At 34.2% G+C, this 72,089-nt stretch overlaps 2 protein-coding genes across 4 annotated transcripts; both read right to left on the bottom strand.

Annotated features, from left to right (window-relative positions):
• Nucleotides 1–25,529: 25,529 nt before the first annotated feature.
• On the bottom strand, nt 25,530–40,788 carry LOC132305145 (glutamine--tRNA ligase, cytoplasmic-like; the record flags this gene model as incomplete). The annotated part of the gene is made up of 24 exons (XM_059802826.1): nt 25,530–26,128; nt 30,507–30,597; nt 31,232–31,361; nt 31,452–31,541; nt 31,664–31,769; nt 31,850–31,950; nt 32,119–32,214; nt 32,287–32,386; nt 32,486–32,622; nt 32,731–32,862; nt 33,955–34,053; nt 34,159–34,356; nt 34,564–34,650; nt 34,723–34,813; nt 35,631–35,686; nt 35,780–35,932; nt 36,487–36,579; nt 36,718–36,813; nt 36,953–37,014; nt 39,367–39,462; nt 39,711–39,810; nt 39,942–40,013; nt 40,238–40,288; nt 40,648–40,788. Coding segments are annotated over 24 exons (2,385 nt in total), but the record flags the coding sequence as incomplete, so codon positions are not given.
• A 4,478-nt stretch (nt 40,789–45,266) lies between these two features.
• LOC132303577 (lysine-specific demethylase JMJ13-like) lies at nt 45,267–62,847 on the bottom strand. Of its 3 annotated transcripts, none has more exons than XM_059800874.1 (11): nt 62,385–62,847; nt 57,019–57,397; nt 55,740–55,896; nt 55,438–55,657; nt 54,725–54,778; nt 54,572–54,651; nt 54,174–54,451; nt 53,576–53,971; nt 53,054–53,466; nt 52,666–52,944; nt 45,267–46,070 (listed from the first exon to the last, which is right to left on the bottom strand). In XM_059800874.1, exons 1-11 carry the CDS (start codon nt 62,385–62,387, stop codon nt 45,708–45,710), a joined length of 2,622 nt encoding a protein of 873 aa, XP_059656857.1. In that variant the 5' UTR covers nt 62,388–62,847; the 3' UTR covers nt 45,267–45,707. The 3 variants fall into 3 exon arrangements, with proteins under 3 accessions (XP_059656857.1, XP_059656858.1, XP_059656859.1); XM_059800875.1 differs by having other exon boundaries at nt 52,666–52,941; XM_059800876.1 differs by lacking the exon at nt 54,725–54,778.
• Nucleotides 62,848–72,089: the final 9,242 nt, after the last annotated feature.

Below are 72,089 nucleotides of genomic sequence, written 5' to 3'. Positions count from 1 at the left end.
GTCGGGATATGGAGCCTCTAATTCCTGGTTTTGTGCTTGATTACCCATAAAAATAATGGAATGCCTAGATGTCCGTTACAAAATCATTTTAAAAAATTATTTTTTAAAAAAATATTAAACGTATCATATATTGACATTTGACCAATCGAGGACTCAAATTTGCTTGCAAAATACTATTTTGCATTATACTCTGAATATTACAACGATATAAAATTGAATATTTGTATATTTGTTAAATGATATTTTTGCAAGAAAGTATTTAGGATACTAGTCATACCCGTCATCGTGCGAGTGTGGTATGCCGATCCAATAAAAGCACGCCACATAAATGAAAACTTACACATAAACAATCCATTAGTATTAGGAAATTTCTGGATGCGCAATCCTTTGAGCAACACAAATGTGACATTTTAGGTTCATCCATTCTTGACATGACAAACTTAGACCTTTATACGATCATAGGCACTCAGGCCCTTATCAGTTGACCAATGATGGGACAAAAGTAATTTGTTTAAATAACCAAATAGGTCGGGTTAGTTTTGAGAGTTTCTGATACAATTATTAAATGAGTCGTGTTCGGATTGAAGTGTTTAGTAATATACCTTTAAATCAATACAAGTTTAAGACATGGTTTTGACCCGCAAACGCGATTTATCATCATAAATGGAGTGTTTATATATACATACACACACAAGTCCATATATAAGTGAACAACTGCACCAGTCTAGCTTTTACTTGCAGTAGTTTAACTATTCTTGCTTTTTCATTGGAAAGACACATCCACTCACCCACACTTTTTTTCCCACACTAAGACTCGAACCCCTTCCCTCCTCTTTGAGATGGGGAGGTTATATAATTGGGCTAGATGCATTTGGTTAACTTATCTTACTTAAACTAGAAGTTAGCATTTTTATCTTAAACTTTTCTCAACTCTTACTTGACCTTTAAGGAATGTCTTCTAATGTTTTTAAAGGATTTGTTTAATTGGAAACAAAGACTCTTGTGAATATTGATTAATTTGAAAATTGAAAGCATTTTTTTTTTCAGGGAGAGTCTTCTAGATTTAGAGGATGGATTCCAAATGGAGGTCGTCCAATCAGCATTGTCCATAAAGTTATTACTTCCACAATAAATTCTACGTAAGTGTTGGAAATAGCCCCAAACAAAGGAAGAGAAGGGGCACTCAAAAAATAGGTGAGAGTTGGATTCAACACTGGATTGGCATATGTAATAGTAGTTGGAAATATATTTGTAAGCTAGGCTAGGTTTACCCCGAGTGGAGAGCTTGTTCTTGAAAGTAAGCTAAGAGATGACGCCTTGTCTAGGAATACATTTTGGGAACTAAACATGTGAACAACCCTAAGCTACTTTGTGATAACTCAATGAAGACTGGTGTGCAAAAAGGGAGTTCAAGAAACACGTGAAAATCCATCTTTATAGTACATATTAGAAGATAATGTTAGAGTTTTTAGAAATTGTGGATGAAAATTGTTTGATTAGTCATCAATAAATGTCTTTTACTGAATAAGTGTGATTACTGGTTGGTTATTGGATCAAAAGATGCAACTTAAAACGAACAGATATAACCTATTGGAGTGGATGTGCCTAATGGTGAACAAACACCATGTGAACCATTGTGTTAACCACTAATTGACTATAGAAGGGGGGTGAATAGAGTCAATGACCAATTTTTGCAATTTATAAAAATTATTTCCAACTAACTATTATGCAATAATCAATTGAAATATTCAAGCAATATATAGCATAAGTATAAAAAAGATAGAGGTAGGAAATTGCAAACAATGACTCGACGATTTAGCGAGGTTTGGAAACTCCTACTCCTCAGCTCAAGATCCCCCTTGAGACTTCCCAAATTCACTAGAGCTTCTCCTTAATGGTGGAAAACAAATCTTCAATTTGAAGCAAGACCTTACTGTTACCCAAGAATTGACTCTAGAGGGAGGGTGAATAAAGTCAATGGCCAATTTTCGCAAATTATAGAAATACAATTTCTAATTAACAATATAACCTATTGTGCAATAATCAACATATGAAATCAAGATATGAAAGTAAACAATTTATAGCACAATTGTAAAAGAGATAAGAGAAGAGAAATTGCAAACTATAACACGATGATTTTTGTGAGGTTCGAAAACTCCTACTCCTCGGCTCAAGATCCCTTTTGAGACTTCCCAAATTCCTTAGAGCTTCTCCTTAATGGTGGAGAGCAAACCTTCAATTGAAGCAAGACCTTGCTTCTCTTTCTTGCTAGGAGAACACCCTTCTCCTAGGCTTCCTTTTGGGTCACACCAACCCTTTACAATAACTTGTAATATAAATGAAGTGTACAATGAATCTCTCAAAGATAGTAGTACAATTTTTAGCTCACAACTAGAGTATTGATGAATATAAATGAAGCTCAAACTCTATGAATGAAATGAATAAGAGAAGATGAAATATGTGAAGAAAATAAGCTCATACGAATTCAATAGAATCTCTCAAGTGTATAATAGAGCAAAAACTCTATGAAGATTTAAACAAGAGCAAAAGCCCTTTTAATCTTTACTGGAATCTCTCAAGATAGAATAAGAGTGAAATGAGAGAGATGAAGAGAAGATTGAGAACAAAAGCTCTCTTTGCAATGTAATATAATGTCTCTTAAAAAATGGTGTATATAGTTTGCAGATAAGCCCTCTATATATATAAAGAAATTCGTAGCTCAATATAACTGTTAGAAGTAGTTGGAGGAATTAAATGTACAAAAATTGCCGTTGTAATTCAAAACCCTCAAAGGAGCCGGCTCTTTGCAGAAGTGGAGGCGGCTCAATTTCAAATGGAGGCGGCTCCATTAAAAAAGTAGAGCAGGCTCTTTTTCTGAAATGGAGTTGGCTCAATAGAAAAAGGGAGCATTCTCTAGTTTTGTAGAGCCTTCTCTACTTTCCTGAGCCTTCTCTAATTTTGTAGAGCCTTCTCTAGTTTTTCATTGAGCCTTCTCTACTTTCCTGAGCCGTCTCTATTTTGTAGAGCCTTCTCTAGTTTTTCATTGAGCCTTCTCTATTCTTTGAGAGAGCTGGCTCTATTTCTTATAGAGGCTGCTCTTGCTTCATGAAGGCTGCTGCTAAATTGGACAGAAGAAAGTGCATGACTTCAAATGGACATAACTCAGTCCATAAAACTCCAAATGAGGTGAAATTTGAGTCTAAGTTTATTATCTTGAAGTCAGCTATCTAAAACCACTGGCCTTGCTGAAAAATTCCAACCATAGAAAAAGTTATGGCTATTTAAGTGCAACCTGGTAAGAATTTTCGCAGAGTAGAATCAAGTATTTTGTGAAGCTCATATCTCAGTCATTTTTAATCCAATTTAGGTGAAATTTGAGTCTAAACTCAAGGGCTCGAAGTCATCTTTCCAATGCCACTAGCTTTGTGTAAAAATTCCAACTACACAAATAGTTATAGCAGTTTTAGTGCAAGCTGGTCTGAAATTTTCTAGGCTGAAAATAACGTCTTTTGAGATATCCATCTTTCTAGCACCTAGGACTTTGATGAATGATTCAATTAAGTTCAAGGCCTATTTCTAATAGTCTAGGGACATATGAAGATGATAAATTTCTAGTGCATTGTGTCCTAGAGTCATTTACCAAATTTTGGCAACAAAGGCTTTAAAGATGAAAAATTAATTCAATGTCTTTTCCTTTTCTTTTTAGAGACCAAAATAAATATAATGATTAATGTGCATGGTCCTAGAATTTCTAGCTTAAAAAATAAGTTCTTTCAAAGCTTATCAAACTTGAACTAACTCTTTCTTAGCAAAGATTTCATATGACAATATATATAAATGAAGTTCCTAGTCTATTGCTAATGGTCATATGAGCATATGAATGATATATGATATGCATGGTCCTATAATTTTGAGCTTCAAAAAATATTCAAATATACTTTGACATTAAATCTTAAGCTCTCACCATCCTATCTACCATTTTCTTCATTCTTTGACCATGATCGTTTAGGCTTGATGAAGACTTGTTTTCTTTCTTTGAAATGCTTTGTGTGATCTTTGAAGTCCGAGTTTTTCTTTGATTTCTTGCAACTTTGATACTTCCTTGAATCCATTGCTTAAATGTTTGGAATGCTTGGAATGGATCTTCTAGCTCATCATTGAGGATTGAACGTTGATCAATTATATATCACTCAATGAAAACATTAGTACTTAAACATCATTAATGGTTTGTAATCATCAAAACATAAGATTGACCTTTAGATAAAATCCTTAGGCCAACATTTACTTTTCTTCCTTGCTAGAAGAACACCCTTCTACTAGGCTTCTTTTGGGTCCACCAACCCCGTACAAGTTTGAAATAATAAAAGTGAAATACAAGATTGTTTCTCTCTCAAAGAAAAGATGTATAATTTCAGCTCACAGTTAAAGTATATGAGAATATAAATGAAGCTCAAATTCTAGGATGAAATAATGTAGTGATATAAATGAATGAAAGCTCAAAGGAAAGAATTTATGGCTATTGAATGCTCTTGAATGTTCTTCTTGAATGCTCTTTCAAGTGGTGTAGTTATATTGCAGACCAACCATCTATATTTATAGAGATATGAAGCTCAATATAGCTGTTAGATGTGGTTGAAGAACATTAAATGCAAAAATTCCCATTGGAATTCAAATCTCCCAGAAGGAGCCGGCTCTATGTAATAGTAAAGGCAGCTCCATTATGAGTAGAGCAGGCTCTTCTTCAAGTAGAGGCAGCTCTTTCTTTAAAAATTTGTTTCTCAAGCCAAATTTAGCTACTGGAGTGAAAAGAGCAGGCTCAACTTTGAATGGAGGCGGCTCCATTACTTTGTAAAAACCAAAATTGGCTGCTGGAGTGAAAAGAACAGGCTCTACCTTGAAAGGAGCATGTTTTACCTTAAATAGAGCATGCTCTACCTTGAATGGAGGCTACTCCTTTGCTGTGTAAGACTAAAATTGAATTTAACTAAGTCCTATGCACTTCCTATTATGAGTAGCTTGAGTATGAATGTATATATGAAGTTCATGAGCAAATTTTTAGGTATTTAAAAGCTGAATTAGAATGAATATGCATGATCCTATAATTTTGAGCTTCAAAATATATTCAAATATACTTTGACATTAAATCTGCAACTTTCACCATCCTATATACCCTTTTCTTCATTCTTTGACCATGATCATTTAGGCTTGATAAAAACTTGCTTTCTTTCTTTGAAATGCTTGAATGATCTTTGAAGTCCTAATTTTTCTTTGATTTCTTGCAATTTTTAAGGCTTCCTTGAATCCATTACTTGAATGCTTGGAATGCTTGGAATACTTGGAATGGATCTTATAGCTCAACATTGAGGTTTGAATATTAATTATCTATACATCACTCAATGAAAATATTAGTACTTAAATATCATTAATGGTTTGTAATCATCAAAATATTATATTGACCTTTAGATAAAATTCTTAGGCCAACAATCTCTCCTTTTTTTATGATGACAAAACATTGATGTGTTTATTATCAAAGTGGAGTTGCATTTGAAAGAATGCTCCTCCTATCAATATGCATATCTTGAATATCATAGCATGCTTGATTTTACAACAAATATTTTAGACATTTAAGTGCATTTAGATTTCATAACATTTTTATAACTCTCCCCTTATCAATATGCGTCTATCAAAATATATATTTGAAAAATAATATACACATAAGTATAATGACATAAGCTTAATATAAATCACACATCTTTCTCCCCCTTTGTCATCTCAAAAAGGTGGGAGGATAAAGTAGTTACTTGCCATTTCATGAAATAATAGAGAAAAATGAAAGATGAATAGATATAAATAACAAATTTTTCATTGTATAGATGGCAGATATCAATATATAAGGAGAATGTTGACACAGATGCCATTTCATAGACAAAAACATAATTCAAAATAAGGACTTCAAAAGAAAATGACAGAAATAAATAAAACACAGCTAAAAAGATGTTTCTCTAAAGCAAGTATAGAAAATGAAGTGCTCAAAATAGATTCTAAAAAGGCAACTGCTGATTTAATGTGGAAGGAATCCATAAGCGCTTCACATTTTTCGAACATTGTCATTAAGGTTATCGATTGCCGCGACAACTTCTTCAATTTGTTCTTGTTGTCTTTCAAGAGTGGTTTTGTTTTGACAAGAAACTTTGAGAATTTCCAACAAAAGATCACGATTGGTGCTATTTTCAGCTGGAGCTTCCTCATTTTCAGCACCGTCATCACTTTCATGTTCTTTTTCATCCCCATCATCAACATCATCAATCTCTTCTCCTCAAGCTCTAGCCTCTTCCAGCCTTCTTTGCCTAGGATAAAACCACTCACCATTTGAGTCCCTTTTTAGCCCCATTTGGTCAAGATTGTAAGCATCGAGTATATCTCTTGGGCGTTGTTTAGCTGATTCGCCATCGTCAAATGGAATATGTTTATCCATGAAAAATGTAAGTGAGAACCATGGCATAGTAGAGAGGAACCATTTTCTTTTTCTTGCATGCCAACAAGTGATAAAAGATGATGTATGCCAAATCAAAGACTTCTCTATTCAAGACACACCAAATCAAAAAGATTTCTATGTGAGAGACTTTGGAGCGACTGCCGGATTTTGGAAGAATGGAGTAAGTGATGATTTTATGGATTAGGCGAGCTTCTATAATCAATTGTTTGGATTTGACCTCTTTGTGTTGGTAGTGCGGGAAAGCATAGCTCATTTGTTGAATGGCTACTAGTTTGTCAAAACCTCCCCAGTGTACCATTTTTGGGGTGAGTAGAATTGAATTTCATCCATAAGATGAAGAATTATGGCAATGCTGCTAACATCAAAATGGAATTCTACTCCAGCCACATAGCATTGTAGTTTCTCTACACCGGGCATTTTCTCAAGGTGGGTGTAGAATAATTTCACAAGTATGGGATAATACTTGTTGTTCATCCCAACAAATGCACCAAGGCCAATAGCATCAAAGAGTTTGTAGGTGTTGAGGTTGAGGTCGTCACAAGTTGTGTGTGACAAAACTTTACCTTTGGCCACTTTCCTATGAAGAAATTTTTTCTCATATGACCTCTTGTATGTAAGATTTCTATAGAACATAGTTGCAGAAATTTGAGTCTTGGAGGAGGATTTGGTTCATTAGGGCCGTATTCATGTTCTTGAGAACGTCATGTACTAGAACGAGTAGGATTTTTCCTTCGGGAAGAGGAAACCATGGATAATATAAAAAAATTTGAATGCTCATAGAACAATCAAAATAGAAATTCAACGGAAATAAAATTAAAATCCCAAATATTTGTGCCAAATAAAAATAAATAATTAAATAAACTAATTTAATTTGCACATCCAGCCATAATTTTGAGAGCAAAGAAAATGCATACTTGAAAACCCCCAAAACCAATTGTTGAGCAACAAGGTCTAGGGTTTGGAATAAAATCAGCCTAGAAATGGAAACTCAAAATGGAAATTTAGTGGAATCATAGTAAAAACCCACAATTCAGAGCATAGATTCACAATGCAAACCCAAAAAAAAATCGAGCTTAAATAAAAAAAATAAAAAACATGATAAATCTATGGTGAGGGTTTGACAGAGATGAGTTTGATATAGATGCAAAGAGATATTCATGCTTAAATAATGGTGACAATGAACATCAAAGAGGCATGAATTTAAGAGAATGAGTAATCAAATCTTACCAAAGAAGATGAACCCAATAATTATGAGGAAGAGAGAGAGAGAGAGATTCGATGCATGTATAGGTTGGGTAAAATGGTGAAATCAAGTGACATGAACATGAATGAAAAGCAAAAGGAACAAATTAAGAGCAAGAATATATTAATTGAAGAGTGAATTTGATGAATTGAACATACCAATGAAGAAGCCCAACACATGGATGAAATCGCCCAAGGGTTTTGCTTTCGGGAATGGCTACTGATATGTCTTAAATGATAAGTGCCGAGAGTTAAAAGAAAAGGAACAATCAGTATGGGAGCCGGCTTTCTTGTGTATAGAGTCGGCTCTCATTTTTTATAGAGGCAGCTCAACTTGTTACAGAGCCGGCTCTTTTCCTAAATGAATATATACTGAGAGCATAGATGATACAAGCTTTAATAGAGCCGACTCTTCCTTTTATGGAGCTGACTCTATTGTTGGTAGTAAGAGATCCCAAGAACAGGGATATTGAGAATTTACATGGAGCCGGCTCTCCCTTGTGTGGAGTCGGCTCTTCTTTGAATGGAACCGGCTCTGCTACTGCTTGCTTCGGCTCAATACTTCATGTTCTGTGATCATTCCAATTTCTCTTCTGAGCAGGCAAAATATATCCTCTTGGAATGGTTTTGTGAAGATATCAGCCAATTGTTTTTCCGTATTGACAAATAAAAGTTCAATGTCGCCCTTAGAAACATGATCCCTAAGAAAATGGTACCTAATTTCTATATGCTTTGTCCTTGAATGCTGAATAGGATTTTTAGAAATGCATATTGCACTTGTATTATCACACATAATAGGAATATGATCAAAATATAGTCCAAAATTCTCAAGTTGTTGCTTAATGTAAAACGTTTCAACGCAACAACTACTGGCCGCAATATACTCGGCTTCCACCGTTAATAAAGCTACGGAATTTTATTTCTTGCAAGACCAAAATACTAATGATTGTCCAATGAAGTGACAAGTCCCGCTAGTACTTTTTCTATCAACTTTGCACCCTCCAAAATCAGACCAACAAGGTCAAATAATGTATGCCTAGGATACCAACGTCCCAAGAATGTGGTATAACTTAAATAACGAAAGATGCGTTTAACGGCACATAGATGAGATTCTTTAAGACAAGATTGAAAATGAGAACATAAGCATACACTAAACATGATGTCCGGTCTACTTGCGGTTAAATATAAGAGACTACCAATCATACCTCTATATTTTTTAATATCCACATTAATGCCTTTTTCATCTTTGTCAAGTTTCAAAGATAAGCTCATTGGAGTATCGGCATGTTTGACTTCCTCCAAGCCAAATTTCTTTAGCAAATCTTTAACATACTTAGATTGACAAACAAAAATGTCATCAAGTGTTTGTTTGATTTGCAACCCTAAGAAGAAGGTAAGTTCACCCATCATGTTCATTTCAAATTCATTTTGCATGCTTAAGGAAAACTTTTCACATAACACGCTATTGGTTGATCCAAAGATAATATCATGAATGTAAATTTGAATAACCAACAAGTTGTTATCAATGGTTTTAGTAAAAAGAGTATTATCAATTTTTCCTCTAATAAAACCATTAGCAAGTAAAAAATCACTTAATCTTTCATACTAAGCTCTTGGAGCTTGTTTCAAACCATATAATACTTTTGACAATTTAAAAACATGGTTTAGACAATTATAGCTTTCAAAGCCCGGTGGTTGTTCTACATACACTTCTTCTTCAAAGAAGCCATTTAAGAAAGCACTTTTTACATCCATTTGATATAACTTAAAGTTCTTATGGGATGCAAATGCAAGGAGTATTCTTATAACTTCAAGTCTAGCTGCGAGGGCAAAGGTTTCTTCATAATCAATTTCTTCTTCTTGATTATAACCTTGAGCAACAAGTCTTACCTTGTTTCTCACAATTATTCCTAATTCATCATTTTTATTCCTAAATACCGACTTTGTACCAATGATGGTTTTATCTTTAGGTCTTGGAACCAATTGCCAAACTTCATTTCTTTCAAATTGGTCAAGTTCTTGCATGGCCAAGAGCCAGGATTCATCATTTTCGGCTTCATGAATATTTTTTTGTTCAAGTTGGGAAACAAAAGCCACATAATTGCAAATATTACTCGTTTGAGATCTTGTGCTTACTCATTTAGATGGATCGCCAATAATTTGATTTATTGGATGATTAGACACTTGCTTCCAAGCCTTAGGAAATGTGTCTTTATGAGAGTAACTTTCTTTTGGATCATCTTTGGGAAGATCTTCAAGAGATGGACTATTTAAATCAAGATTTTCAATGTTCTTTTCAATCTCAATCACATCCTCATTATCATCCAATGAACATCTAAGAGGAAGCAATAGTGATTCATCAAATACAGCATGTATAGATTCCACAACCACTAGTGTTCTTTTGTTAAACACTATAAATGCTTTACTACGAGAAGAATATCCTAAGAAAATGCCTTCATCCGATTTAGGTTTAAATTTTCCTAGATTATCTTTGTCATTTAACACAAAGCATTTACACCCAAAAACTTTAAAGTATCCAATGTTTGGCTTCCTTTTGTTCCAAAGTTCATAAGGAGTCTTATTAAGGAGTTTTCTAATGATGACTCTATTTATGACATAGCATAAGGTACTAACGGCTTCGGCCCATAGAGTTCTAGGAGATTTATGTTCATTCAACATAGTCCTAGCCATTTCTTGGAGAGACGTATTCTTCCTATCAATAACTCCATTTTGTTGAGGAGTTCTAGGAGCCGAAAGATTATGATTGTATCCATTTTCATCACAAAATCTTTCTACATCTTAGTTATCAAACTCTCTTCCTCTATCACTTCTAATGATCTTAATCTTACACTCTTTTTCGTTCTTGACTCTCTTACAAAATTTAGCAAAGATTGTATGAGCCTCATTTTTGTGTGTAAGGGAAAATATCCAAGTGAATCTAGAATAATCATCAACAATGACAAATGCATAGAGTTTTCCACCAAGACTAGCAATTCTCTCCGGGCCGAATAAGTCCATATGAATTAATTCAAGTGGTCTTGTAGTCGTTATGTCATTTTTCCTTTTAAATGATGACTTGATTTGCTTGCCTATTTGGTATACGCTACAAGTTTTATCTTTAGAAAAATTAGTCTTTAGGAGGTCTTTGACTAATTCATTTTTAGATAGTTTTGAAATCAAATTCATACTAGCATGACCTAACCTTCTATGCCACAATCAACTATTTTCATTTGAAGATACAAGGCACTTAACATCTTGATCATGTAATTCACACAATAGTAAAGTATACACATTACCATTTCTAAGAGCATGAAATACTTCATTATTATCCTTTTTGACAATGCATTTATCCGATTTAAACAAAACATCATATCCTTTATCACATAGTTAGCTAATAGTAAACAAGTTATGTTTTAAGCCTTTAACAAGTAAAACATCATCAATAGATAAGGAAGAGGAGATACCAATAGTTCCAATGCCAATGACCTTGCCTTTTGAATTGTCACTGAATGTAACACTTCCACCTTTATGAGGTTTGATGGAGCAAAATTTTGATTGATCTCCTATCATATGTCTTGAGTATTCACTATCAAGGAACCATTTGTCCTTGGATGAATATGGAGACTTCAAGCAAACCTACAAAAGGAATTTAAGTAATCTTTTTTTGGTACCCACATTTTCTTGGGTCCATAAAAGTTAGGAAGAAGCATAAATGTCCCTTTAATAGCCTAAATTTCTTTTGTCATACATGGCCTAATAGGACAATGATTGATCTTATGTCCTAATTTTTTACAATAATTGCATTTTGGACTTAAAGAGGAATTTTTAACAAAATAATTGTTCAAATGTTTTCTCTTTTTCAATAAACAAGAATCTTTATTGTGAGGATCATATTCAAGCCCATCCTTAGCATAAGATTTCTTTATTTTCCAAGCTTGGGGCCCAAATTCTCTCTACCTTTTGTGAATTTGGCTAAAATCTCAATTTGATCCTTAATAATGACTTTCAATGATTCATTTTCAGAAATTAAGTCAATTGAGACCGATTCCTTAGCTAATTCTTTTTCCTTTTTCAAAGGTTCATTTTTAAGTTAAGATTTTTCATGGTTTTGAGAGATAATAAACTTTTCTCTTCTAAGACTAGCACATTTTTTTAACCATTTTGCTTAATTCAACATGCAATTCTTTAAAAGCATTTTACAAATAGTTATGTGCATCCACTAATTCATCATAAGTAGTTTCCAAATCAAATGAGTCATGATTAGAATTTACCTCATCTTCATCGGCCATGAGACAAAGATTGACCAATTCATTGAGTTCATCGTCACTTTCGGATCCATTTGAATCATCATCCTCCCATATAGCTCGCATGGCTTTGTCTTTCTTTTTCCTTTCATTTTCAGTTTTGTAAGCATGGCAATCGGATTTAAAATGTCCCAGTTTTCCACAATGAAAACAAGTAGGTGGTTCTCTTTTTCCTTGCTCACATGATGAACCATTTCTTTTGAAATTGTTACTCTTTTGGTATTTCTTTATTTGAAGGACTCTTCTCACAGTTTTGATAATGAGAGCATTTTTTTCTTTATCTTCATCATTAGGAGTTTTATCAATTGCGACTTCTTTGGTAGCAGCTTGAAGAGCTATATCCTTCTTTTAAATTTTTTTGTCTTCATCTCTATCATTCATTTCTAGCTCATAAGGCATCAATTAACCAATAAGTTCATCTATGGGGAGTGTGTTGAGATCTTTGGCCTCTTGGATGGCGGTCTTCTTGGCTTCCCAATTTTTAGGCAAAGACCTAAGAATTCTTCTCACATTGTCGGACGATGTATATGACCTTCCAAAAGCCTTCAAAGGATTCACAATGTTAGAAAAATGTGACGACGGCCGTTCCAATACGCCAAACTGAATGTAGTGAATGTGTGGTTCAAGAAAAGCCTTTTATGTCAAATTTAAATTTATAAAAACCACTACCAACACCACTACTAACGTAGCAAGAGTGAGTAGGGATCGTCCCAAGGGATTATACGTGTTGGAATTTCAACTTCGACTCTAGCGTACCAAATGATTGCAAAAGAGAATTGGGTTGGTTGATTACTTCTAGAAAAGAATTAATTAAAATGCAATAAGATAAAGAGTAAGTAAGAAGGAAAGGTCTTGGGGTGTAGAGATTACCACCAAACAATACTATTCTAAACCATAATCAAGTGACTAATGAGGGAAATGAATGTGTTGCAACAATGTTGTGTGTGTAAAAGACGTTCAATTGGTAAGGGTAACTCAACAAGTGCAAATTGTCTCAATCAACATGTGTGAGGCCACAATACATCTATTGGTAGAGGAATATATTGTCTAGACATCATGTGAAGAGAACAAAATATCAGATCAAGTCATTGAACCTTTCATTAAACTCATAGTCCAAACAATCCATAAGGATGACTTAGTTAAACATGTATTGTCTAAACATCATGTGAGAGGTACAAAATATCTATTGGGAGAGGAATAAATTGTCTAAACACATGTGAAAGATACAACATATCATAACTTGTCATTAATCCTTCATTAAGCTCACAACACAATATTAGAGGAATATGCCATTTGGACTCACAAGCATGGAACATCAAACATCAAGAGTAGATTGTCCTCCCATCTAACATTACACTACCACTACATTAAATCTACACTACTAGCATAAAAATAAAGCTATCTAGACTAGGGGAGAGGCACAAACCATCAAGAATAGGCATAAACCATCAAATGAACCCAAATAGCATTCATTAAGCATATCATCTTGATAATCTCTAGATCTATAGCATCAATACACATAAACATGCATCAAAAACACTAAATCTAGAGATAAGCACATGAATATCCTACTCTAGCATACATAGACATATGGATAGAATAGAATAGTCAATTGGAAGCATTAAACCATACAAACCATGAAATAATCAAGATTTATATATACATGAATATCAAGATGTATCATACAACACTAATCCCTCAATAATACACAAGATTATAGTATAGAAAGCATGCTTAGGGCTAACTCTAACCCCAAGAGGATGTCTAGACACTCATGGTAGTGATGATCCAACCCTTAAGGGCTAACTTCATGGCTGCTCCTTGTTGGTGAAGATCTCCTCCAATGGTGCTCTAGCTTCCCTCTTTTCTTCCTCTCCAAGAATAGCCTCCAAAAATGATTTTCAATGTGTGACAAGAGACTCTAGACTCCTTTCCAAAAAGTGTATCATATTCCTTATATAGGTAGGTCAAATACACCCTATGATGAGCTGTGGTCGTGCAAGGCATATTCTCCAATGATTGGGTGAAGGACGGAATAAATGAGCTGGACTTTAACTTTTTCTCGCTGGAGGAAGTTCGATCGATCGAACTTTAACTTGGATCGATCGAAGATGGGTTCGATCGATCGAACTGCATCTTGGATCGATCGAAGTGGTCTGACTCCTCCGGATAAGGACAAGGCTGAGATATTTCGAAGATATTTATGGGGAAAAGGACAAAAGTGGTTGGTAGCCGTACAGCTGTGGATAAGATCAATCATTTGAATAGGACAAAATAGGGTTCGATCGATCGAAGGTGATGTTGGATCGATCGAACTTGTAATTTCAGCAAAGGCCAAGGTTGGATCTATCGAGAAGTACTGTGATCAATCATAGATGTTCGATCGATCGAACTCTAAGTTGGATCGATCGAACTTTTCAGCTGCACAATTTTGATTCCTTTTTGCTCCTTTCTTTCTCCACTTTGCTCCCTCCTTTGGTTTATCTCAGGATTGCTTCAATTAAGCTCTTATTTGGCTGAGTTAGCTCAATTTTGAGATTAGTGCCTGAAAATATAAATAACACGTAATAAGTCTAAAACGGCAAAGTAAGATAGATAAAGGTACTAGAATGCTTAAGCTTAACGGGTTTAAATGCGCACTTTTCAGTGCTCATCAAAATGAGAGTACATTTTACTAATAGTTTCTTAGGTAAAGTACATTAACACCCTCCTGAGGTTTGCAAAAAGGACACACAGATGAAACTTAGCCTATTTTGGGACAATGACACCCCCTTTCTAAAATTCCAACCAAACAAGGCCTTAAATCTTCTGAAAAGATGAAATTACCCCTTAATAATTAAAATCAGAATTATTATAAAAGATTAGATGTAGTAAAAAGACTCAATTGCCCTCACAACCACAAATTGACTCTCTCCCCGGATCTCCTCACCCTCCGCCTATCAGTCTGGCTGCAAGTAGCTTCTGGCTATGCAGGAGTACGTTAGAAAAAGAGCTTCACCGCCCTTGAAAGGTCAAATCATCAAGTTCAATACACACTGCATCTTACGAGCAGGAAGCATATGCTCCCAATTTTTATTTTCGAAAGGTTCAATCTGATGTCAATTTGACAGAGTATTCCCTGCATCATAGGTAATACAACTTTGCATTTTTCACCCAATTTAGGGTCTTTTTTTAAGTATGAGTATGATCCAATTTCAATCTTACTGGCCAATAGATTTGTTGATATCAACTTGCAGTAGGATCAACAACATCGGTGGCGAAAGATTCGTCGTCAAAAATAGCAAACTCGCCACCGCCAGATCCATTTTCTGAGCATCCTCCGTTCGAAATGCCGTCGACAGACTTGCCTCTATAGCCAAAGCCGCTCGCTCTCCATTTCGTATTCCAGGCAGAAAACCTCTCTCCCATCGAATCTTCTCTCCGACTCAAAAAAAGGGCAAACTCGCCACCACCCGTCGCCGCCGCATGTGTGTGGATATATATATATATATATATATATATATATATATATATATATGTTTTATCAAATTCTTAGTCAAGGAAAAGGCGTTGGATTGAAGAACAGATTATATATATGTTTAGTTATAGAATTATAGTCCACGATTCCCACATCTAATTTATGTCACTCTCTTTCAATCTCATTAAATGAGAACAATTTGAAACACGTGAATTGCCAATACCACTCACAAATTCAAAATTCAATTGCACATTACTGTCGAAATCTTATAATACATTTAGCTAGAGAAACATCTAATTGGCCTATTTACTTCTTTCACAGAGTGTCTAAGTATGAATGTTTAAGAAGACCTTTAATATATATATATATAATACATATATATACACACGTACGTAGTATTATATAAAATTAAAAAAAATAGAAGGATGAAGGAAGGGAGAAGGGAGAGAGGAGAAGGAAATAAATGGTACTTAAGGTTAGAAAGGTAATTTCAACATTTAAATGGGTCAATATAAAAGTCAAAGGGCAAAAATGTTAATTTATTATCATTGGGGTGTCTTTGGTAACTATATGAAACTTGAGGGGGTCTCATTGTCCCAAAATAGGCTAAGTTTCATCTGTGTGTCATTTCGACAAACCTCAAGAGGTGTTAGTGTACTTTACCCTAGTTTCTTTGTGGTTCATGGTAAAAAGTTCATATTTAGGACGAGCATATTCATTTTGGATTCCTTAACATGGCTAGTACCTTCATAGGTAACTTCAAGTTTATCCCAAATTTCTTTAGCCGTTTTGCAATCCGAAACTCTATTGAATTCGTCTTTGCTTAAGGCACAATAGAGATTAGTGGTAGCCTTAACATTGCATTGTACAAGCCTACGATAATTGAGGGTCCATTCAATATCGGTTGTTGGAACATTTTCACCATTTACTATTTTGGTTGGAATATAGTCTCCTTGTTTGGTGGCTTTCCAAACACCTATATCTAGGCCTCTTAGGAATGCTCTCATTTTGATTCTCCAATAATTGTAGTCATTTCCGTCAAACCAAGGAGGTCTATTGTTAGATTAACCTTTTTGATGAAAATTTGTATTGGCCATGATCGTTCTCTAAGATGATTAAATCTTTTTTCTAGAGATTAGGCTCTGATACTAATTGTTAACCACTAATTGACTCTAGAAGGGGGTGAATAGAATCAATGGCTAATTTTTGCAATTTATAAAAATTATTTCCAACTAACTATCATGCAATAATCAATTGAAATATTCAAGCAATATATAGCACAAGTATAAAAAGATAGAGATAGGAAATTGCAAACAATGACTCGGCGATTTAGCGAGGTACGAAAACTCCTACTCCTCAGCTCAAGATCCCCCTTGAGACTTCCCAAATTCCCTAGAGCTTCTCCTTAATGGTGGAAAGCAAACCTTCAAGTTAAAGCAAGACTTTGCTTCTCTTCCTTACTAGGAGAACATCCTTCTCCTAGGCTTTTTTTGGGTCACACCAACCCTTACAAATTTAAAATAATAGAAGTGAAATACAAGATTGTTTCTCTCTCAAAGAAAAGATGTATAATTTCAGCTCACAGCTAAAGTATATGAGAATATAAATGAAGCTCAAATTCTAGGATGAGAGAGTGTAGTGATATAAATGAATGAAAGCTCAAAAGAAAGAATTTATGGCTATTGAATGCTCTTAAATGTTCTTCTTGAATGTTCTTTCAGGTGTAGTTATATTGCAGACCAACCCTCTATATTTATAGAGATATGAAGCTCAATATAGCTGTTAGACGTGGTTGAAGAACATTAAATGCAAAAATTCCCGTTGGAATTCAACTCCTCCAGATGGGAGCATGCTCTACGTAATAGTAGTCGTGGCTCCATTATAAGTAAAGCAAGCTCTTCTTCAAGTAGAGGCGGCTCCCAAAAATGGGAGGCGACTCTTTCTTTAAAAATTTGTTTCTCGAGCCAAATTTAGCTACTGGAGTGAAAAGAGCAAGCTCTACCTTGAAAGAAGCATGCTCTACCTTAAATGGAGCATGCTCTACCTTGAATGAAGCATGCTCTACCTTGAATGGAGGCTGCTCTATTGCTATACAAGACTAAAATTGAATTTAACTAAGTCCTATGCACTTCCTATTATGAGTAGCTTGAGTATGGATGTATATATAAAGTTCATGAGCAAATTTTTAAGTATTTAAAAGCTGAATTAGAATGAATATGCATGATCCTATAATTTTGATCTTCAAAATATATTCAAATATACTTTAACATTAAATCTTAAGCTCTCACCATTCTATTTACCCTTTTCTTCATTCTTTGACCATGATCATTTAGGCTTGATGAAGACTTACTTTCTTTCTTTGAAATGCTTGAATGATCTTTGAAATCCGAGTTTTTCTTTGATTTCTTGCAATTTTTAAGGCTTCCTTAAATCCATTGCTTAAATGCTTGGAATACTTGGAATGGATCTTCTAGCTCAACATTGAGGTTTGAATATTGATCATCTATATATCACTCAATAAAAATGTTAGTACTTAAACATCATTAATTGTTTGTAATCATCAAAACATTAGATTGACATTTAGATAAAATCCTTAGGCCAACGCATTGCAACCTATTGGAGTAGATGTGTCTAGTGGTGAACAGACACCATGTGAACCATTGCAACCAATTGGAGTGGTTGTGTCCGGTGATGAAGAGACACATAAATGGTTGTGTCCAGTGATAAAGAGATACATATAAATGGTTGTGTCAAGTAATAAAAAGACACATATAAATGGTTGTGTCCAGTAATGAAAAGACACATATAAATGATTGTGTCCAATGATGAAGAGACGCACCCAATCCGAAAAGGCACTTCTATTTCTATAAATACCTTCTTGAGCTGCCATTTGCAATTAGTTCAATTTAATTTCTTCTCTTTCCCTCTCTAAACTTGAACTCAACCCAAGTGGGTTCAAACCATAAGTCAAGTGGTCCGAGCCACTTAGACCCTAATCCAATTTCATCAAACCATATTAAGATTAGTCCGAACTATTTGGTTCGGATTGCATCCAATATAGCATTTACTTAGTATAGATGCATTTTTGAGTCAGAGAGAGTATTACACAGAGGAGGTTCGATGTATCCACGAGATTATAATATTGCTACTGGTGGAAGTAAACTGTTATATCCTGGGAGACAAGCGCCACAGAGTCCGTCAGCATCATGTGTGGTGTAAATTGTCTTAAGGACATAGTATTCAATACTAATTTCGATCCTGGTTTTTTATTTATTATTTTATTACTTTATTTTGCATATTTAATTAAATATATAGTTGCATATTTAATTAATCATTTTTTAATATATTGTTAATTATTTCATAACATATTAGTATAAGGGTTGTTATATCTTAAATGTGACATGAAGCATATAATTTTCCAACAATCTTAAAATAATTTACTCCTTGCGTAGATTTTATTATATGCTTCTATTTAAGATATAAACAAGTAAAAGTTATACTAATAATTGAGATACAATAAAATAATGTTATATACATTATTATATGATAGTATGCTAAATATTGATTTGTTCAATATTATGTGAAATTGAAACATGTTATATATGTAGATTATTAAATTATTTATATAATTCAATATTGTTTGAATTATTTTAATTTTGTAATATGATATTATGTAGTATATTATACTATCTTAATTTTTTTCCCTAAATGAAGTATATTATCTTAAATTTGTGCCAACTAGATGTGAAAAAATGTATTTCGTTAATTTTATCAATGATTGCACGAGATATTGTTGTGTATATTTCCTACGAAGAAAAGATGAAACCTTAGAAATGTTTAAACATTACAAAAATGAGGTTAAGAATCAATTTGGCAAAAAGATCAAGGTATTAAGAAGTGATAGAGGTAGTGAATATGAAGCACCATTCGTTGACATTTGTTCAAAATATGGTATTATTCATTAAACTATCACTCCTTATTCACCTCAACGGAACGGTGTTGCTGAATGCAAAACCCGTACTTTAAAAAAAATGATGAATGCTATGTTAATAAGTTCTCGTTTAACCCAGAATTTGTGGGGGCAAGCTTTGCTTTACACAAATTATGTTCTCAATAAAATATTTCAAAAGAAAACTAATGTGACACCATATGAATTATAGAAAGGTCAAAAACCTTACCGTAAATTCTTAAAAGTGTGGGGGTGTCTAACTAAGGTTGCAGCTCCTACTCCTAAGAAAGTTAAAGTGGGACCTATAATATAGTGACCTTGTGGGTTGGTATGTCGTGGACGAGTGTAAGAGGTACTGAAAGACTACCACACTGGACGAGCTACAGGTGAACAGTACCACATCACCTAGGTAAGGGAAATGTGAAATGCTTTTATGTGGTGGGGTTATCTCCAATTGGTATGAGGCCTTTTGGAATAAAACCCAAAAGCAAAAGTATGCGGGCTTAGGCCCAAAGCAGACAATATCATACCATATGGTGGAGTCAATCATTACATAAAACCTTTGATAGGTTATACTCATAGCATTAGTGCATATCGCTTTCTTGTGCATAAATCATACAATGAAAATAAGGATGAGCTTAAACGTAGCAAGAGGACTAGAACGTCTAAGTCTTTTGGTCCTGATTTTCTAGCATGTTTATTGGAGAATGAGTCACAAAGCTTTAAGGAAACAAAGTCTTCTCCTGGATATTATTATTTCTTAAATTAGTTATGTGATATAATTAATCATGTGATATAATATTATTTATGTGAGTTCAATATTATTTATATAAGTGTTTACTTTTATTTGAAATTATAATATTGAGCTATTTAGTTGAATTACTTAGTGTGCATAGTAATTCAATTTTATAATATAATATAATATTATTTATGTGAGTCAATATTCATTACAAGAAAATAGGTCTTTAGTGACAGTCAAATCCGTCACTAAAAGCCCTTAAACCGTCACTAAAAATCAAAATCGTTCGTCACTAGTTAGAGCGTCACAAAATATCTTTAGTGGCGGTAAAAAATGACTGTCACAAAAAATAAGGGTCTTTAGTGACTGTATTTATTGTCCCAAATAATCCCGTCACTAAAAGTTATTAGGGATGGAAAGTACCGTCACCAAAAATAAGGGTCTTTAGTGAAATTTATTAGGGACAGAATATACCGTCACCAATAAGTTATATATTAGGGACAATTAAACTATTTGTGACAGTATTTACCGTCCCTAATAACTTATATTTTTTTTTTCTTTCACAATTGTGACAACTAGAAACCGTCCCTATTACTTCTTTTTTTTTTTTTTTTTTTTTTTTTTAGGGCCCCAGCTATGTTTGATACGTTTGTATGTTTTTTCTTCTCAAGTTCTTTATAAGAAAACTCTTAACTAAAAATAAGAAAGTATAGTAACCCACAAAATATTATACCACGTGCGCCATAAATGATATCAAAAGCATATGACATGTAGAATATGAAAATAAACTTTAAATCTCTTCCAACATGTTCAAAAATCAGAGCATCATTGCCACATGCACACTCTCACACACACGTGCCCACAAGGTCACTACAATCACCCGCTCTTTGGGGCTCGACTTCCTCGTTGGCCACACTTTCGGCTGGACTAGGCACTGATACCATTTGTAATAACCCTCACCCTACCCAGACACAATATTGTCCGTTTTTTGCTCCCCTTGACCAGAGACTTCCTAGGGGGTTACCCATCCTGATACTACTCTAGGTTAAGCACGCTTAATTCCGAAGTTCTGATAGGTTCACGGCTTTAAAACGTGTTGTATCATAGAAGGGTGTTGAATCTACATATAGTATTTGCCCCATCTATCTCTAGCACATTTTACTTTTATTCAAAACCGTTTAACAAAAGACCCCTCCTCATTCCCTATCCTTATGGTTGTTTCAATTTCCTCGCCAATCCTTGTCTAGCTTAAATTCTAAAGAGAGAAAGAGAAAGAGAGAGAGAGAGAGAGAAAAAAAAGAAAAGATAACAACCAAATTACTATCATACCCTTTTATAAGATGAGACTCAAGTGTCATAACAAATTTCTTCTTTAAAATGTTAAGGGTATTTTTGGGATTGCAACTCACTGTCATTTCTTTTCAAATCTTCTAATTTTTTTAAGGATAGCTAGCGAGGAATGGAAAGATAAATTATCCCTCTAAATCTCTCCAAATCATTTCTTTTCTCTTCTTAAGGGAAACCCAAACACAAAAAGTCGCTATTTTTTTTTTTCTTTTCCTCCCAAATCAAGCCATCCAAATGAAGCCTTAGAGAATGAGGGAATGAGACTGGACTACTGCTATGTGAAGTAATGGGATCAAAAGATAAGGTAAGATATAAATTAGGATTTTGGTGGTTAAATACTAAAAAGGTATCTTAGAAAATCTCATTAACAATAGGGATATTATAGTGATTTTATTTTTACATAAAAGGGTGGCATTACCTTTCTCCGTCTCCCTACTCGCCTCGCCTCGCCTGGGTTATTACCCCCCTCACTTTTTCCCTCTTAATCTCTTATTAAACCACCCCAAACCAGGGCCAACCCTGGGACGAAGCGACCCAGGCGGTCCCCTAGGGCCTCCAATTTGGCCCAAAAAATTGTATTACTAGAACCTCTCAAATTTTTGAATCTCACATGCCTCAGAAAATATTGAATCTCTCGGTATCGCCCCTGCCCCAAATCCATCCTAATAAACTTGAGTACCCGTTAGGGCGGGAATTTTGCCACCCCTAAGCTGCAATTATGACATAGAATAGTGTTAGAAGGCCAGGTTGAGTCCCCATTTGTTAATTTTGTGATGTGCAATGGGAGATTATAGGTTATAAAATTAATTATAACAGTTTTTGCTATAAAAAAAAAAAAAAAGAGTTAAAATAAAAATCAAGCATATAAATTTTATTTTCTTGTACTGTCACTCACTATGAATATAAGATCTCAAAAACACATTCCTAAAATTTTCTTGGTTAGATGTCTAAATCATGAAAAATGATTGGATGGCATTGCAGATCTGAAAGAGGTAGAGCATCTACAGATTCTTTTAAACTTCGAGCAAGAACAAAATGATAAGAAATGACATTTTGACAAGATGCTAAACAATTTAATCATAAACTTTAACCAATATTATTGCAACATAAGTCACTAGGTAAGAAAGGAATCTAGCTAGGGGAATGCTTTTTATTGGTGTATACTTGACTAAATCATAGACCAGCTTAAACCATGAACACTAAATTGATCATATTTTTTTTTTTTTTTTTTTTTTTTTTTTGAAATTAGAAAACTCATTTTTGTGAACGAACTTATCTTCTATGTTGACATGCCAGCTCAACTTTACAACAAATTTAAAGGGAAAGTGATGCATTAAAGTATGACATGTGATTATTTATTTTTATATTTTTATCATGGCAAAGGAAGAGTAAAGAGAAAAATTCTAAAATACTTCGGGTACTATATTTTTATTTTTTTTACCATGGCAAAGTAAGAGTAATGAGAAAATTTCTAGAATACTTCGGGTACTGTATTTCTAAGTCTCTCGGTCGTTGGATATGGTGATAGGACCCGCATGTTGAATTATTCAATGAGACTCTGGGGTACAGTACCCACATTGACCGTTAGATATGATTTAACTGTAAAAATAAAATAATAATAATTACTAAAAAAAAACATGACAATTATATTCAACTTTACCATTCTTAATGTGAATAAAAATTTATTGCTCAATAACGAGCAAGAGATCATTTCTGGGCAAGTGTAACACACTCACTTTGTTCTTAAATTAGTTCTGAGTTGCTAAAAGCGAAGTTTTAAGGAATGAAAGGAGCAATGCGGCAATGCCTACGTTGTTTGTGTGTGTCCAAGAACAAGTTAACTTGCCCTAAACAAATTTATAAAAATAAAAAATGTCTTATCAAATTTGCCAATCTAATTATTTGATTATAACATTTGTTGTGTTTATTATGCATGTCAAATATTAAAGTAAATGGTTAAAATAAATTCAAAATTTGTGTGCATCTATTCCTCCACAGACTCTACAATGACGGGAGTCTCATGCACTATACTAACCCTTTAATCCATATTTTTCTAAGAAAAATATAATTTTTTCTTTTTAACCAAGAAAAAAAAAATAATGAATTAGCTTGATTTCCTATATGCATGATAATCATGTAACAATCTTAAATCCATCAATTGAATTATCAAAAGATTATCTTACCAAAAGTGAACTATCTTCGATCCAACAATTGGATTATCAAAAGATTATCCTACACAAAGCTATTTACACGTGTAAGATAAATTTATTCTTATACCAAATATAAATAGATACACCCCTTGTATATATGGAAATGATCCAACAAATTTTAGACTCCTGGCAAATTCTAAAGCCATACTTTAGGATAAATTCTGTAGTATAATTAAAAAGAATAGTTTGAAATATTCCCTATAATATGTAAAGACCTTATATACTCAAAACAAGGAATGATGCAAAGTGGTGTAACCTTCCCTATATTGCACAAATATGCTCATGAAACTTGACCTCACCTAAAAAAATATAAAATAATAAAAGAATTATTATTATTATTATTATTATTATTATTTTCCAATCAAAGCCACATAACATGACTTAAAGTAGTAAATGCTTCTTTTTTCTATCTGAGTCCATAGGTATAGGATCCTGTTCTAAACGTAATACAAAAATAACAAAAAGTTGAAACATATTGAATCTTTTCAAAGACTTTGAGCAAGGGAAGCTCATGTTAGTGCCCTACAAATCTATTGAAACAAGTGATTGAAATAAATATGCAGATTTTGACAAGAACCCATTAGCAGTTTCTTTTTATTATTTATTTTTTGCCCTTTTTGTTACAAGGCAGAACTGATACTAATAGAATGTGGGTCCCACAAATCATATGATACATTGAGTCCAATCATATTGAAATATGGTGCTCCAGTCAGAAGCTTAATGTAGGGAAGGCTGTTAATCCATCTGTTAGGGCACTTTGCATTATGAGATTGGTCACATTTTTATGTAGAATATGAAAGGGACCATATCTATTTGTTTTCTTTATAAACAAATGAGTGTTTTTACTTGCAACTTTGAGTGGGATAAAGCCTATGGCCAGTAGACTCTTATTATGGGATTTAAATGTTCAAATCTAGGGTTGCACCTTGGTTCAGAAAGGACAGACTTTGGTTCAGAAAGGACTGCCCTATTTTACCTTATATTTTTAATTATTTTCATTCTTTTTTTCTTTTCTTTTCTTTGTTTTTTTTTCTTTTCTCTTCTCTTCTTGATTGTAGAGATGACATTAGCAGCAGCTGCACTTATCACAATGGTTTTTGCAGTCCAATCACAGTTGTATCTTCTAATTATTAGAAATACTTAAAAAGGCAAGTGGTCCAATCTAGGAATTGCAATGGGTTTGATTCCCATTTTGTGGTGCCTGTTTGATGAATTTGTAGTAACAATCATAATCCCAATACTTCAACCATTTTATATATGTGATGGATTAATAAAACTTGCCAACAAAAGTGTCTCTAAATGGTACAGACCATTCCTAGTCCAATCACCAAGGTAGCTGTAACAAAAACACAGACACAGACACACACACATGATCCATGTCTTAGCTCCTAATGTCCACAACAACAAAACAGTCCAGATTACACCGAGCAGCCACCATAACAAGAAGCTCTGCAATTCGACAACCAGGAATTCAGCTACTTCAAAGACAAGTATATGAACTCGTGCAGATACAACTGCAACGCAGTGAAAAGCCCCAGATTTCATCAACTAAACAACTGCCTTTTGATACCCTGGCAGCTTTTAACAATTAGCGCAAATTGCTAAGATAAAATGACATGCAACATATTTTCAATCACCAGAACACATGTAAAAGAGGAATATAATTCGAAGCCTACCTATCCTCTCACCCAAAAAAAAAAGGGCTCTGTGGTCATGACATCATAGCAACCTAGTGTAACAAATTGTAGAAGAAATACTCCAAACTATGCGCTTGAGAGGTAGCAATGGAGAGAGTGAATTTTTCTCTTGATTTTATTCAAGTAGTCAAGGTCAAGGACCCATTGCTACAAAAAGAATAAAGAACCATAGCAAGGGAAGCAACAGACTAAAATCAAACGTAGGCCAACTTAAGTGCCCACTTTCCTAGCAAGAATTGAATTGACTGTTAAAAAACAAATTTACATCGAAATCAATAACCCAAAATCTACCTTCTGCTTTGCAGGAAGGTTTTCCTGCCAAAGACGGAAAAACATCCGGCTTGAGAACCCCACCATGGGAATGCCCCAATTTGAGGCCTGCACAAAGAATATATTTATATATATCTTCATATAAACTCGTTAAGTTCCATCCCTGCTTCAAGGATCAAAATTTTCAGATTTTCTGTGTTGTTAAATTTTTTACTACCTGCTTCCTCTTAAACTTAAAGGAGATAGGAATGGTAGTTCCTATGGCAAACCTGTCCATCAAACCACAATCTGGAGCTTCGTTAGAAATAGTTGCATTGGCACCCAAATAGTGGCTAAAATCTCCAACCGCAGAACAATCTGATGAGATCAGTTGTCCACATCTTCCTTCAAATTGGAGTTTCTTTAGTCGTTTAAGCCCTGTGGGAAATTTTTTTTTTACTAGGATTTGTAAAACTTGTGAAGGCCCAGAATCATAAGGTCAGCACTAACATAGAACAAATGAAAGAAAAGTAATATCAATATAGAATGCATTGGAAAATATAATCAATTGTATGGATGGAGTTAGCTAAGCAAGCACCAAATCAAGAAGTGACTGGATGACAAATTTCTTTTTAACTGGCAGCATTCTCAACACATTCACAAATTTGTTTTACCATTCATTATGAAATGAAGTGTCGGAAGTTGTTTAAGATGTTCCTAAGTAACATGGCATTACGGCTAATTGAACAGAAACAACTTAACAAATCTCATGGAGGCAAAAGTCCAGAGCTTTATGGCTTAAAGAAGGTGACAACACCACGAAGTTTTTCCACATACTTGCCAATGCTCATAGAAGGGGTACTCAGATTGGGAGGATTCGGATGAAAGGGGTCTAAGCAAAGCAAAGAGGAGGAGGTTTGTTGGGGGATTGCTGCTTTCTATCAGAAGTTGTTCACATAAACTTCTTGCTGGAGACCTTTGCTTGGGGGGCTTCAGTTTGGCTCTATTTCTGGCAAGGAGTGCATCTCTTTGGAGTAACCCTTCTCAAAAGAGGAAGAGTTGTAATGGGGACAGCCCCGGGTCCTGATGGCTTTTCCATGAGATTCCTCTTTAAGAACTGGGAGGTGGTTAGATGGGAGGTGATGGGCACTTTTCATGCCCAGGGTCATTTTGAGAAAAGTCTAAATGCCACATTTATTGATCTCATTTAGAAAAGAAGGGGGGGGGGGGGGGGGGGGGGGGGGAATGGATGGATGTTTCGGAATTTTCGACCTATCAGTTTGGTGGGAAGCATATACAAGTTCATTGCAAAGGTCCTTGCTTTGAGATTGAGGGGAGTCTTGGATGGGCTCATTTCTAACTCTCAAAATGCCTTTGTTCGAGGTCACTAGATTATTGATTCGGTCCTTATCGCAGGCAAACGTTAGGACCCCATATTGAGTAGTGGTGTTCCAGGTGTTCTTTGCAATTTGGACATTGAGACGGCGTATGATCACATTAGTTGGAGTTTCCTTCTCTACTAGTTGGAGATGATGGGTATTGGTGAGAAATGGAGGAGATGGATTGAGTTTTGCATTTCCAGTGTTCGATACTCGGTCCTTGTGAAGAGATTGGCGCCTTTCAACAAAACTCTTTTGGGGAAGTGGCTTTGGCGCTTGGGGTGGAGAGGCACAGGCAATGGAGGGTGGTTGCAAGCCATTTCGGGGAGTGGAGGGTGCCTCCCTTGAGGTGCACTCTCCAGGTGGTGTTGGGGTTTGGAAATCCATTCGGAAAGGGTGGGATGAGTTCTCTGAACACATCAGATTTCGACTCAGGATGGTAGGAGAATTTGTTTCTGAGAGAATATTTGGTGTGGTGTTTCCCACGAATTCTATGGATTGCTTCGGATAGACAGGCCATGGTGGTTGACTGTTATCGCCTTGATAGTGAGAGATCGTCTTGGGATGTTCGTTTTATGAGGCATTCTTAGCATTGGGAGATCGTGGGAGATGTTTCTGATTCCTGGGCTTGAGTCCCTGCATCTCAGGGGTGCTTTGATATTTGGTCTTTCTATCGATGTCTCATGAGGTGCCAAGGGTTTCTTATCCGTGGAAGGCGGTTTGGTGATCCAAAGACCCTTTACAGGTGGCTTTCTTTGCATGGACATTTGTCTTGGGAAAAATCTTAACCCAGGATAATTTGAAGGGAAGAAATCAGGTTGTGGTCAATTTTTGTTGCATGTGCCTCAGAGATAAGGAGATGGTTGATCACCTCCTTTTTTCAGTTTCACGTGGCCAAGGACTGTTGGGACTTGATTTTAGGTTTGTTTGGAGTTCAGTGGGTCATGCTCAGGCCTTCCAGAGATTTTGTTGAGGCTTGGAGAGAGTGTGTAGTGGGGACCCAAGTCCGGGAAGTTTAGAGGACTATGCCTTTGTGCGTCTGGTGGTGTTTATGGCTTGAAAGAAACATGAGGTCCTTCGAAGGAAAGGAGACATGCTGAAGATCTCCATCATAACCACTCTTTTTTGTTGGGTTGTGGGAAGAAACTATAGATCTTTAGAGGAGATAGTTAATTTTTTAGGCTCTTTGAAACTATAGAGGCCCTACTTGGCCTTGTGTAGTTTTCGTGGGAAGTGGTCCCCTTTTGATCGCTTTATAATACAATCTTACTTATCCAAAAAAAAAAAAATGGAAGGAGTTCTTAGCCTCTATTATTGGTCATTTAAGCCCCTAAGATCTTAGGGCCCATTCAAAGAAAATGCTACATGAATTGTCCCTTTCCCTTGGTGGTTGGGTCCCTGAAGTGAGAGGCGCCTTATCACCCTCTAAAAGAATCATTCTTATTTCCTTCCAAGAACTTCAATGCTAGTTTTTTTGGGCCTTCACTCTTAGTAGGGGTGGCAAAGTTTGATACGACACGAGTTAAACGGGTTTGGATTGGCCTTAAATGGGTTCGGGTTGTAAACGGGTTGACATGTTTAACCCGTTTAGTTAATCGCATCGTGTTTGGGTTGAGGGATTCAATCCATGTAACTCGTTTAACTATGTGTCATAAACAAATTTCTATTTAAGTTCCAAAATAACTATCCAAACTTGTGTCTTATAATTTACATTTTTGTAGACTAGAGACTATTTAGTAATTTGGTTAGATTGAAATTTATATATTTTTTAATATTTATTGTTTGTTCGAGTATTATTAATAATTTAAATAATATAATATTTTATGAATAATGATAAGGAGGCCGAAGAATTAACCCCGAATAAGCACCGAATGTGACGTGTTTTTGTCCACCTCATCTACTTAAATAGTTTCCAAAAAATAATTGTTTAACACGTGATAAGAATGGCCAATCACGTCAAATTCGATGTTAATTCGGGATTCCTTTTCGGTTCCTATATCCTTACTCATATTTTATTTTAGTAAATAGGTCATTAAATGGGTTACAAGTGTAACCCATTTAATAAACAGGCCGGATTAGTGTTGAGAGTTCTTGACACAAATGGGTCATGTTCGGGTTGAGCAATACCATTAGGTCGACACGACACGATTATGACTCGCAAACACAAATTGTCACCCCTAACTCAGTCATATTTATGGAAGACGGCTTAACTTTGATCCAAAATACCAACCGTGTTTTGAAAGTATAGTAACTTTACCAAGAAATTTAGATTACTTCAGCTTAGTATGAGGGGAAAATATAGTACTGGTAAAGCCTGTAAATTGGACCAGAACAAACTGAATTGTAACAATTCAATTCTCAATTTGGGGTCTTGAACCAAACAGTTAATAAAATAATATACATATATTACATAACTAATTGAACCCAATCACATAAACGAATTCATGTTTCATCGTTCATATGAAATTTTTGGTTTAATAACTGTTCTACAAATATATTTCATTTGGTACTTTCTGGAAAAAAAAAAAAAAAAAAATCTGTTGGCATATTTGTATATTCTTTTATTACATAACACACCAATTTGTCCAACCTGATCTAATCCAACTAATTATACATCCATCTCAGTAAACACTGAAAGACTGAAAGTAGCCAAAACTGTTACTTTTAATAATCTTATCCTAGATCAAGTTTAGTGTAAACTAAAAATTGTTGCAAGATGTAATGCACCACAAAACTTGGCTGTTTTAATCTTAGCAGAAGGGAATTTCATCCTTTAGATTAATCTAAAACTTTAGGCTAACTTTTTGCCATTTCTTTGGCATCCAAAGGAAGTATTTGTATTGTAAGCCTTTTTTTTTCCTTACCCACAATGCAAGGAGACTGAGATAATGAAAATCCATATGATTTCAAGATAAAGACTTCCAAGCTACAGTAGCACTGTAGCAGCGGTCCTATACGCCAATCTTTCAAGACCCACTTCTATACTCCCACCTAACAGTGTTCCTTTTTAAACAAATAAGAGTGCAAAAGTAAATGAATAAATAAACATGTAAATTATCATATTTCATTTCATTATCCACATTTATAATGCACAAAATCTAACACGGCTCCCCGTTCACCACATGATGCTACATCTATATTTTTCAAGCAAGTATTCGAATATTTCATAAGGAATATGATACTTGGGTCGAAACCCCTGATCTATTTTATAAACCTACACATTTTCAACCATTAGATGGTTTAATATGCATATATATGGATCAAAGAGGGTCCCATGATAAACCATCCAATGGTCCTAAAACTTACAGTTTAGGAAATTGGCCAGGGATTTCAGTCAGCATATCACAGTTCATTTCAAAGACATCATATATTCAGACACTTAAAATGGTATTCTTCCTGCCCTCATCGGGCTATCATTTCTAGGGTATGGTACTCACTTTCCGCCTTTGCTGTAGCTGTCTCGAAGTGTGACAGTTCGGTTGAAGACAAGTTTTTCAGGTGTGGAGTCCTTATCGACAACAAAGTAACCTGGAATTGCAAATAGAAGATCTAAATGATTGAACTGTTTTATCGACAACGTAATATTTACTATTTTAGCGGAAATAAGTCAAATGGGCAAAAATAAGTGTGCGACTGCACGGTAAAAGACAAAGAAATTATAAACGTCAAAGAAGAGACCATTTCACACCAAAAAATAAATAAATAAATAAATAATTTTAAAAAAATAAATAAATAAAATCTACCTAATAGGCTACACTTCTAAACTCGAGGCTCTTGATAAGAATTGAAACCCTAAATCTGCCTTTAGATGCCTTGCAACACTTCTATTGTTGTACTACAATGCTTTGACGGTAACAAAGGATGCCAAAATAAAAATATGGAAACTTCATTTTGACAAATTGGTAAAGATGATTCTTTGGAGCACTCTAGAACAACATTATAGATAACACCAAGTCCGTGAGAATTATAGTTGTTATGTTTCAGAATTTTAATTGCTGGAATATAAAACCAATTGATAGAAAAAGAATGTAGAGCTTATCGACATTGGGTGGAGGTTAAGCAATATAAGTAAATCCATTGAGTGAATTATAACGACCCAATTCCAGGCCCATGGTACATTGAAAAACTAATGTAAAAAAAATTAAAAGTTTCAGGAACCTACCAAGCCTTTCAAACTGAAATCTATCTCCAACTGCAGCATTTTTAAGTGAAGGCACGGCATATGCATCTGACATCACCACTTTCGACTGTGGGTTCAAATCACCAAGCCAATCATCCAGCTCTGCAGGACTCTGATAGTGATAACGAAAAACAGTTAACATATCACAATACTTCAAGTAAAAAGGAGAAACAAAGAAAGCCTCAGGAAAGGAAACATCAACCTCAGAAAGGAAAAGTTTGTCAAACAATCTGACTTCCACCTTGAGTGGATCAAGCCCAGGAGAAGACTCTGAGACCCAGTGGAGAACACCCTGCATAATTTTATAATTTTTAAAAACCAAAATAAATTTAAAAACAAAAGGTAACAAAATTTTGCTATTGCAGAAGACACATTGTTAATTAAACAATAACTAAATCCAGGATGGCAAATAACCTTTGGTTTTGTCTTCTTAGAAGCATCATACTCAGCTCGAATCTCAACAACAGTCTCTTTATCATCCCCAAAGATAACTTCTGTGCACTTAATAGGGAATGCATATCTACATGCAATTAAATGATTCTCAATACTGAACTCACATCTGGTAGGCATTTAGGCAAACAAATTACAATGCATACATACCTAAGTAGGACAGATTTACCAGGAGCAAGCCCGTAGTAATCTTTAGAATCTTTCAACCGAAAATCAGTGTGTTCGATATACACAACATTAGAGAACGGGACCTAAAATGAAAAGGAAAAAGAACCAAAATCAGTTAACGATTTGGCACATCCAAATCTACACCAACATTTGGCATAGAATTGTCAGAGATATACAAGTGTGAACTAAGAATCAGTATCATTTCTTCAAAAAATTATAAATATGATTTTAGCTTAGAAATGCTGACTAACTTTGTAGAAAGTAGATGCATTATCTATCTGAGCATCAGGCCATCTTTTTGCATCAAGATCCATCACTAAGCCAGCTTCAAGGTTTGTAATAACAACCTAAAACAAAGAAACAGTCAAATCATACACCTTAAATTAGTTCCTAAAGAAATAATTAAACAAGATACGCACCTTGAGTGGATCAAGCACAACCATTGTGCGAGGCACTGTTTTGTTCAGTTCTTCTCTTATATGATACTCAAGGCGGTTCAAATGTATTATACTACAATCACTGTAGCACAAGGTATCGTCAGTTTCAATCAGATAGTATATATAACAACATTTTCTGTAACATTTAATGCATGTACAAATACATCATGTATATTTCCACCTTCTAGTAATTCCAATTCCTCGAACTAAAGCATTAATTGAGGTTGAAGTAACTCCTCTACGTCGTAACCCGGCTAATGTCATCAGACGAGGATCATCCCAACCATCAACCCACTTTTGTGTCACAAGGCGATTCAACTATAACAACATAGCATGGTCAAAGATAAGTTTGGGATAATATCAGAAGGATCAAGGGGGCAGAAGTTCCAGTTGTTGCATACGAACATGTTCAGTACTTCAACTCACCTTACGCTTTGACATCACAGTGTTAGTGACATTCGAGCGAGAGTATTCCCATACATAAGGTTGGTAAAGACCCAGGGCATCCAATAACCAGTAGTATGAAGACCGGCGTGTTTCGAATTCAAGTGTACAAAGCTGCAGAAATATAATTTAGTTAAAGAACCACATATTTGAGACACCCATTAATGAACTAAGACATTAACATATTTGTCAAGAACACAAATAAGGTGGAAAGAGCTGGTAAAGCATATGAGAAGACAGAGTTCGAATAGACTCACATTAGAAATAAAATGTGTTAGGGAAAACCAAGGTCTCCTAGAAACTAACAATAATAGTACATGCTATCCTTAAGCCTGAACCACCCCCACCCCCAAAGAGAGAAGGAAAAAAAAAATGTGGTATACAGGTTTTAGCAAGTTGTCCCTTGAACTAAAGATATAGCATATCACCACCTTCAATTGTCAAAAATTATATTCATAAATAAAAAAAATGTCAAAAACTATTGCAAAATATCCCACTCCAGAGAAGGGTTATCTAGCAACTTTTCAATACTTTGAGGGGGCAAATCTCATTACAGAGGGAACATGCAAAACTTGTATAATACAGGGATTTTTTGCAATTAACCCAAAAGAATATGGCGAAGGCTCAAACAAAAGACACTATCTGATTCATGTTAGCTAACCAGGCCAAAAACAAAATTAACATACCTATATGATCTTTTCAGCATGAAGCCTGATAACAAGTACATAAGCCTGACTCATTTCATGCAGCCTAAGCACAAATGAGGTCAACGGAATCCGAGACCCCACAACCTTACCTCAAACGAGTTCATCAGAATTCTAAAACCTCTTTTTTTTTTTTTTTTCCTAGTTGGGACTCACACACACTGCCTCCATTGAGGTTCGAATCCCTGACCTCCCTTTGGGAACTGGTAAATAACATATCTATTAAAGATGGTTAGTTTAAAATATTTGTTGAAATGAAATATTAAAAGCTAACCAGGACGAAGAACCAAACCACGAAAGGCACCAATTTATGGGGTAAAAAGTTTGACCATCAGGCACCCGAAAGTTAAAGACTAACTGACAGTTTTATAAAGTGAAGTACAATAAAAATAAACAAACCGTATAAAATCAGACTTCATTAAAAGCCGACAAACAAACATCAAAAATTCATTACAAGAACTGCATATAATAAAAGAATACCCATAAAGGCAACGACGCATACCGAATGTGTAACATTCTCAAGAGAATCAACAATACAATGAGCATAATTGTAACTAGGGTATATACGCCACTTGTCTCCTGCATGTGGATGGGGAGTCAACTGGACAACAGAAAGTCAAACCACAGACATATGAGAATTTTCATTCAGTCTAAGTAATCATATATTTTTTCCTTAAACCACACGTATCAAATGTTGGATACTTGCCTTGATACGATATGCAATGAGGTCATACATATTGAAATTATCACTCTGCATGTCCTGCTTCATTCTGAGGGTCGCTTCGCCTTCACCAATCTTGCCTTCTTTCATTTCATTGAACAGTTTCAATGACTCTGCAATTGGTCGATTCCTCCAAGGACTGTTCATCTTTTTCTCCCTATATTCCTTTATCTCCTCGGGTGTCTAGATTTGATACGAAATGTCAATCACATGATAGTGTCTAATTTATCAATTAACACCAACCAGGCTATTTCGATATTATAAGCAAAAGGGAAGGGCAGAGGAAGAAGAACGATGGAAAAAAAAAGTTAAAAATTAAAGAAAAATGTAAACTAGTATAACAAAGTCTAATTTCCACACAATTGTCTATATATTATGTCAAGAAGTAACCTGATGATCAACATAAGCATGACCCCTCCATATCAGCTCCACCGCTAGATCATAAAGATCTTGGAAATAATCACTGGTGTAAGTGATCTACAAAAATACAACAGATATCAAACTTCGCTCTGGCCTAAGATGTGCTATTAATTTGGACCAAAAGCATACCTTGAAAGGTTCCCAGCCCATCCAACGTACAATTTCTTCAATATGATCTATATACTCTTTCTTTTCAGCTTCAGGATTCGTATCATCATACCTAACAGTGCCACAATAGACCAGTCACCAGTACTAAATTAAGAAAACAGAAGGTACAAGAATTTTCCTTGGCCTTTTTCAGTTAATAATGAGCAGCCCAATAGATTAAATGTATTTCAGCACCTAGTTCGAAAACATAACCCTTTTAGAGTAAAAGCTAAGTCACATGAATCAATCTCATGTTAGCATATCTATACATAATATTATCTTTTTTTTTTGTTGAATCAAATCAATCAGATCTCAATTTTTTTCTTAACATATTGAAGTATACCAATTCTTTTTCGCTCTTCGGGAGCACTGACCACGTACACAAACCAATACCGCACATTATGTTACTCTTGATAATAAGTTCAACTTTTTGGTTTCGTGATTGTTGAAGCAAGTATTTGTTTTGTAGGGCATTAAGATCTGTACAACTACAACTCTATAATTAGAGGTACAAGTTTTGCAGCCTGTTCCCTAGGAAGGGAAGAAGGAAGGATTGAAAAGGGGAACAGCTAAGGGGGAGGGACTGAGAGCTTTTCTTTCATCTCGTAGAGGAAAGGGAGAGGAAAGGAAGGGAGGAGGAAAGTCCTTTGGCTCTTAGCTCACCATTTCCCTTCCTCCCGAAAGTGGGAGGAAAGTAGGGAAAAAGCTTCCCCGCATTTTTACACTTTTACCGCTCCGGAACATGCCAAAAAGTAGATGGTTTTTTTTTTAAATACTCGGAAAATTCAAAGTTCTCAGAAAGTAGAGAACAAAAAAGAAGAAAGACAAACTACAAAATAATATTAAATAGACATCAAACGAATCAAATAATCTAATAAAAGCATAATCACCTCAGATAGCAACATCCACCTCTTTCTTTTGCCAGGCCAAAGTCAACGAACATAGCCTACACAATTCAATAGGTTATCAAATGAAGATCAAGGAACTACACTTCCCAGAAGAATGGTGAACAAAACTCTTAACAGGAGATATGGATAACCTTGGCATGACCAATATGTAGATACCCATTTGGTTCTGGTGGAAAGCGGGTAAAAACTTTTCCTCCTGTCACATTCAAATGTTTTTCAAGTATTTCTCTTGAATTGCAAGCTCTCAGCACAGGGCGATCACTGAAAAATATCTCGGTATGCACCTAAAGATCCACAAGATGGTTATACACTTTAAATTACTTTACAAATAGCAGCAGGCAAGATGAAAAGGAGTTAAAGATTCCATGTTGAGAAGAGATAGGCTTCTTAAATATGATAAGTTAAAATCAATAATGTGACAAATAAATGATAATGATCCTAGAAATAATAGTAAGGCATTGGGAATCATAATACCGTGGCTATTAATTTAACTGAAAGCCCAGACACCAGAATACCAACAAGGCAATACCTAGAAGATTTTTTACCGTGTAACCCCGGTAAAAAGTCAACCCAATACCACAGTGATGTTAAATACTTGCATAGAAAAAATCAAAAACACTTGACCAAAACTAATGCTTCATTAATCAAAATGTCACCATCACAATAGTCTCGGCAAGCATTATATCATTTTACCATTTTAACTATTATATATTCATAAACACTGAAACCAGTAATAATATACAGCTAAGAAAGTAAAGTGTTGAAGTATAAGTTGGCAAGCAAGAAATTAAAACTGGGTTGTAAAACAAATGAAGATCAAAATAAAGAAGTCAAATACCTTAAAATTCTCCTCTGGGGAAGGGAATATCAAAAATGGATTAAGTTCTTCTTCAGATGGTTTCTGCAATGTATCCACAACAGGAGTTTGATCCTACATGGTTAAGAGGCAAAGAAGAGAGAGAGAAAAAAAAAAGAAAAAAAAAAAGAAGAAGAATTTAACTCATCTCTAAAATAAAGTATACAGAGAGTAGTTTAGACTTTGCAGGCATGCAGTGGAGCTCATCTCTACTTTAACAAGCTTCTCTTTCTTCTTCTTAATAGGCTTTTCATCATCTGCTGCCGTCCTTTCACCAAGCAATGCATATAATTTTGCATCTATGAGTTGCTGTAAAAAAAATAAAAAAACATGGGCAGCAAAGAAGAGTAAACAAACAATAAAAAAACAATAACCTCAGAACTAATTTCATCAATAGATTAAATAATACAAGCTATTATTTAGGAAAAAAAATATTGCATGCTATTACCTTGACAATCTTTGGATCAGCCCATGGCTGTCGCTTTCGTACACGAGCAAATAGTTCCCCAACTACAAAGGAAAATGCTGAATGGTCACATTTCAATTGTTTATCAAAATGTGAGGCATGGCGAGTGACAAATAATGGAGGGAAATAAAATAAATAAATAAATAAAAATAATGCTGGAAATATTTCCATTCTGATCAAATCTTCCAAGAAGTAGAATAATTTTCTGAAGTATAAGATACACTCATAATAATTGGATACAGTGGATGGTAATCAATCTATTTGAGCTAGGAGTATAGCAAGGTTTCAATTAATAGCTGTTAGGTAGCAACTTCACATAACAAAATTATTAGGTCTCAATCCTGTTATGGGCGGATATGTTGCTACTAACACAATTCACAAACGTAATAGATGTAACAACCTTCTCAAGATGTAAATTTTGCAGCTCAATTTAAAACATTTTCTAATTTTCTTTGATTTTAAGCTTTTGGATGCTGCCAGATTTGATGTAACTGTAGATCTGCCCTACAAAACAACAAATTCACAAGATATGACCTTTCATCTTGAGCAAACTATTAAATATTCCACTTTTTTGGTAATCCGGTTTCAAACCTGTTTTTAGTTTTTTATCCCACTATTATGAATAGATTTAGGTTAAACCATCAACTCGAACCTAAATATCTTGTTTGAAATTATATTACCAAAAAAAAAAAGATTAATAAGTGCGGTCGCCAAGACACCAATAATTGAGGCTGTTGGGAGGAGAGGACGGGAAACAGACCTAACCTTTGGCATCATTAAGTAATAGCTTTGAAGATTTCAAACCCTCATTCTCACACTTGGTATCCCAAGCATTTTACAATAATAACTAGCAAATCCAACACTAGTTTTTCCAAACCAGATCTCTATAAACCTCATTTTCCTTTCATTTTGTACAAATATTGAGAAATGGTATTATTTAAACAGGATTTTAAGTTCTATAACTTTGCATCTTTTTAAGTGCATTATGATTTATTTTGGAGAAAAAAAAATAATCATTTCCCCAGCAGTGAAAAAATACCAATCAAAGCCTAACTCGAGAAATGTAAAAGTGACAATGAAACACAACACTATTAAAGAGAAATTAGGAATTTCCTTATGCATTAACAGGTCAAGCAATTTCACACACTCAGAAGTTTGTTAAAATTGAAATTTTATATTCTTAAAGTAGTATGGCACCTATCTACAAATATTAGAACAAAAAATATAACTATAACAGAAAGCAATATGATAGAAGAGATATTTAGTGATTTCAATAAATTATTGTAGAGGATAAGATAAATGGTGAATAAATAAATACAAAACTAGGTAAAAAAGTAAATATAGTGGAAATGTGAAGGAGAATAATGAGAGAGTCACCTGGGGATCAAATGAACCACAAGTACCCAACATCTAGAATTGATTGAACAAGAGGGTCGTAAGGGTGAGAACCTTGTTAACTTCATTGAGGAATTGGACTTAAAAAAGGTGTATTACTTCACTAGATGGTACAAAGTCCCTATATTAGAGGCTACTTCTAAAGATTTGCAATTGGACATTATCAAAGGACATGATCTTGAGGTTAGTTGTTTTCGCTTAAATATGTAACATAAAAAATAAAATAAAATAAAATAAAAGATAACCATCAAAAGTATGAAACAATTGAGTTATTTTGCTTAACCCTTGGATTTTCCCCATTTTTGGCTATAAATAATTAGAATTGACCATCACACTGGACAATATCTTTTTTATGTATGTTCCAAACATCTAAACAAGTGCATAATAACCACATAAAAAATTAAAAATTGAACCGCATTCCCGTATGGGCTTTTCTTTTCTTTTCTTGTCCTTCTTTCTCTCCTTTATTTATTTATTTTTTCCCTTAAACCTTGGAAATTTCTTCATTTTTGGCTATAAATAATTAAAATTGGCCATCACATTGGAGAATATTTTTTTCATTTATGCTCCACACATCCACATTCACGTATGGGCTTTTCTTTTCTTCTCTTTTCTTGTCTTTCATTCTTTTTCTTTTCTTTTCTTTTCTTTTTTTTTTTTCAGCATTGGATTGGGGATAGAGAGGGAGAGCGAGCAAATACAGCAAGAGAATGAAAGCAGTGCCACAATAAGTTGTCAACAAGCCAATATGTATTTGTACGTATTTGCAGCTGGAGTGTTGCAAAAGCATGGGTAGAAAGGAGTAACAATAACAAAAAAGTAAATCTTCAAATCAATATCACTAATACTATCATAACAAAACAATAAGGGACTATGATTCATATTACCATAACATGACAATGGGATCAGTCCAATGTGGAACTGATGATTAGATATATAAATATACATATGTAAATGATTAAGAAACAACCTCGTAAGAGTTACAGCAAAGAAACACAAACCATTTGTTCTATAGCGTTGCTCCAGAATTACATTCTTGCTCTCTTCAAAGATCACATTAACAGTGAGATCTATATCTTCAGCAGACACTTCAACTCCTGTTTTAAAATGTAGTTTTGAGCTTCTAGAATTCTATGTTTAGCAACTAGACCAACAGGAAAGAAAAAAAAAATAAAAAATGTCCCCAAACAAACTGATCAAGGTAAATAAAAGAAATATGACCCAGAAAAAAAAAATTAATAATAAAAAATAATAATAATAATAATAATTCAGAGAAAAAGACGTCCAAAAATTATAGTTTACAACCCTTCAAAGTAACTCAAAAGAGATGACCATTTTGTCATACCAACACCACAAGCCTCTTCAAATTCATTGATGTTATAATTCACGGAACCAGTAGTTGCAAAAAATGAAAATGCAGCTTCCAATTGGGCTGGAGTTTTTATCTGCATGAGTACAACCATGTATGAATACCAGAACACCCAAAGCTTTCATAAAATCTAGTTCAGGCTTCCCAACCAAAAATATGAAATATGCACAATTAAATAGACTGCTCAGTATATAAAAAATTCAAGACCTTTGACGAGACAATATATTGCAGCAACACTGGGCGATGCACAAGGGCATTTGCCGGAAACTTTGTTGCAACCTAACGTGAACAAGGAAAGCATTAGTGTCATGTATTAGCATGAAGGAAAAAATATACAAGCTTTGTTTCTTTCAATAGAAACTGCTTCCAAATAATATATATATATATATACATACTTTTTCAGTAAAATATCAACTAGTAAGTGTAAAGAGAGAATTTTATTTAGGGATTATATTCTTATGTAAAAGGGTTAACACGAAACATGTAACTGTATATTAGCTTACCGTGTAAAGAAGATTTCCAATAGTCCGGTCGCATCCATCAGTTACAGCTGCCTGAAAAAAATAATAACAATAATAATAAAATACACAAAAAAGTGATAAAAAGCCATAGATCCAAACAACAATCAAATAGCACAAATGAGAAAAAGGGAGAACAAAACATTTGTCTCTCACAAACTATATCAAAAGAAGAGTAAGTTACAAATTTCTGATTCTTAAATTTCAATTATTTTTCATGGATAACTACCTCAAATTTCATTCTTTTCCATGGATTAGTACCACAAATGAAAAATGTTGAACTCAACTGAGGTAATACATCCATTTAACTTGGCTGAATCAGAGCTCCCGATTTTTACAACACAAACAAACACATAAATATGTATATGCATGGATGGCAAGTGAAGATTGAATACCTCATGAATGACAGTCGTTAGATTTGCGGTAACCTTGTTGTTCGCCACAGTGTTCTTCGCAATACGCTCATCCAAACCGATCTTCAGGAACAGGTCCAGAGGCTTTTCGCTGCCCTCATCCTTCGCCGCCGTTTTCAATCTTTTTCACAAACCCTAAGGTCCAGTGAAGTTCAGGAGAAAAAAAAAAAAAAAACAGCTTGGGGCCAAAGCAATATATATATGGGGGGTACTTTTTTTTTCCTTTTGGTCTTTTTGAATTTTGATGATAAAAGACTCGTTATTTCATTTTTTTAAATGTTTCTTTCAGATTTGCACCAAGATGCAGTTGCTTTTTAAAATGAGTAATTCTCTCTTCCCCAAACTTTCCCTGTCTTACTTGTGTCAATTTTCGGTACTAATGCAAGTAATTTTGTCTGCACATCGATCAGTTTTCTATCCGGTGATGGGTGTTGCTTGTTTAAGTGTTGGTATTCTACTTCCTGACGCTTATGTTTCACTCTCTTCTTCAGATCTCAATTGACTAGTTTAGATTGTTTTCTATAGGGATATACATTGGATTTCTATTGGTTTCCACTTTTCTCATCTAAAGGCGTGTTAAATAATCAATGATATTGTTGCAACAATGATTTCTAGCATTGTTATGTTCTACCAAGGAGATGTCTAGGAAATTTTGTTTTGCCAGAAATTTATTTATTTATCTATTTATTTTTGTTGACAGCTTGTATTAATACTTATATATACTACTAATACAATGTTAATAATTAGGATGGCAACGGGTGGATTTGGGCAAGGTACCCTTCCATTTAAGTCCCCCCACCCAAAATCGTTTAGCCCAAAAAAGAACGTGCAAATCAAACTCCATTAAAACTCTGATGCGATGATCGATTGTTGATTGTGAATGTTTAACACTGATATTGACATAAGAGAGATGTTTTGCTGATAAAATTGACGAGTTACACTTAATCAAAAATCTAACTTTATGAATGTTAAAATGATCGATTGTTGATTATGAATGTTTAACAGTGATTGACGTAAGAAAGAGAGAGATGTTTTATTTGATGAAATTGACGAGTAACACTTGTTCAAAACCGTAACCCTACGGGAATAAACTTTTCGATACATATATACACACACAACAGCATATATATAATTATGTATGTATATATATTGAGAGAGATCTGAATCAGATTTAATGGCTCCAGTGAAAGTGGTAGAGAGACGACGGAGCAAGAAATATCATAGAAGGGCAGAGACAACACTTACCGGAGCACGACGGTGGTCGGGGAAGCTGACAGTGGCAAGCGACTGTGAGGCCGTGAGGGATTCTGTCGTCTCCGCGACTGGTAATGGGAATGTTTGAGCAGTGGGGGATAGGGCTTAGGCGTTAATACTGTTGTAATGAAGCGGGGCGGGCTGCCCCGACCCATCGTGAATTTTTCTTCTCAAAATTTTCTCCCGCCTATGATCTGAACCAAAGGATATTGATCAAATTGTGGCCAGGACTTGCAAATGTGCCAAGTTGAAAACAAATGGCGCGGGACTCGTCAATGCGGGCACACAAACGGGCTAAAACACACTTCACATGTGTGCCACAGGTAATGAGTATGCTTTGGCAGCTAATGGACCCTTATTCTCTTTTCTTAAAAGGGCATATTTTACGAAACGGCCAAATCCCCGATACAATCAGGTTTTTGATCAAATATTCCTAACTTATTTTTAAAAACCCTTAATATTATGAAATTTGATCACATTGCACTATTGTGATTAAATAATTAAACTAACCTTTTGATATATCAAATCAATTAAAATTATTAAAATTAATATTTTACCAATTACAAAAATAGTCTTGGTGACATTTAAGTCACCAAAGCACAAAATGCTGTCAAGTATGTATATATTATATGTATATGTATAAAGGGCATCGTGTGCGTGTTTCAAGTTGACTTTTCTTTCCAATTCTTTATAGAAGAGAATGGTTAGAACATGAAATTTTACCATATCAAAAACATTATCAGAAACTCAAAATGCGTATGACTCTCACACTACTCCTACATTCCATATCTCAGATCTAAGCCGCGAGATGAACTCTCTCTCATCAAATTATATCCAAATGTTTCGCCTTCTGCTCCCCATCCTCCTAACACTCCTCCCTTCGTCTTTTGCCCTCGATTTCCTCTTCAATTCCTTCAATGCCACCGTTGACCTTAACCTCACCAACGACGCTAGGCTCGAGTCCTCCACCATCAGACTCACCAACGACTCCAACCAGTTCTCAATTGGCCGAGTCTTCCACCGATCTCGAATCCAAATGAAACCCACTTCCAATTCCACCACCATCTCTTCTTTCTCCACCTCTTTCGTATTCTCCATCTTGCCAGAGGTCAATTCCAGTCCCGGCTTCAGCCTCGCCTTCGTCCAATCCAACTCCACCTCACCCCCCAGCGCCATTTCTGGCCAGTACTTCGGCCTCTTCTCCAACCCCACCGTCCCCACCGTCGCCCCCCTCCTCGTCGTTGAATTCGACACCGGCCGAAACCGAGAATTCAACGACACAGATGACAATTACATCGGAATCGACCTGAACAACATCGAATCGGAGGTCACGGTTAGAGCTGGGTACTATAGCTCCACTAATAGTAGTGATCTCATCCCTATAGATATGCGAAATGGGTAAAACATACATACTTGGATTGAATTCGATGGATTAAAACCCAGTCCCTTCCAATCCCTCTGATTGCAAGTGTTTGTCAACCCCTTCCCATCCCTCTGATCGCCCCTTCAAATTCTTCATTATTATACATATACATATAATATATACCAACCAAATAAAGAATTTCGTGAAATGGGTTTGATCAAACGACTATGTTTAGTGCCAATATATATTTACACACAAAATGCGTTTTGTGCTTTGGTGACTTAAACGTCACCAAGGCTTTTGGCTTTTTTAATTGATTTGGTATATTAGAAGATTAGTTTCATCATTTACTCACATAATTGGTGCAATGTGATCGAATTTCGTAGTGTTGGAGGTTTTCTAAAGTAGATTAGGGGTATTTGATCAAAAACCTGATAGTTATTGGAGGTTTCGTGAAATTTGTCATTTCTTAAATTGCAATTAGTCTCGACGGCTCTTTTGATAGACAATTAAGGCTTGTTTGGTTTGTAATTATAGAAACAGTTTTTTGTTCTTTTGATTTATTTTTCTGAAAACTTTGAGAAAAAATTTATGTTTTAAAAAAATTGAAAACAGAAAGTTGTACAAAAAATTCTCCTTGATTCAATTTCCTGAAAACTCAGTTATAAAAAAAGTTATCTGAAAAGTATTTTTTGTTCTCTGAATTCTTAAGAATTATTTTCAGAATTACAAATCAAGCATGCCCATAATATCTTTTATAATTCTCTAAAAATTGTTCTCTCCCAGAAGAATTACAAACCAATCATTCCCTTAATGACTCACGTTCTTTCTTTCTCTCTATGTATTATATATACATGCATCTACAAATTCGCTACGTCTCTCCAAAAATAAAGTGGCCAAAATCATACTCGCTGACTGAGTTGGCCACAAATAAGGAGAGCCACACCAACCCATTAACACTATACATTTACAAAATAAGAAAAATGTGAAACACATTGAATCTTTTCAAAGACCTTGAGCAAGGGAAGCTCATGTTAGTGCACTACAAATCTATTGAAGTGATTGAAAGAAATATGCAGATTTTGACAAGAGCCCATTTTTATTTTATTTTTCTTTTTGTTACGAGTGATTGCAAGCATGTTTTTTCTTTTTGTTACAAGTGATTGCATGCATGTGTGCGCTTGATTTTCTTTCCTCCATTCCACAGTAGTAGTATTCTCTTGAACACGGGCAGAACTGATACTAATAGAGTGCAGGTCCCACAAACCTTGTGATACATAAAGTCCAGTCATATTCAAATATAGTGATTCAATCATGAAACTATGGCCCGAGCCTCATTTATCGAGTCTCCGTACAAGTGTAATGGGTTTGAAGCACATTCTGTGATGCCCTATTTGATGAATTTATAATGACATCTTACTAAAGTACATAATCCCAATACATGTACCCTTTTATATCTGGATTGTATTAATACAACTTGCCAAGAAAACTTAGTGTAAATGGAAAGAACATTCTAGTCCAATCACAAAGGTAGCTGTGACAAATACACACACATGATCCATACCTTTGCTGCTAATGTCCACAACTACAGAACAGTCACAGATGACAGCGGGCAGACACCATAACAACAAGCTCTGCAATTCGACAACGACGACCAATTCAGCTACAGCCACTGCAAAGAAAACAAGTATACGAACTTGTGCAGATGCAATGCAGCGAAAAGCCCCAGATTTCATCAACTAAATAACTGCACTTGAAGGCCCAAGTTCATGAGCATAAATGAGGAACCATCTCAAGCTACCTATGCTGCTTTAACAATTAGCGCAAAAAAATGACATGCAACATTTTTTCAATCTCCTGAACATGTAGGTAAAACAGGTACATCATTCACTGGAATGAATACTCCAGTCAAAAAATGCTCCACTCACAACAACATAGTAAATATAGAGGAATACGCCAAAATTACGTGTTTGAGAGGCAGAAATGGAGAGAATGAAATTTTCTCTTGATTTTATTCCAGTAGTCCAAGGTACAAGGACCCATTGCTACAAAAAGAATAAAGAACCCTAGCAAGGGAAGCAGCAGACTTAAATCAAAAGTAGGCTAACTTAAATGCCCACTTTCCTAGCAATAATTGATTTGACTGTTAGAAAAAAAATTTACATCAAAGTCAATAACCCAAAATCTAACTTCTGATTGCAGGAAGATTCTCCGGCCAAAGATGGAAAAACACCTGGCTTGAGAACCCCACCATGGGAATGCCCCAATTTGAGGCCTGCACAAAGAATATATATATATATATATATATATATCTTCATCTAAACTTGTTAAGTTTCCGTGTTGTTAGAACCCCATCAAAGAAAACCATGTTAGCAAAGTTAGGTTCTAGAAAGTGCTCCAGGGGGCTGGCCAACTGGTGATCTACTCAATGCAACCTGCTCTCTGACCCTAGAAATGAAGGGCCTCTGACTTTCAGACGCTTTGGCCCAACCTCTTTGGGGGGTGATTCTCTCACTGCCTTTCCCAAATCCTGGTGGAATCTATCGCTTCTGAGGTGTTCTCTATGGTTACTCCCTGCATCCTCACTGGTCACTTTCTTAAACTTAAAGGTGATGGGAATGGTAGTTCCTCTGGCAAACCTGTCCATCAAACCACTGTCTGGAGCTTCTTTAGAATAAGTTACATTGGCACTCAAATCATGGCTAAAATCTCCAGTGGTAGAACAATCTGATGACATCAGTTGTCCACATCTTCCTTTAAATTGGAGTTTCTTTAGTCGTTTAAGGCCCTGTGGGAAATTTTTTTACTCGCATTAGTAAAACTTGTGAAGGGCCAGAATGCATTAGCATAGAACAAATGAAATATAAGTATCAATCAATAAAGAATGCATTGAAAAATAGAATCAATTATATGGATGGTGTTAGCAAACTAAACACCAAATTAGAAGTGGCTGGATGACAAATTTCTATTGAACTGGCACCATTCTCAACACATTGACAAATTTGTTTTACAGTTACATTACAAAATGAAGTGTTGGAAGTTGTTTAAGATGTTCCAAAGTTACATGGCATTACAGCTAATTGAATGGATACAACTGGTAGCACTTCATAATGTAGCTTCTATACAATTTATACCAAAAATGTCAATGAACCCGAAGACGATTGCATCAAAAGTGAAAACACAGCCCCAGTTGGTCATATTATCTTCATACCAAATATACAAACGTTTTTGCACATATTTATCTGCAAAAAGCAACAATGTGTGCCAACAAGAACTCACTGAGGGTCGTGGAGATTCTGAGGCTTTAAAACTAAAGACGGTTGTTAAAATTGAAAACAAATTTGATCAACTATCACTGGTTTTATATAAACATACAAGTCCGGGCTTCACCCAGTGGCCTAGTTGGTAGAGTGCCCAGCTCCCCCAGCGGGTGTACCCGTGTTCGAGTCCCCCTCCCCCTAGTTTGCAATGATAAATATATATATATATATATATATATATATATATACATATATAAACATACAAGTCCTGTTACCCACGCGCACACACACATATGTACATTGAATAAATTGATATGGACCAGCAAAGGTTGTAACCCGGTGGGTATCACCTCAACTTCCCAAAGTGGAAGGCTGAGGGTTCAAGTCCTCATAGGGACAAATTCTGAGGGTGTTATTTGCCAAGACAAAATAATAATTATTAATTGGCATGGAAGCACACCCTTTTCAGCTGACATAAACTTTACACAAGCAAGATAGCAACAATTTCATTGTCATTGACTCAACCCATTAGCAATTTCGGGTCTTTCCTCCTACACTTGATTTTAGGTACAAAGTTGATAAAGGTATTCTTCATTATGTTCCTCCAACTCTGACTTTCTTTTACTTGCTTAATGTATTCGACTTCCATAACCACCAAAAATTTATCCTACTATATGAAGAGAAGAGAAATTCACGCTTTGTGGCAACTAAACAGAGTCTTCTCCCCTACATTCCCAATGAATTGCCACTAATTTACATAGAGGTTTGCCTTGTTGTTAGAAACAAGGGAAAAAGTAAAAAGAGTAAAAAAAAATAAAAAATCTAGATAGGAAAAAAATGACTTACTTCACTCACAAGTTTCTTCTCATTTCATCATTGTTTTATATGGAATGACTTTCTGGTTTATAAGTTCCAAACAGAACCCCACCCCCACCGGAAAAAAAAAAATAATAAATAGAACCGACTTCTCAAATGATTCACTGTTTACTTCAACAATGAGAGCCACAAGACACATTAGCGAGCTTCTACAAAGAAGAACTCTTATACTGAATACTCTAGATAAGGCACGAAATTGTATCAGTCCATTCTAATCTCGATTTTCCTCAACTGCCAAGCTTGTCTTAAAGTATAAGTGCCATCTTACCCACACACGAAACAATTTTCAGATAAAAGAATAAAAGATGCAGGGTGCCTTATGAAAAGTTGGTGGCCAGAATCCCTGATCTTTCCACATTTCAAAATCAATCACCAGTATATTGCCACATCAGACCACAGTGAAGGACTGGAACCCATGATAGCATGCCTCCTACTAAAAAGAGTGCCTGAATTAGAAGTCATTGCTAAAATGTGTGGGACATCCTATGATTTTTATAAAAATGGATGAACACGTCATATCAAAAATTAACATTTTAGCTATCGAACAACTAAAACCAAGTTAAGGTGCTGCTAATGCTATTCTGGTGCTGACAAGGAAAAAGTTTAGGGAAAAAAAGGGTCACAGCCACAAATAAAAAAATATCTAGATTTAAAGGGTAAAGAAAAACTAAGCTCAACAAGGGGAGTGGGAGAGGGTATTAAAATTCATGCCACCCGCAACGTGCTTTAGTCAGACTATACCCTAGTTGCCTTGCAAAGCAAATAACTTACTCTTTTCCTACACAACATTATCACTTCCCAGGCTTTATAAAATAATGCATGATATATTACATATTACATAACATAAGCCTTTAGAGAAACAAAAAAAAAAACAATTAGTTAAGAAACATGCTTGAAGAGGAATGACATCTTCTGCAACTTGAATAACTTAAACAACCCAGTCAACTTTGGTCAGATTGATCCTGTGCTCAAGAGAGCATTGTTCCATACTCTAACAAATGTCAAAATACCGATAATTCATATTACCTTAGTACATAAGAAACTAAAGTCAAACATTACAGTCATTTGTTTCTTTCTATTCTATGAGAAATTTCTTTAATTATGCAAGATTGAGTCTATTGGTAGTATACCATATAGAATCAGCTTTAGCACGTCTTCAATTAATCTGCTCACTTAAAAAAAAAATTGTTTTCTATCTAGTTTCTCATGGAAAAAATTTAAATTCAAGGGCACAAAGTAAATTCTAGGGCATGCTTTGGGGAAACAATAATCTTTTCCATGCTGGCAAATACGTCAATCGCTATAAAGGTAGGAACATTAACATGAGACAAGATAATCAAGATTTCACTCAACTTCAGCCCTATCAGAAGATCATCAGAAAACATCCAGGAGGCGAACAAGCCAACCTCCATTCATGATAGAGCATTTTTGATCTTCAAATTGAGCTCTAACTCAATTAAGCTCAAAACATTCTTGGTGCCCGTCTCCATATTAATTAATTTGTTTATTTTTTAATATAATTTAATTTAAAATAAATTTAGTTGAATTAAATGAATAATCTAGTATTAGTGTCCTGAACTGGATAACTATATTTTATAAGGAAATTAGGTAACAGTAGGTACAAAACCATATACGTTTACATACAAAAATAAAGCACCTGATGGTTATATCTAATACAACTTGGAGACTTAAGAATTTAGGAGCTAAATATCTTGATAGAGACCCACTAAAAGTTACATCCATGTTTCCACATAATGGAGAAGTTAGCCCCGATATCTCCATGTGGTAGATTACTACTAAGAGAAAGAGAGAGAGAGAGAGAGATGCTAGAAGGGAAGAGAAAGACCACAGAACGTGAAAGAGAGAGAAGGCAAGAAAGAAAAAAAGAAGAATTCTCTACAAGGATTTGAGGTATGATTTTATTCTCTCATCTTTACATATATGTTGGATTTTGCTATTTACATGTTGATATCATACCTTTTGAAAATAAAAAACATGATTATTGCAATTGGATTTAATGGAAATTATGTATGTGCTATATGGTGATTAACATGAAATTTTAATTTGAAAACATGTACGAAATCCATAATTGTTTCAAATTGTTGTAATAAATGAATTTACTAAAAAATTGACTCATGGTATGTGGGATATTTGCCAGGGTTCATGATAGCAGAAACCTGATTACAACTAAACAGTTGAGTGCCTGTTACACAGGATGTACAACCACCACGTGGGGTTCATAGGAGGGATGCCACCTGCAGAAGGGATCTTTTACCACATGAAAATAAAAAACATGATTATTACAATTGGATTTAATGAAAATTATATGCTATATGGTGAATTACATGAACTTTTAATTTGAAAACATGTACGAAATCCGTTAATTGTTTCAATAAATGGATTTACAAATTTTTTTGACTTTGGTTGTGGTGGGCATTTGACAAGGTCCGTGATGGCAGATACCTTACTGAGAGCTAAACGGACAAGTGGCTGTTGTACACAAAGTACACAACAATGTGGGGTTCATGGGGGGGATGTCTTTCAATGTCACATAACACATGCAAGAGACTGGTTAATTAGTGAAAGGAAAATTAAAAATAATTTTTACTAAAAGAGATGGTTTTTGAATAAAAATTGAATCCATTTGTGTATTGTTGTATGAATTTGGGATGACTGGTTCCTACTGGGCTACCCAAAGTGATGCAGGAGCATCAACGAGGCTCTCCAAGACTAATCAAGCCCACTAGCCAACTAGGCTTGGATTCTAGTTATCTTGGGGTTTTAGTTATTTGCTTATTTTCTATATGTCTTATTTGATTTTTATGTTTTATGTTATTTGGTAGATGATAGTTATAGTCCTAGTCTTTATAAATGGTCATGTGACTGTAATGTGATTTTTTTTAAGTACTTTGGAGAGTTAAGATTTATTAGTTATTGAAGTAAGCAAAGGCCAGGATGCTAGGGCTGCTGTAACCCTAGTATAAATAGTCTATTAAGAGACTTTGTATGCAATTTTTATTCCAGAAAATCAGATTTAGAGTTTCTCTAGGTCTCTTTGCCCTATAACTCACCTATCTACGTTCCCACTTCAATTCTATTGCTTTATCTCTGTTTTCTGCTTGTTTATTGCTGGAAATCCTTTTCTTTCGTGGTTTTGCACTGTTACAGCTGCCAGACAGCAGCTTATCGCTACTGCCCTGCCCCACAAAGCTCATTCCCAACATTCTTTATCAGATTGGCATGAACAAGGAGAGCAAAAGGAATGAAAGAGAATTGGCATACTAAAAAAAAATCTAGTCAATTCAGTGATACTTCGACTTTTGGGAAACTAGGGATAAATTTAGTTATGAAATATTTGTTTATGGAATTCCTTTTGGTGATTATTTTTGTTACATTTATTCATGTTTTGTAGTTTATGCATTGATACTGTTTGGCATTCCGAACAACTTAGATTTTAAAATTCATAACTTCCTACAAAAAAAGTCAATTTAATTTGAAACAGGTTGGATTTATTAGCTAAGAGAGACATTACTACCTTATAGTAAAATTTAATGAATTTTAAACAAGGATTTCTGTTTTTGGTGAATTATGCAATGTGGCACAACTGCAGTTATGTTATGAACTGTGCTGCATATTAGTAAACTTTATTGAATTATTTTAAGGAGCTGAGAATATTACCATTTATATATGCTTTGAAAGCTTAGAAAATCTATTTTCTGAAAATGAAAATATCGAAAATAGATTAAAATTAAATAACTCCCCAAATTAAAAAAAGACCAATAGGCATTTCCTGGCAGCAAGCATGTGCCAACTTTGAAATTGATAAATAATTATTAAATGGCATTTCTGTACAGTTTAATTATTTTTCCTAATACCATAGATGTTTGTAGTATTCGAGAATAACATTTCACATAAATTTAGTGAATGGTTTTTTAGATATTAATTTTTGAAGACAGAAAGGTTGTTCTGGACAGTTTTGTTGGGAATTTGTTTAAACTTGGAACTAGACCGTTCAGTTTGTGTTAAATGATGCAGTTATGATTGTTAATCACCCCTCAGGTAAAACTTATCACGAGGTTCAGAATGTGAAACAAGAGTACATCACAAACCAATATAAAAGGGATCGAATCAGATGACCTTTAATAGAAGCCCATTAAGATCATTCCTAAGTGAATGCATGCCAAGTATCCTTGTTTAGATCTCCTTAATTTCACATCAAGATAGACTAACATACTACTCTATTAAGCTTGTTTAGAACCTTGCTGAAAGTCATATGCTGTCTGAAGGAAAGTTGAATCAGAAGAAACAATTATAATGATAGTAAATGTGGAGTGCATACTCTTTGGCAACGTTTAAAGTATATAATGAACCTGCAATGATAGTAATTCAGAAAATGCAATCCTGTAGATTCTTCGTATCTCTCAGAAAAAGGAAAAACAAAAAATTAAATTCATTGTCTGACAAGAAGCTATGCTAATTAGAGTGAAAAGTCAAATAACTGTCTTGCTACTTCCCAATTGGTGGAAGACTTTATCAATGGGTCTTCCAATTTGTTAATAAGGCATATCTTGTCTAAAAAATTACTTAAATGATACCTTTATTTCAATGTCTTCCATCTACTTTACTTTTGACTGGCGGAGTTCGAGGTTCACAAAAATAATTAAAACAAAGGGCCTCGAATTGTCACAGGGTTTACAGTCAGTCTATTTGTGAACAATTTCCTGTTCATATAACTTTCATAAATCTAAAGGCATTTTCAAGTTTTATGGTCTAGATGAAGTTTTCCTTCAAGAGAGCGAATTTCCAATCCTAAGAAAATCCTAGAAAAGGAGAAACTGAAATTTTGGTTGGTTACATTAGGACTAGTCTAGAATGCACATAGGTACAGTCAATCCACTCAATCCAAATAGTGTAAAATCTAGACGGTTAAGCTTGTGTTAGTCCCAAGTCAGGCAACTGATGATAATATATTCTTTACCATCTCATAACAATAAAAGTTTGTTTTTGATAATGAAAGAAATGAATATAGTAAGAGCATTTTGTGTGAGACTACTAATAAGTTCTAAAGTCACCAACAAAGAAAAAGAAAACATACTAGAAAAAGAAATGGGTGTCTATCTAAATCCATAAGGGGAGATTATCTGGATGCTTAAGAAATCCTAAGACTGAATCCAAGACAATCAGCATCACATGCTGAATAGAAATTAAGCATCATAATAATAATGAGAAAGTGGATGCCAGTAATACCTGGTGTTCAATTTTTGGCAATATGGCATCATTCACATTTCTTTGCACCACTTTCATAGAAGAACGCCGTTTGACCCTAAATATCTCTGAATCAGACTCATCACTTTCCTTATCCACGATGGGCCTAAGCTCTGATTCTTGAAGATTAAATTGACGAGTACCCAAACTCTCATAAGTGAGAGAGGATAGCAAAGATTCGGAGTCATGGTGAGGTGCTTCTTTAGAAAACTTTGTAGATACAAGATCTCCTAAACTTGGGTTACCATTCCGCCGTACCTGCTGCAAAGATAAGAAAAACAATAAATTTAAATCAGAAAAAACAACACTTCTTATGAAGTGCTTATTTCCTAGAACAGTGACAAAAAGTGTGGCTACATGTGGATCTTACATCGTTGGCTATAGAAAAGCTTTCAGATTGTTCAAGAAAAGAACAAAGCGTTGATGCAGCACAAGAAAGGGAATCATCTGATTCTTCAGCTTTAAAATTTTCTGAACCACTTCTCAACATAGGTTCACCCCGAGAAACACACTCAGGCTTTTGGGACTGATACTGATTTTTAGCAATCTCCAGGTCCAGTTCAAAGTTTATCACACAGTATGGAGTGTATCCATCCTCTTCAACTCTTGGAAACATATCTGATAGAAGAAGCAAGTCATCACCACTTCCACATTGTTGCTGAACCTTATATCCTATGCCTTCTTCTTGCTCAAACTTCTTGGCTGCAGATTCCATATCTGAAATATCCTCCCTCAAAAACAGAGTATGATTGCCCCCGCAAGGAAAGTCAAGCAACTTGATCTCTGGGTTGAACAGACAGGATCAACAAGACTAATCAGCAGGACTCAAAAAAAGAAGGGAAAAGGCAACACTTCAAGGAAAAATATATTTACGCAATTATTGACAACATACCATGACGAAGGCACACAGGATGCAAGTAACAGTTGCAACCAATGTATGCTACATAACAATCACGTTTGCATAGGCTACAGAGAATAGTTCCATGGGAAATTGAAGAAACACCTGTACACGCCCTCGATTTCATTAAACACCAGCGAGCACGGTGCTGGAATCGCATCAAATTTACAAAAGAAACCTTAATACTAATGTGACAGAGCAAGTCTACAGATGAATAATCTGTATCTTCAAGTTCCAACCCTGTATGGAGAAGCATTGCTTCTTTGCAGAGGAGCTCCTCGTGAGGAAGGAGAGGCATCCTGTTAAGAAAGGCATAACGTCGGCTAGCAATTGATCCCAAAGGGAACCAATCACCAATTGCAAAGTTTACTGCCTCGCCACAATTAAAACCTGAATTTAAAGGGAGAAAAAAAATAAAGAAAATTACATAAAAATCATATAGTGATAATCCATGAGAAGAAGAAGAATAGGATGAAGAGGAAGAAAATACAAGAAAAAATGAGAAACTAAGAACTTCATCAAACATATTAATGATATTCTTTTAGTTTAAACCCAGCCTGTCGGACATGCAAGTAGTGAAGAAAAATCTTACCATGACTAAATCCTGCATGATATGCTCTAGGGAAGGTTATTATGAACTCCCCAGGCTTTTGCACTGCCTTGTAGACAGGGACATCATGTTCTACCAAGATATTTGGAGGAAACAAAGTTGTTTTGCCCAAAAGCACATCAAAAGCTCCATCCTCTCCATCAGCCGATAGAATATCATGAGTATACACATGCTTCTGCACCACATTTTCAAAATCCAAAGCTGCATGACCAGGAATCCCATACCAAGTTTTTGCAGCCCCGCAGTGATGATAATTAATACTGCAAATGTATAAGGTAGCATAATATAAATAACATTATACATCAGAACATAAATTAATTATTTATACATACTGCATTATAATTCTTAACACATTGCATTTGAGGAAGAGCAAAATTTACCTATACAAGTAATGATCTTCCACATGCCAAGCAAACATACTAAATAGCATCCCGATGTAAAGCATTGGTTCAGTAACGCCCTGAAAAACAAACACAATATTAGTCAAAACCAGAAGGAATCTACAACCAAGAAAGGATCGGTTATCTCACTACCGGAATTGTTGTTTCTAGAAGACGTAAAGTAGACTTGGGCAACCGAGAAAGTTTCTGAAATCACAAAAATAAACAATGCACTAGAATTAGATAATGAAGCAAGGTTAAAAAAAAAAAAATTTGCTAGGACAATCGCATTAGAAAATTAGAGTTAGATGATGATTGGCGACAGAAGAAAAAATACAAAGTATCAAAGTTGTGTAACCCCAGCAAAGTGGGGAGGGGGAATGGAGAGAATAGATTTTAAAAGGAAAATTTGAAAGATATAGAAGACAAGATGAAAAAAAGGAGGGGAAGATGAAAAAAGAGTTGGAAATTACAATTTGCAGGGAAAATAATGAACAATATACTACATCAGGAAAGTAAATGCTAAACAAATGAGAACACACCCAGAAAATTGTCGTAATAGCATGGTGGACACCTTATTCAACATCAAGATGAAAAAAGAAAAAAAATTATACCCAGAAAAGCACAAATATATATACATAAATATAAATAAATACGTAGTACCAAAAAAATTAAAGATATGACGTCCAAATTTGCAATTTAAATTCATAAAACCTACAGGAAGAGGACAGCCAGATATTAACACCAAGCATATTCTGTTCTTCTCTTAGTCGAAGATTTGCCTTGGTATCATGTTAAATTTTCTGACAAAACCTCCATCAGAAGAAACCATAAAAAGGGAAGAAAAGGGGTAGCAAAATCAACACCTTAAGGTTACATTTGCTTTTTCCAAGCTGATCACTGGGAGAAGATGAGAAGGCACTCCCATCAACATCACATGCATATTCAACACTTTCCGTCTTTCCACAAGCTATTTCATGCCAAAATTCTTTTTCCAAGTATGTGGCAGGAAGACATCCAGAACTACAATATCTACGTGCAAAAACCTTGTTCGCCATTTTCTCGAAATCACGAAATGTATAATTTCTGAAAATATAACACTCCTACTCAAATCCTGAAGATATATATCCATTGAAAAATCCCTATCTCAATTCAACAAGAAACTCACCTCCCACTCATGAAGAAAGTGACCTTATCATCGGAATCCCACTCAGCAAGACGAAGGGGTTGTACTCTAGTTGTAAACTTAAAACCTGCTTTCTCTTTCATCAATACTATACCAGCAGGAACAGAAGCACTCAAAGGGGAAACAATCTTGCATATACCTGAAGAATGGAAGAATAAATTCAAAGAGGAAGAAGAGGTAACAATTCCATTAATACAATATTTGATCAAAGCAGCATGGTAGCATATACTTCAGAAACTAAATCAGATGAACTGAAGCAACTATAAAGACAGAAGGAGAGAAGTTATTTGAATCTAGAAATCACACCACGCAATAACAGACAACATAAAGTGGAGAATGCCATTCACTGAAGTAAAATTATGTAAGTACTTTCAACAAAGAACAATGCATTGAAGCGTTCATAAGCTTGGAAAAATTATGTATATACACACAAAAATGTGAATGAAAAGTGGGACATTACAGATTAGATAAGCCGAAAAATATTTTGGAAATAAGTAGATGCTCAAATTAGAGAAAAACCAAAAGAAAAGAGGATGTAACATAATTTGGAGGAGAAGAAAGCGAAAGAAGATGTGTGCTGCCAAAAGTGAAGGTATGGCAAAAGAAGAAAAAGAGAGCCTTCGTTGAAGTAATCCATATCAGCAGGCATGTTTGGTGAACTATTGCATGTAAAATATGCATGAAAGATATTTGACATAAAATATCTCAAATACCTGAAAATCAATATATTTTTGGTATGTAGGCCAACAACAATATAATCAAAACAGGCAAAACCAAATATAAGCATATCCAATGATCAATGGACATCATACATCAGTTAAGCATATCCAATGATTAAAGGACAACATATATCAGTAAAAACATCCAACAGTATCTTTACATGTGTTTCCTTCTATAGTAAAATGAACTAGCATTTTGGATCTGTATCCAAAAACAATTTCTAATTTAACCTGAGCTCAACTTTGTAAAATAAGAACAGTGAATTTTACAAACTATGCTGCTCTCTGTTGATCTGCGAAACAGAAAATTTTCTTTAAAAGGTTCAGGGAAAAGACAACCAAAACTCAACCAAACTCCCTGACAATATTTTCAGGAAACAAAAAGAAAAGAAAAGAACTTAGGAAATGGAACCAAAAGCATCGAACAATTCTTAGACGGTGAAATTGCAGCTCATTTTTCTTGAGAACTTCAAATTCTAGAACTGATATACTATCAGAATAATAAATTACTTGAACAGATAAAAAATGATAAGGGACAATACCATATCTTGAAGCTTCTGGAGCTATCATTTGAAGATAAGCCAAAGGATCCTCAAACTCCTCTTTACTCGGAAAGAATACAGGACACTCTGGAATTTTATCAGTCCATTCTAGATCATTTATGTCAAATTTAGCAACCTTGTGCTTTAAAAAGACATCCTTCTCATTTGAAGCACCACCAGATCTAGAAACTGTATCTGCACTGCCATGTAACCTCATACCACATGATTCTGAAGCTCGTAAAGCATCTCCTCCACTCCTAGGCATCATGTTAGAGACATATACCGAATCTGCCACAGCTTCTGGCTTCATACGCTGAAGCCTTTTACGCTTTAGAAATTCTAATTTAGCCTGTCTGGAGGAACAAACCCTTCCTTCCACCTGTCAAAAAAGTAAGCATACAAAGCTCAGATCAAACATCAAAAGATTGGATGTCAGAAATATACAAGAGCATAACTTCCTTTTCCTTCCACGCCTTTTCCTTGAAATGTTAAAGAAGATAGTATACTCGGATTGTATTATTTAAGTGCTTATTTATTAAAAAAAAATATTCGGATTAAATTGTCAACTTAATCCCAACTAAGGTGCATATCAACTCGGAATTGACTTATTGCACCAACATCTAATTGCAATGTTAAAGCCACAACATATCATATGAAGCTACCAACATATATAAAAAGCTGGATACATCCCTGGAGTCGATGTGCAGTAACTGATGTAAGATGATAAAATAAAATTCTGCCAATAATTCCAGAGAAACTTCAAAAAGAAAATCAACAATAGGAATCTTCAGATTGATCCATCAAATTTCAATTTTCAACCAACAAAAAGATTTTATAATGATTACCTACTTAAGTAGTCCAACTTGATGATGTTCAATTTAAGTCAACTCAACTCATCCTTTTCCTAATTATTTGGTATCAGCTACATTCCCCTTGTCTAGAATGATTACTTCAGTCAAAACCATATGTCATCATATCCTTTCTTACTATCTCAACCTTTGTCAGTCTTGGTTTTCCACTCCATCCCATAGACATACACAGGGACGGACTTACGTGGGTGGAATTTCTTTTATTTCTATTATATACCTACAATTTTTGTTAAAATCCTAAAACTTCACCACTATTTTTTTCAAATATAAATACTTTCCCAAATTTACTTATCAAAAAAATATATATATATAAATACTTTCCCCCTCTAAAGAGTAATCAACACTCTCTCTCTTACTCACCCTCTCCCACTCTCTCTCCAATTTTATTGTTATAGTTCCAAAGAAAACAAAATCTTATTTAAACAAATAAAGTTTACCTTTCTTCTATAGCTTGTTTGTAGTTTTTCCGCTTTTTCACAGGGAAAAAAACTTTTTTGTTATTTTAATTTTGAATGTCTATCTTTTAATAATTGTATAGATGGCCCTGCAAAATAATAAAAATACCGTTGATCTTTTAATTATAAGTAGCAAATAGGTGTCAGAAGTGGTATTTGAACCCAATACCCTTGATCTTAAAACCCAACACAAAGACGAAGAGAGAGAGAGAGAGAGAGAGAGAGATGTATGTTTACGCAACTTGTGTTTCTGAAAGCTGAGAACTCAACTAATACAATTATAAATGTATTGAATTGAAATATTATCAATCAACATTTATACTTTTGTATTTATAACTTGGTTCAAAAAAATATAAAATACTATTATTATTCAAGGTCGCCCCCACTAAAAAAAATATTTGGGTCTGTCACTAGATATATATCACATCACTTTTCCTTATTGGTGTAGTTACTATTTTCACTACACATTGTCGAACCACCCTACTTGATTATTTCTCAGTTTCTCTCCCATGGATGTTACTTCAATTGTTTCACAACTATGTTTATTTCTAATTATATCCATTTCAACATTCACATTTCAACCAAACTTATTATATGAATATGTTGTTTCTTAGCAACCCAACACGTTTCCAATCAAGTATGGTCATTATAAGCCCAACGAAGTCTTTTGGTAGCTCAATCTCCACAGGAGATACCACCTAACAATGATGATGGTCAATGATGGAACCAGGAAAAAATTGAGAGGGAACGGCCTTGAACACAATAAAATAAAATTTCAAACTACCATCAGAAACACAAAAACAAAAAACAAAAACTTTAAAATTAATAGATATTTTGATTAAAACTTGCTCATACTTCCATTTCAATTAGTTTTTCAGGTAAATACTTTCATTTCAATTATTAAAAGCTAACATATTAGGAAAATTTTAGGTATTTTATATAGATGAAGATAATTTTAATAGGGGCGACCAGTATGTATAGGGTGTTTTATAAATTTACAAAAAAAAAATTAGTAGGAGTATGATTAAAATTTTAGCAAACTTTTAGGTGCATAATAAAAATAAAGAGAGTCAGTGGGGGCTGGCTACTTGATGATGGTGATGATCAGTACTAAAATACATTATTTTTTATTTGGTATAATAATGCTTCATCCGATCAAATAGAGGAGAACTGAAAGGAGGACAAGGTTGAAAAAAATGAAAAATAAGTGAGGGGAAGTCAACCGCCTTTGACTGTTACGCAATGAGGACGCAAGGAAAGAGAGAACAATGCATATATTTTTTTTAACCATTACATTTATACCTTTGCATATAAAACTACCTACCAAAAAAAAATTATTATATAAAATATAGTGGAAGAACAGACAGGTAAACTTACCCCCCCCCCCCCCCCCCCCCCACTCACCAAAAACAGAAAAATGAATTTTCCTTATTTCTTCTATTCCTGTATTATATCCACTTTACGTGAATTGATTTTAATGCTCCCATAGGGATTTACTCCCCTTCACTTTTCCAGCCCCGGCAAACAGTGGATAATGTATCCACCCACTCCCTTTTTTCTCCTCTCAGTTATCCTTCCTAAACATAGCATAGCAATGCAACCACTACTTGGTAACTAATTAAAATGACAAATACAACCCATTTAGTTGACTTTCAAATGCAGCATTTCAGAGACGGCAGAGTACTAACGACATAGTTAATGATTTGATGTCTGTCAAAACACAGCATGAGTGGTTCCTTAAAAAAAACAGTAATCAGCATTTTGTGCACTGAGCTACAGGCTACAGCAAAAATAGAAGGGTGGCATTTAGGGGGGAAAAAATAGAAGGGTGGCGTTCACTGTGTGTAATAATCAAATCAGAAGTCAGAACATGTACATCTACTTATTGCTGTGAAACTAATGAAAGACCAAATATATATACATACATGACACTGAAACTAACGGAAGAATCACCTCAACTAGCAAAATTCATTTGAAAAGCAAAAAATTAATTCAAAAGATCAAGAACTGGCAGTTAGAAACAAGAAACAAATGACAAGTATTATGCCGCAGAACAAGATCTTAAAGTAAATTGGATTCAAAGGTCCTTCCTAGATGCTTATAGGCAGAACATAATAATGGTACGTGAGGGAATTGCATCAACAGGCACATGCATAATTTCTCCAAATTTTCAACTAAATCAGTGAATTAATCATAGAAATGAGGCAAATTAACCACATTGTTTCTGAGACACCCTGAATTCCATGTAACTCATGCAGATTGAAACATATGATGCTGTATGTCAATTTCCAAGTAATAAATGCAGATTAAATCATATGATGAAGGCATCACAGTAGTCCAAGTAAACGGCAAGAAGAAATCATCTGCTGACTAACAATACTGGCAGTGCAATATCCATGCTCATGGTGCTGCACCAAATTTCATGCCTCGGTAATCCTTGGCCTATGATGATTGGAGGGAAGGAAGGGGAAGGGATGGAGGAGAAGAGTGGTGGAGCAGTCTTCCATTGTTTGGTAGAGAGAGGAAGAGGGGAAGGATGGGAGGAGGGGTGAAGCATCCCTCTGGGCCCAATATTTTGCTTACGACTATGCAGAGTTCTATGTTTCCAGTAAATAATCTCCTGGGCCTGGTCGCTAAAAGTTGCGACCGTGAAAAATTAAATATTTGTTGGATAAAGTCAAAAAGAAAAGTGTATTGGTTTTCTAAAAAACAAAAATAAGGATGACCTTCCCCATCCCTCCCACCCAACCAATCAAAAGGAAGGAGTGGAAACCTCCCTTCCCTAGTGATGCCTCTTCCATCCTTCGCCTCCTATCCCTTTCATTCATTTTTCCATCCATCATACAAAACATACCATAAGGGACCTCATACAAATAACTATATATCTCTACCCATCTAGAGAAATCAAAGGGTAGTATGCGTCAGTCGGTAAATGAGTATTATTAAGATGGCAAAAATATATTAAATCCCAAAGCTGGCATAAGTAATTCAGAAGGAAACGAGTTACACCACACTAGTATTCATTTCTGCTTATGGGAAGTTGTGGAATACAAACAGAGAATTGGTTACAAAATCATTTTCTATATTTCTATAACTTTAGACTTGGATAACAATATATCACTTCTGTGCACATCAATGTAATTCAAAAAATAAACAGATTTAGACTAAATGCTTATTAAACTGGTGGCTTTAAAAATTGATATATACCCTACATATCTGAAGATCAAAATATTATATTAACCAATTAGACCTCATCAATTTCTAGCTGTCTAACAGCAAAAGAAACATGATAAATGACAGTCAAACGGACTCATGATGGATCAGGTATGTAAGATCAAATCACTTTTTGCCATATCAGTGTAAGATGGGGAATTGTGGGGAGTCTCACAAACCAGAAACATTATTTACTACTTCCAATTTTTTTTTTTTTTTTAAAGTCTCAATTTTACCTGAATAAGCACAGATAGGTATAATATAACAAACATATGGGACTTGATTATATTGCACCCAAAAGAATGAAAACCCTTTCATAACACCATTTTGAAGAACATTTTCCTTGATTACTACCGAACACCGTGACCTCTTCTCACTTATCAAAAAAAAAGAAGACCTCTCCTGGCCTGAATCAGAACTACATTTATAAAACCGAAAAAAATATATAAAAATAAAGAAGTGTTTTACCATAAGAAACAACAAATTTACAATTCTCAAATCTACTAAATACACCCACAATTTTCGTCAGAAACATGAGGTGGAATGATCTCTATTTTCTATTATTTTCTATTTTGTTCAGATCAAGGTCAGCGAAAAAATTAATATATATATATATATATAACGATATATATATATATTACAAATTAAAGCAATATACTACTCCGTAATATATATGAGCAGATACATAAATAACGATATGTATCATCTGTAGAAGAGAACTTTGAGAAAACCCATAAAGCATATGCAAATTTAGAACAATGTTGAAAGATCCGAACAACAGAAGAGAACTTAAGAACAAAATGCATCAATTCCTGAATAAAGAACGAACCATTTCATTACGAAGTTCTTCTCTGAACGACTCCGTCTTCTCAATTCGCCGAAGAAACAAACAAAGAAGCAGCCAACAAATAACCGAATCAAAAAATACGAAAAATCCAAACCCTAGACCACAATCTCAGGCATGAACGATCCCAAAAACGCCCTCAGATTCGCCACATTCTCGCGAAACACCACGAACCGAGTCAAACTCAGAGATCGGCCAATTCCAACCAACCGAGTCACCAACTCTACGTGGAGAAAAAGAAAATGAAAACGAATAAGTGAGAGAAGAAAAAAAGAATTTCTCGGCGACACTCCGGAGGGTGTTCGCCGGCGCAGAGGTGGTTTCCCGGCGAATATAAGAGGTTTTCCGACTAGAGGAAGTGATAAGAATTTTTTAGAGAGAGAAAGAGGTAGAGAGAGAGGAAGGAGGAACAGTAGATGGAATCCACAAGTATGCCTTTAGAAAACCGAAAAAGAGAAAAGAGAGGATAATTTATTATAGTTTTATTATATGTATATATGTGTGTGTATTAACGCCGTTTTTTAACCAAATGCCTTTGGAATTACCGAATGAGAATGTACAAACAAGCTGTTTTTGGAAAGAGACAATTTGAGAGGATATGGATTTTAGAAGGAATTTTCAATTTACCTTTTACCAAAAGTATATAATAATTTTTATTGTTTGGAATTGAAAAGTGAAAACAATATAAACATAATTAGATTTTATGAGATTTTTGTATATTGAGATTCCATATAACTATGATTGCATTTCAAATTTATTGTTTGGAATTGCTGACAATAGAAACTATGTAGAGAGGCGATATTGGCAATTCACTTTTCTTCAATTGTATTTTTTTTTTGTTTTTTTCTTTAAAAGGAAATAAGGAGGTCCTTAAATTTATTAATGCACAATCATTTAATTTATAATATCATAACTACCTTTTATAAAACTTTAACTTTTTTTTTACCTTCTTTACTTTTTTTACTCTTTTTTACTTTCTTTACTATTTTTTTTCCCTTTCTTTTTGTTTTATCCAATATACCTAAAGAAAATAATTTATTCCATACTAATAATTTTATTTTTGGACGTCAAAAGAGATAATTTATTCCCTAGTGACTTTTTTATGGTACAATCAAAAGAAATATTTATTTAACAAAATTTACTTTTTTTCAGTCCTGTCAAAAGAGGTAACTTTTTTTTTTGATATTTTTTTATGGGTCCCGTTAAAAGAAATATTTTATTTGATAAAAAAACTTTTTCTTTTTTTTTGGTCTTATCAAGAGAGAATTTTTTTTTTTTTTTTTTTTTTTTAATCTTGACAAAAGAGATAATTTCTTTAATAAATATATTTTTTGGGTTTTTTTTTCATGTCAAAAGAGATAATTTTTAGTGGTTATTTTTTATTTTTTTGGTCCGGTCAAAATGGGCAATTTATTCAATATATATATATATATATATATATATATATATATATTGGTCTAATAAAAAAAAAATTTATCTGTCTTGTCGAGAGAGACCTAAAATATTAAAGATTAGAGAAAAGGAGATGAGAAATTTGGACAGTTATGTCATTTAAAAAGTAATAATTATTTACTTGTAAAGTTAGAGTTAGAATTGTCATTTTATTTAAGAATGTAGTGCAAACGTTAAAAAAATAGAATCAATGAATTATTATATTATGATTTCAATAAATTTGGAATTGATAACAATAGAAACAAAATTATATTTGATGGGATTTTTGTATATTGAGATTCCATATAAATATGATTGGATTTCATAAAATTTTTAAAAAATTACAGTTTTACTCATATATTTTTTAAATCACAATTTATTCAAAAAAAAAAAAAATTGTCAATATATTCTAAAAAGTAAATAAAATTTTCATTTTCATATCTTTCATTTTTCTTTTTTGAAAAATTATTTCAATCCAATTTTACTTATTTCAAATGATTCCTCGTACAAGATTTTAGCTATGACAAGGTCTGGGAAGAGTCTTACGAACACACTATATTACTCCTGCGCAAGAGTGTCTATTTTTGTGTCGATATTACAGTTACCATTGCACTAAGGTCCATACTTAAAATTCATTTTTTCCATCTATCCAAAATCTATTATTTTGTTTCAGTCAGGGTAAGTTTTTTTTTAATAATTATGAAATTAAATGAGTTTTAATTTTAATTTCACAAACCAATAATAATGAAAAGCAAATGAGAAGGAAAAGTGGTGGTGTGATGGTGGTTAGGTAATTTGGTTCAACCAAGTGCAGAAACGAGTTCTATCTTCATAACAAACTGTTTGGACTGTTCACCAAATCACACTTTTATGACGATAATAACCCTGGATAAAGGTGGAATTTGCGCAACCAAAAAGTTTACATGCAAGCGACTTGGAGAGTAATATCATAAAAGGCTCTCTCTCATTCATGGCTCGTGTTGTTAGTTATTGAATGAAAAATGCGTGTCACTATCAATCCTATTTGAATCAAAATCATAAATATCTCTATCAAAAAGTGTTTTTTACTTAAAATTTTAAAAAATAGAAAAATAAAAATCGTTCTATACACTCCGTTTATTTAGAAGTAAAATATTTTTTATTTTTTTAGTATTTGGTTGTCGTAAAATAATTACGAAGAAAAAAAAATAAAAATTTAACAAAAATAACTCACTTATTAATTTTTAACAAATTATTTTACACATTTCGCCCAATGAATTTGACTCAGTATCGACTTAAACATTTATAAAAAAAAATATTTTATGAGAAACAAATGGAGCCTTAATTTAAAATCAAATCAACCCAATAAAAATAGGTTATGTTATTTTACAAAAGATGTGAAATTACCTTGTTTTTTCAAAGAATGATGCTATTTGATGTAAAAAAAAATTCAAAAGACAAGAATGTTAGGCGTCTTAATTACTCCGATAACACAACACTTACTCAAAATATATCAAAGTTACAGAATGTCATTTTGTTGGAATTAAGTTCTACATAAAATTTTAAAGATCTTTACAAAAAAAATAATAATAATAAATAAATAAATACTCTTAAAGAATCATGACACGATTGGGTTTTAGAAATGGGTTCCGTTCACCTCACTCTAACCTACCTTTCGGTTAGTTATGCATACCAGCGAAAAGACGGTGTTCTCCAAGTTGGTCCCTCTTTTAGTCTTGTTGAATGAAGGGTAGTTTTGACTTTTTAGACAGTTTATCTAAAAAGGAAGCACCGAAAGAAGTTCCGTAATGACGGCAAGTGTCATTACGGTAATGAAACGTGGTGATGCAAATTCACTTTCTAATGACACGTGGTCCAATCACAATCAGAAATGTAAAACGTCGTCCAATGACAGTTGGTAAAGTCTGCACGTGGCAAGAGGGCTCACCGTGAGCGCGATCTCGCGGGAAATGGCAAAACTGCCAGAAAGGAAATAGCTGGCGGGAAACGGTTACACCAGATTTCACGCCCCCTTCCCTTGTGACCGGGCCTGCTTTCCTCTCTCACATCTCACGGGATTCCCTTCTCTCTCTCTAGACTTTCTCTCTCTATATTTATCATATTATATATGTATGTGTGACTGCGTGTAACGTCCCTCTCATATTTGTGTTACTTTCTTCTCCCTCTAACTTCCTATTGGTTGGTTGTCATTTTATTTTGTGGAGGTTGGTCTAATGATTAGTTTCCATAGTCGGCGAAAACGAAACTTTGAAGATTTATATATTTTACCTCACCCAAAAGAGAAAAGAAACGGCTGTGAAGATTATATATGTGTGTGTATATATATATATATAGTAACTTGTAAGTCCTAAGTACTATTAAGAGTCTTTGGTCCAACTTTTTGGGCTTTGTTTGAAATCAAATTCTTACTTGATTTGAACTTCGAAAAGGAAAAAGAAAATTATATTAATTTTATTTGTGTGTTTGGAATAAACTGAAATTTAATTATTATAAATAAATTATTCATTTTATCATTTTGTTTGAAGGCCAATATTATCTTTCATTAGAAAGAGCGTAATTTGGGTAAAATATTTGGTGAAACTAAAAATTAAGTAAATAAAATTTTAAGAACTGATTTTAAGTCTTGAAGTTTAAAATAATAATTAAAAAATAAATATTTTTTGAAATCTTTTTGAATTTTCAATATTAAATCATTTTAAGTGTCACTTACTATTTTCAATAATATTTATATTACGTTATCAAACACACTTAATTGGATAAACACTTAATCCGTTTAGAATTAATTGAGTTTTCAAACAGTAAATAAGTCATAAAATTTTTAAATTTTTATTTTTTTTATTTTAATAAACACAAACACTTTAGTTAAGTAATTTATCAAATTTTACGAATTTTTATGTAATATAAATAGACTATATTTTGAGATTTCAAATTTTTTAAAATTCAATTCCTTTTAAATTTTAGGGTTAATTACAACCACACCCCCTGAAGTTTGTCATATTGACAGCCATATACAACTTAGCCATTTTTTGGACAAAGACACCCTCTAGATTTACAAACTTGAACAATGACATCCCAAATATGATGAAAATACATGTTTACCTTTTGACCATGTAAAATGACGAAATTACCCTCATCCAAAATATCCTTTCTTCTTCCAATTTTTAGATCTTCCCATTCATTCTGTGAGTCCTTCTTCCCTACCGTCCATCAAGCCGCCACGAGCCATCCACAACCGCAGTCCATCAAGCCGCCACAGGCCCACAGCAGAGCCCATCACCGTCCCGTCGTCTCTCTCATCCGAGCCATCCACAGCCGCAGTCCATCAAGCCGCCACAGGCCCACAGTCGAGCCCATCACCGTCCCGCCGTTGCCCTCATCCGAGCCATCCATAACCACAGTCCATTCCTCCATCTTTTACTCACAGCCATCGCCACCGCCGCCGAGTTGAACGAACCTCGCTCACCGCATCCGAGCTCTGCCACCACCGAGTCCAACTTGGACGAGTCAATGCCCGTCACCGCTGCTGTCAGTTAACCGCGCCCCTTCATCGCCGTTCCGAAGTCAATCGAGCCAACTGCCCCCGATTCTATCCAGCCAAGCTATCCACCGGTGTTCAGTGTTAACAGCCCGTCGCCCGCAACCGAGGCCGTCTTCCTGTCGCCCACGACCAAGGCCAAGGCCGTCTTAAACAAGACCGAGCCCTCACCAGCCAAGCCTTCACCGGCCGCCGCGAGTCCTCCATGACCGAGCCATCCACAGTCAAGCTCTCCACCGGCTGAGCACTCCATTTTGCTCGCCAGCCGTTGTCCTAAAAGTGCTCTCTGAATCGAGATAGTCACCCATCACACGAATCTAAAACCCAACTCCACGACACTCGATGACGGCGGGCGGCTCAGCCGGTGGAGGGCTCGGCCATGAGAGGAACTGCGACATGGAATCGGCGAGTAAGAATCGAGATTAGGGGTTTGAGAGATACTCTTTGTGTGTGAGAGATAGAGAGAAATTTGGGTTTGATTTACGGATTGGGAGGGTGTGGAAGAAGAGGAGGAACTGGGTTGAGAGAGAGAGAGATGAGATGATGAGATGAGATGAGATGAGATGAGATGATGAGATGTTAAAAGAGAGAGATGAGTTGCGGGAGTAGTTTGGTCATTTTAGGTGAGGATTAAAATATATCTTAGGGCATATTAGACATTTCATGTCACTTAAGGCTGTGTTTGGCTCCGTTTTTTTAAAATGGGGTTTCATTGTTCAAGTTTGTAAACTTAGGGGGTGTCTTTGTTTAAAAAATGGCTAAGTTATATATGGCTGTCAATACAGCAAATCTCAAAGGGTGTCATTGTAATTAACCTTAAATTTTATTCATTCCAAACACTGTGTAATTATTTGTCGAAAAGAAAGTGAATTAATAATTGATTTAGCAGATGTGAGAGTTGAACTTAAATAAAATTAAAAAAAAATGATTTGAATTAATTCTTTGGTAAAAAGAAAGTCTTTGTCGACTTGACTTTAGTCGACATTTTCAATGTATAGACAACAGCTAAGCGGCTGCTTAGCTAATGTTTGACTGGGCTAGATTTTCCCATTCACTTTCTCTTCCAAGCTGATTTTCTCGGTCGTCAATGGAAGAGAAAAATTTTGTACTTCTGCGAAAGACTTTCTTAGCTTGAGCAATAGGAGACAAAATACCCTTTTTTATGTATGAAGTAAATGCCACCATGAGGCAGTAAAAGGACCACTTGGTTTCTTCACTTTAATGAAAAGCCGCATATCAAATTAGGGCATTTCAGTAATTTGATCTAAATGGTAGGACAATTTAATTAGGGTAAATTACATATATGAATAGCTAGTAATACTCTTGTCGGTTGGCAACGCAACTCCAGTTATAATGGCGATGGACGAGTTCGAACCTGGGACCTGTGAGTGTCCAGGTTGTGACCTTACCAACTCGGCCAAGCCCCGTGGGGCGTAATGCCCTTATCTTATTATAACATATTATATTATATTTTATATAAGAAAAAATTTTAAATTGTCATTTTATAAATTTTGGGGAAGAAAAATTTAGGAGTGATGTTGACAACACAGGCCAAATTTTAGGAAAAATCAAAATAACAAACGTTTTTTTTTTTTTTTCCCCGAGTCAAAATAATAAACGTTGAAGTGTGTAATTTGTTCAAATTTCAAAGAGATTAAAATAATAAACGTTAATCGATCTATGCGTGTCTTATTTGTCCAAATTTTATAATTTTTAGAATAGGTTAGTATAATTTACCCTTTTAATTAAGAGTGGTCAAGTTACATAGAACCGTTATGAAATTTCAAAAATGCCTACCCAACCATATGAAATTACGCAAATACCTTAAAACTTTCTTTTTATTTATTTATTTTCAAGATGGTCAAAACTAAAAAGTCATTTATATTCTGAAATCAATAAGTTGATTTATATTATTTTTCACATTATACACTTTAAAAAAAATATTAACATTTCCACTTAGTTTCAACTCATGGATTTTATATATTGAGGCTCTCGCTTTTTCATGATTTTAAAGTGTGTGATCACTTGACCAATGCACTTGAATTGCAATGACAAATATTGAAATGAAGAAAATTGAAACCATTTTATAGATCTGATGAAACTTGACTAAGAGTCCGTTTGGAATTGTTGTAAGATTAAAAAAAATACTTTTATTATTAGAGTTGTCAAATAATTACAGTTACTAAAAAACATGTTACATGTTTGGTGGTACATTATAATAAGTATTTTTTTTAATTAAATTATTTTTAATTTAGGAAAAATTATATTTTGGTGATCAAAATTAAACATAATTGCTATATAGTGACCTTAAAGTCAAGAAAAAGTGAATAGTGACCAATCTTGAAACTTAATTGATATTAAGTGATCATTTAAGGATAATTTGGTAAAAAACACTTAAAAGTTTAATAAACATTTTAAAAATAAATTTTAGATGACAAAATTGCCATCCAATATAAATAATAAGTTATTAAATTCATCCTCCTCTTACTCTCTCTCTCTCTCTCTCTAATCCAACGTTTTCTTTTTTTCCTTTTTAGTTTATAATTTACCAATTTAAAAAATTAAGATTTCTTTATCAACATTATCTTTTTTTCACCCTTTATCTATTTTTCAAGGCTCTCAACCATCTAATATTTTCCTTTTTAGTTTACAATTTACCAATTTAAAAAATTAAAATTTCTTTATCAACATTATCTCTTTTCCATCCTTTATTTATTTTTCAAGGCTCTCCAGCATGAACGATCATAACATTTACAGTGGCAAATCATACTTTTGAAACACTCTTTAACAGTTAGTAAAATTATGAAATTAATCAACAATAGTCATTATTTCTTGAACTATAACTAAGTAGTATTAAAAATTCCTAAAAATTACAATCTTATATCTTAAGGAAGATCTCTCAAACAAATTAACTCATAAAGTATAATAACTATACCTTGAAAATAATGAATAAGAAGAACATTTACAATTTTCTCGTCATGTCTCTTAGAATCTTGAAGAAAATGATGTATAATATCCATCATCAGTTCTCTCCCATCTTGATCTTTTCTTCAGAGACTCACCCTAATAATTTGTCGTCTTTTTGTTAGTCAATTTAAATAAGTATTTATTTAGATTAATGTAGAGGGTAAATTTGTCTACTTACATAATAATATATTATAAGAAGGCTATTTAGGTAATAATCCATCAAATGGTCACTTAATATCAATTAAGTTTCAAAATTGGTCACTATTCACCTTTTCTTGACTTTAAAGTCACTATATAACAATTATATTTAATTTCGGTCACCAAAATATAATTTTCCCTTTAATTTATTTGGTAACAAATTTTTTTTTTTAACACTTTTATTACTAATTTTACAATAATATCATTTAATATGATGTTACCATATTTGAGAGTAACAATTTTATTAAGGATGGGGTAAAATTGTTGTTATAAAAAATAAAATGGATAAAATTGTCTAATAAAAAATAATTACTTAAAATATTCAACCTCTACTCAAAACGCAGTTTTATAAGTTACAAATTCTAACTTCATTCAAACACTCTAGTGAACTAAATTTGGTAACCATTTAAAACCACTTTTAATACTTACCAAACGCATCAAAACGCAATATTTCAAAATAAGAGTGCTTTTAAGCCGTAGAGAAGCAATCCCAAATTGGCTATAAACCCTAATATAAGGACAAATTTAAATAAGAACAATTATTAGATCCTCACTAGTAAGAATCTACACAATGTCACTGTTAATGCGAACCAATAATAAATGGACATGTCATCTTAAATTACTAAATTCAATATGGTGGTTAGATATCCACTTACCAAATCAGAGATGGTGATCAAATCACTATCTTTGATTTGGTAATTAAAATAGAATGTGCCCATTTATTATTAGCTCACATCAGCGGTCAATATGGTGTAGACCCTCACTAGTGAGGATCTAAGTATTGTTCTTTAAATAATGTGATATATGTGTAACATTTTCACAATGAACTTTTGCAATGGACATTAAATATATATATATATATGTGTGTGTGTGTGTGTGTAACATTATTTAAAAGGAGGCCCTATTTGCACTCCAATCTTAAAATAACATTAACTTTACAAATAAATTATTATTACTTTTTAATCCTTTCAAATTTTTTCTCCTTATCTCTAATCTTTAATATTTTAGGTCTCTTTTGGCAAGAAAAAGAAAAATCTAAATAATATTTTGTTTCTAGGACAAAGAAATATTATTATTATGTTGAATAAATTGTTTCTTTTGTCCGGACCAAAAATAAAAAAAAGTAACCATTAAAATAATTATCTCTTTTGACACAAAAAAAAAAACCAAAAAAAAAAATTATTGAAGAAATTATCTCTTTTATCAATATCAAAAAAAAAAAAAAAGGACGAAAAAGTGGATTAAAATATATATGTATATATATAGAATAAATTATCTCTTTTAATAATATAAAAATATATACATATTTCTATAAAATAAATTATTTCTTTTGATGGGACCATAAAAAATCTCAAAAAAAAAAAAAAAAAAAAAATTACCTCTTTAGACTGGACTAAAAAGAAAGTCAACTTTATTGAATAAATTATTTGTTTTGATTGCACCAAAAAAAATTCAATAATAAATTATCTCTTTTGACTGCTAAAAATAAAATTATTAGTATGGAATAAATTATCTTTTTTGAGATGACCTTCGTAAAGAAAAAGAAAAGAAAGTATAAC

This window comes from Cornus florida, unplaced genomic scaffold, assembly GCF_030987335.1.
Source record: "Cornus florida cultivar Cherokee Brave unplaced genomic scaffold, ASM3098733v1 CherokeeBrave_3.0.0_Hap2_Chr04, whole genome shotgun sequence".
Taxonomy (NCBI): domain Eukaryota; kingdom Viridiplantae; phylum Streptophyta; class Magnoliopsida; order Cornales; family Cornaceae; genus Cornus; species Cornus florida.
Note: the sequence above shows the minus strand (reverse complement) of the source record. Positions and strands in the feature narration are given on the sequence as shown.

What these genes read in the sequence shown, in the direction of transcription:
- LOC132303577 (XM_059800874.1), bottom strand. An exon ending in ACTTTCTTCATGAGTGGGAG is followed by an intron (nt 55,658 to 55,739) that starts GTGAGTTTCTTG and finishes TTATATTTTCAG; the next exon opens with AAATTATACATTTCGTGATT. An exon ending in AAAGCAAATGTAACCTTAAG is followed by an intron (nt 54,779 to 55,437) that starts GTGTTGATTTTG and finishes TTGTGATTTCAG; the next exon opens with AAACTTTCTCGGTTGCCCAA.